Here is a 60,948-nt window from a genome sequence, read left to right on the forward strand (position 1 = left end):
TTTGTTATTCGGCTTCGCCGCGGTTGACAATGTTTTCTCGGAATACCAATCTGCTCTATCCCCCACTCAGCTATGTGTTGTTATAAATTGTTCAACATAGACTTTGAACACACTTTATATGACGTTCAGATAAATGTATCCAGTCTAGATTTTTTAGCTGTAATGATCAAGCTAACAATGTACTGAATAGAAATGCTGCGTGTGATTTTGAAGAACCGTCTTCGAGGGATTTTCACGTATGTATTAGATGTTGCAGAGATTGGAAATCGCCAACAGCTTTAGGACCTTGTAATTTATGCCAACAATAGTCCTGTTAGTACGAAAACTTGCGAAAATTGAGAAGAAATACGTAAAGCAAAAATAAAAACTCTAATTCTAAATTTTTATAGCAGCATTTGCACATGTATATAAACAGTATCAACTGAAATCGAAATAACTGTAATTCCGAAATTTTGCGCAATTTAAAATGAATTGATTGATGCAAGCAGAAATTTCTATATCTTCAGTATAATATATATATATACTTAGCTAATTATTTTATTTTTGAAGTGGCGGTAGAGCCGTAATTTTTAATCAGCGGATCTATATTTTTCCCTGCCGCTTTTTCATGCTGAAAGCTTGTAATTTACAATGGTTCATTCAATTCAAATTGACTAAAAAGCAACGTGTATTCATTTCTTTTAAATTTTCGTTCATTTTGAAAGACAGTTTTACTTCGGAGCTCCCGTTTGTTCATGCGGAAGGCCCCATCACCATTAGTCATTACGATTCTCGTTCAAGTTTATTGTCACTTTCTCTTGCTTACCCGTCTGAAGTAATTTCCGACATTATATTTTACAAAGGAGTAGGTTCGGGAAGGACCGATTTTGGCCTCAAATTTCAGGTTCATCTGACGAAAGATTTTGACCACTTTTTAAACACTTAAGTGTCTATTTTATTTGAATTAATTAGTTTATGTGAAAGATTTTAACAGATTTAGTCATCAAAAACGATCCGATTCAAGCTCAAATATGAAAAATCTACCTAATATGCCGAAAAATGTCACTTTTCAGATGGTTTTTGGTAAAAATTAAAGTGGCCGCATCCGTGTTCATCCTCAACCTTTATATATGTACGTATTATTATAAAATACAACTTACATTTCAATATTAAGGATGAACACGAATGCGGCCACTTTCGTTTTACACGAAAACCGTCTAAAATTTAACTAAAATGCTAGAATTATGAGGATTTCAGTAGTTTAGCACGACTTAATGGTGCTAGTACCGGATATTTGTGCATTGTATTGTCAAAAACAGCCCATATAATTTATGTAGCAGAAGCATTCTACTGTCCAATAAATAACTAAAGGTTTACATTTTAACCATTTTGTAAAACTGCTATATTTTGGGGCCAAAAAGGGGTCTTACTGAACCTACTCCTTTTATGTCACACAGAAAGCAATTAAACTCTTTTGCTTTTCAATATTTTTTTTACTATAAATTATTTGTTTTAAAATAGCACTAGTACTTTCATTTTCAAATTCTATTTATAGACCATATCGCGGACGTGAAAGAAAGCACTGTAAAGAAAGATTTATGTTTATATTTATATGAGAAAATGGTTATATAACAGTTGATCACAGTTATAACAGGAATATCAAATTAAAAAATATTAGTATTAACCTTTTTTTTTTGTGTCGAGGATTGAATACGTCCTAGCCGTTTTCACTCACGTTGACAGTTGTTTTGGGAAAATTTATTTCTTTGAATGCAAATGAATGAATGTAAGTCCGTGACAAAGTTTGCTATGGAATGTCAATAAATAAAATGACAATATATAGTGTAAGCTTCAATTTGTTATTGTGGGAGTTTACGTGTGTAATGCATGTACGTGTTTATGATATTCTTATCAATATATAGTCTACTACATTTCGTTTTCACGTTACATATCAACATTCCCGATTTTTTAAGTCTCTCTGATCTTTGCCGATTACCGGCGTATAGTAAGTTCATGTATGGACAGTTACCCCAAGGTATAAACAAAACAGTTCCGAGATCCATTCTATGTACTTTAAACAGTTTTGTAGAAACATAGTTTATATGCAAGCTTTAAGTTGGTCAGCTATTATTAGTAAAGGACAGTATAAACCCAACTCAGTCGCTCTTCGGCCATCACGACATGCCAAGTTTCTTTCATTTTCATAGGAGGAAAGCAATGTTTGAATGTTACAAGATATTTCATTTTACATTCTTTAATTTTAGCTATATTTTGATGAGATGCATTCAATACTCTTCCACCAAATTGACCATTATTCCGACGAAGCGGAATATATTCCGACATCTTGAAAATATTTTTTCTGGTGTACGGGAGATAACTCCCATAGCAACAAACCCCGATTTTCCCGTTTTCCGCTAGAGGCGGTCATTTACGTACCTCTCACCTTAACTAAAACAATGTGAATATGAGTTTTTAAAAGACACTTACTTTTGTCGATAACTTCAAAGACGGACAACTGATCGGCGAACGCAAAGTGATGACAAAAGCGCCACTGGCAAGTTAACTAAAACAATGTGAATATGAGTTTTTAAAAGACACTTACTTTTGTTTTATTTGTCCAAGCTTGAATCAACTTGATCTCTTCAATAAAATTGAGAAAGGAAATGCGGAATGTGTCAAAGCGACAACAACTCGACAATAGAGCAGACAACAGCCGAAGGCCACCAATGGGTCTTCAATGAAGCGAGAAACTCCCGCACCCGTAGGCGTCCTTCAGCTGGCTCCTTTAAAATATGTAAACTAGTACAGTGATAATGACAAAAACTGTAGACAACAGCAGCAGAATGAACCAGAACAACGATAAGGTCTTCTCCGTTCCATAAGAGTTTTGTGTTCATTACTATTCGTATCACTAAAGGTCTTGTTCTGCTGCAACATAATCTCCAGCAACAACTGGAATCATCTATATCAAATGTTATTAACGAACAGTTTAATCTCAACGCTAGAAAATATCGTTACAGGATATAAGCAAATAGGTGTTACAAAATCTGTCTATCGTTTTATGAAGCAAAATTTGACATTATTTGTTTGTGTATCACGTCTCATTTGGAGGACATCTTCAATGATTCTATGCAGGAAAGTTTCTGTAAATACTTGATTATCTATCTTTACCTTGTTCCTGTCTCAGCTTTGCCCTTCTGTCTCTCGATTTACTTTTAATAGCATTTCTATGTGTATTTTAAATGAGAATCGGAATTTTGAAAAGGGCTCTAAATAATGCAACGATTCGAGAATAACATGCATGTGAAAAGTATATACATCAACTATATATATTGCCGTCTGTATTTAAGCTCCATAAGGAGATAAGAGCCCCATGCATCTATCAAAAACTTCATCTGTCATCAATGCTTTTATGTTACCCTGCACCTTATATTTTATTCAACTTAAATCTAAAATATTATTTAAACATTGTGTTTACTTGTGTTCGTTGGTAGACAAATCATTTCAGATAAATCTTAATGGTTAAAATCTGAATAAATACACAACGTAAAGAAAACAAAGCAGTTTCTGAAATACTTTTATTATGATTTTAATGGGCATCTATACCTTTACATGTATCTCTTTTATACAAAGGAAATTTTCATTTCTTTTATATATTCATTAAAGTGATGACAAAAGCGCCACTGACAAGTTAACTAACACAATGTGTATATGAGATTCTAAAAGACACGTACTTCTGTTTTATTTCTCCAAGCTTAAATCCACTTGAACTCTTCAATGACAAAAGCTGTAGACAACAGCAGCAGAATGGACCAGAACAACGATAAGGTCTTTTGAGCTCCATAAGAGTTTTGTGTTCATTACTGTTTATTCGTATCACTTAAGGTCTTGTTCTGCTGCAACACAATCTCCAGCAACAACTCGAATCATCTATATTAAATGTTATAAATGAAATGTATATCTACAAACTTGAAAATATCATTACGGGATAAGTAAATTGGTGTCACAAAATCTGACCATTGTTTTATGAAGCAAACTTTGACATATTTATTTGTGTATCACGTCTCATTTGAAAGACTTCTTCAATGATTCTATTCAGGAATGTTTCTGTAAATACGTGTACCTTGTTACTGCCACATCTTTGCCCTTATGTTCTTTGTGAAAAATAAACAACATTCCACAAAACACAGCACATTGTCGATATGTTTTGTTTCAAGCACATTGTCAATATGTTTTGTTTCAAGCACATTGTCGATATATTTTGTGTCAAGTACGTTGTCGATAACTTCAAAGACGGACAACTGATAGGCGAACGCAAAGTGATGACAAAAGCGCTACTGGCAAGTTAACTAAAACAAAGTGAATACGAGTTTTTAAAAGACACTTACTTTTGTTTTATTTCTCCAAGCTTGAATCAACTTGATCTCTTCAATAAAATTGAGAAAGGAAATGCGGAATGTGTCAAAGCGACAACAACTCGACCATAGAGCAGACAACAGCCGAAGACCACAAATGGGTCTTCAATGTAGCGGGAAACTCCCGCACCCGTAGGCGTCCTTCAGCCGGCTCCTTAAAAAATATGTAAACTAGTACAGTGATAATGACAAAAACTGTAGATAACAGCAGCAGAATGAACCAGAACAACGATAAGGTCTTTTCCGTTCCATAAGAGTTTTGTGTTCATAACTGCTTATTCGTTTAGCTAAAGTTCTTGTTCTGCTGCAACATAATCTTCAGCAACAACTGGAATCATCTATATCAAATGGTATTAACGAACAGTTTAATCTCAACGCTAGAACATATCGTTACAGGATATAAGCAAATAGGTGTTACAAAATCTGTCTATCGTTTTATGAAGCAAACTTTGACATTATTTGTTTGGGTATCACGTCTCATTTTGTAGACATCTTCAATGATTCTATGCAGGAAAGTTATTTGTCTGTGCTCTTATAAGCGGGAGGTTTGCCAATCCATAAAACTAGATCCAAGCAATCTGTTTTCCTTAAAGTGTTCTGAACCAAGTCAGGAATATGGCAGCTATTATCAAATGTATCTATGTATTTGGCGATTGTTTTTGTAGCAGTTCAGTGTTTCTGTTGGTCCGTTGTAGTCCTCTTATACTTGACTAAATTTTACTTTGTGATCCGGATTCATTTCAGCGGTATACTACTATTGTCTTTATTTACTATGTTGTTTTCGATAAAGAAAAACAAATCATCAAATTATATTTACCGCTTTCTTCTACTGCGTCCATAATTTGCTGATTTTGCGAATCACAAATACTAAACTTGTACCCTGAGAAATAAAATTGAGTCTATTAAATATATGTACGTTTGTATTATTGGATCATTACATATTCATTTGACAAAGTTATGTCCCTTAATCAGCTGATACTGTGACCTTTATCATGGGTTGTCATTCACCCCTTAATTAATTGTTTTTATTAGATGTCTTTTTCTAGATATATAACTACATTTTTTTTTTTATTTTAACTAAAATTATTATCTGTTTTGGCATTTATTTTCTCTTTAAAGATGATATATTTAGTGAAATGTATAGTATCATATTATTGTGTATGACTGTTTAATTGTATTTCATTTAACAATGGGGTTCTTTCATTTGCTCAAATTAACTTTTATTCTAAATTTGATATTGGCATACATTGGGTTTAGGTTTCAGTGTCATTTTTAAAAATATTATTATGAAATACTGGGCAAATCATTGATTTGACGTAAATGAGTTTTTATTCAGATAAAAACACAAAAAATATTTTCAAAAGTACTTGTATAAGAATACTTTAAAATAATTAATCTTATATTATTCTATCAAGATGTTCCAACGGTGGTTATAATTTTACAAAAGAATATTGCATATGCTTTTAGCCAATAAGACGGTAAATAATTATAGAATATAGTAAAATGAAATAATAATCATAATTATTTATCTCCCCTGTCTTAATATATTATATTAGTAGCAGAACAAGTAATCCTCGATTTCTGTTAAAAAATTAATGATATATCAGTTCCATAAATAAAGCTCTCAAAGCAAATTTAATGAACCTACCTTTTACACCAAAGTTCATCAGATGCTGTTTAACAATAATTTCGTCTAAATTCTCAAGTTTTTTCATAGCTTCTTGAGTATCATCATGAGGTCTGATCTGTGCCATTATAGTATACAGCTAAATAATACAGTATAGCACTAGAGATCTTTTAAATGTAGTTCGTAATCCTAATTATTAACCCTCACCGAGGAGCCAGACTGTTTATGTTTTATTACCAAAGATACCTTCCCGGTGTTAATTGAGAACTCGTTGACAAGAAAAGTAGAGTGTGTCAAAAAAAATTAATTAATAACTAAGTACTGTTTGATAATTATATCATATTACTGATGAACATTTAAATTGTGTGTAAGATTTAATCTTTAATTTAAAACCTACATAATGCAAGTACGCATTGGTATACTTTTTCCTATTTGTGATTTTCATTTCGTATCAAAAGACAGCACTTGTACCTGTCGAATGATTTTTTCAAACGTTTTTGACACATTTTGAAATGATTTATTGGTATTGCACATTTAATTTATATTGTTGGACTCTTATTTTGCTTGGATGGTTTTTGAAACAAATGTTTATTTTGACGATTAGTTTCTGTAAAACTTGCACAGCTTTGAAAAAGTGGGACATATCAGAATTGAGAATAAATGTATTAAAAAAGATCTTATGGCTTTGTCGTAAACAAGTATATATGAATTTATCATAGCATAGGTCAAAATCCAGAACCTCAAATTTGCCTAAATTTCCAAGCCAAGGGTCATGAATCCTAAATCGGACGGCTTCGGTGCAAATTTTAAATTTAACAGATTATTAACAATCCAGCGCTCTTGAACCTGAAAATATCCTATGATTTTTTAATGAAGATACAAAAAATGATATTGCATTCAATACTAGTTACAGCCCGTAACAGAGAAGTGATCGAATTCGCGTTTCTTTACCGTCAGAATAAGTTACGTTATCGACAAACTTATTTCAGAAGTGACATAATTTAATTTTCTTCATCGACTAAATATTTCATGTCCGATGTGTAAGCTTTCATTGTTTAGGTCGAAGTTTTTTTCTTTATTTCGTCTATAATCTATACTTTCGTTTCCATGAAAAGGCAAACATAGCTTACGTTTACATACAAGAAGAACGAATTGCACTGTACATGCTGTAGTTTATACATTGTTTCTTTGAAAGTTGTTACTAGTATAAAGAATTATTTGCATCACTTTATCCAGGTTCATTTAATTTTAGAAATCACCGATTACTTATTATACACTGCTTGCACTGTGAATATTTATGGGATTCAACACTGTAATAGTTTGTCTTTCGTCTGATGCAGAATACCCATATCTTTTCTTTTTCATACCTATCAGTTTATTATGTCCTTGGGATTATGTCAATCATACATTGTTGCAATACCGACATATAAAAAAGAAGATGTGGTATTATTGCCAAGGAGACAACTATCCACAAAAAGACCCAAATGACACAAACATTAACAACTATAGGTAACCGTACGGTTATGCTTGTACTTGGTCACAGAAAAAACTGAAATAAATTTCTTTCAAATCGAAGCAAAAAATACAAATGTACCCTTTAACATTTGAAAATTGCTCTTTATCTTAAGTTATTGACGAATATTTGAAATTTAAACCTCTATAAGATGTGATGTACGGCATTTCATTTTATCATTGGTAATGATCCATATCTTACAGAGAAGAAATATTCATAATTCTCAGAAAGTTTTCGTAAATATTGTTAGATACCACTAATCGTTCCAACAATCAAGACAACATAGACAAACAGGGAAACAAATATGAAAATGAAAAGATATGAATTAAGTGTTAGCATGTTCAGAGAGACGGCACCCAATTTACTAAAAAATACTTGATGTTTTAAGGAACTGTAGAGAACTCCACAGGTTTTCAACAAGGGTAGAATTCAAAACCTTGAATATGAAAGCCTCGAAATCCATGATACTTTTTCTGTGCGGTAGTTATATCTACAAAATCCAATCATGTACACGACATATAATACATGTATATTCATACATGTATATTTATATATTGGAAATTTATTTTTGTTTCCAAGCAGAATTATAAGGTTATGTTTAAGTGCCTCCATTCACTATAAATTGTAAATTGTCTTCTTAAAAGACCAGCAAAAATAAATGGCACAAGTTCACGTAGTCATAAAAAAAGTCGTATAATTTACGTTATCGAACAAAAAATCAGAAATACGGAATATTATAAGTGAATGGTTAGGATATCCGTTTTCCCTACACGTTTTAAAGGTCAAAGAAAGATGTTTTCCCTGATACAAACGTTTTAAGAACTAGCTTTGTGTAACCTATAGACAAATTCGACTGTATATAAGGGAGTTAATATTCTTACTCTGATTTGGAACTATCTTATAGAATTTTTTTAGTAATTGAGAACCTATGTTGTTTATGGGTAATAGGTGAAATGTTGCATGATCCATCAAAATGACAGCAAGCGCAGTTTTGCAGACGATTTTTATCTGTACACTGCTAAAAACTGTCAGGTTCCTGGCCATGGTATATTTTGGAGAAATTATTTTTACTGATTTTTACTAAAAAAATGATCTCTGTGTGTGCCATTGCAAGAAATAGTTTTGCTAGTTATTTTGTCATATTAAAAAAAATTCTTAACAAAATTTTCCCGTTTAAACTGTACTAGAAAAAAGTTTGGCAATTGTGAAACGGACGAAGAAATATTCTAACAGAAGTACAAATACCAGTCCTCCCTTTTGTGTATACATATGAGAAAACATTTCAAAGTTATTGATTGAATTCAAATCCATCACACATAATAAAGGACTTCATTCCTATCAAAAACCTTTTTAATTGTTTACCAGTATATTTCTTTTAGTTTTGGGTAAAATTGTAAAGGAAATAATACATTTTTTTTTGTACTATCAAGACGTCTGTTTTTTCTGTTCTGACATTGAAGAAATGACTACTTTTCGCCCAATCGAAATGATGCATGGACATATTTTGTTTCATATTATTAGAATTATTTTCAATATTATCGGTATTAAACTTCATTATCGACATATGAAAGTTTGTCAGCATTGTCAATCTTTTTAACGTTAAAGTACCAATAGTTCGGTCACTACCCAATTTAAGTTTGTCGATAACGTAGCTAATTTTGACGGTAAAGAAACACCAATTCGATCACTTCTCTGTTACGGGCTGTAGGACTAAAAAGAGTTTTTCAGTAGATGCAAACATTCTTTCCGGAAGGGTCTTCATCCACCTAACCGTTGAATTTTTTTTTTGTCATTACCTATAGCATTATCATTTTGCCGGTTCGTTCAGTTTTTCATCAAACTTGCACATATTTCTTACTTTGCCTATTGTTTTACTTAAAAATGTATGTAGCGATACTTCTCTTAAAAGGATGTGTACGATATTTGCATTGCCCTGCAGATTTATTGCACATCTCTTAACGATATGTGAAGGTTCCGTTTATCCTCGAATCGTTTTTCTTAACCTTCTCTACGCAAGTACGTATTGGTATAATTTTTCTATTTTTGTTTTCCATTTTACGTCATAAGACAGCACGTGGACCTGTCGTATGATTATTTCAAACGTTTTTAACATATTTTGATATAATTTATTGGTAATCTACACGATAATTAATTTTGTGTCTTATTTTATTTGGATTTTTTTTGAGACAAAACTTGCTCAACTTTGAAAAAGAAAATATTTCTACCAAGAGAAATATGAGAATTTAGAAAACATGTATTAAAAAGATATACCAGTATGAAGTTATAACAAATGTCGAAATCTAGAACCTCAAAATTACCTCAATTTCATGGTCAAATGTTATGGATCCTAGATAAAAAGACCCAATGTCTATAATATATATTGTTTAAAAGTTATTCCACCAAACATCTTATTTTTTATATTTAAGGGGAGAAAACTCTTATAAAAATCACTAGAGCACTTATACCTAGAAAAGGTATTGGCGTTGTGGCATCTTGCAACATACAGTTATTTTTCCCAAAACTCTTTTACAGTTTCTAAGGAGTTGCGATAACAAGTTCAAAATTTAGAAATTGAGCTAAACATTTGACTTAAACAAATTTCCTGCTTATGATTTCCTTGCGTACAACATTTCAATCCTAGTAGCTATGATGCGTTTCTCTCCTTCCTGCTAATGAACCAATACATTCATATCAAAAGCGACTTACGGTTTAGGAGTTACACCATCGTACCACTTATGTCAAAAAGAGAAGTACATTTTAATACATGTAGCCAGACAGCTTCGGCACAAATATTGAATTTAACAAATTATATTGAGGAAGAATCGATAACTTCATCCCTTTCTAAAAAGAAGCGATAACAAACAAAAAACAGAATATGGGTGATAACTCCCATATGGAAAAGTGTTCAATTGAAAACGGTGATATCCAAAAGCGCAATAACTGTTCGATATCATATGCAAAGTATCATATTGAAATGCTGCTAAACAAAAGCGACATTTCAGAAACAAAACTGGTGGAAAAAAAATAATTGAGTGAACAAAATCAAAATGTCTTTCAATTGAACGGTGGGAATTAAACGCATCTGCGACAAGCGGGATTTGATATCAATGCCGCCACAGCGTTGACATGCTAGTGATCACTATAAACAAACTACATAGACCACTAGTCCACCATGGCCCTAAGTGTGATAAGTATGGTATCTCAAAGTCACATTATATTTTTTTCGACGTGTTAAAACCGTGCCATGGGATTTTCTCAGATTTATTCCTTGAACTTAAATAATTTTCACTCGTGTCATAATGCCTTGTACGAAAATCATTTTCACTCAAATGATGATTCCTAGAAGTACAATTATTTTCACTCAGGTTATGATTGGTTGGTGAAAGAAACAAACTACAGCTAGCATATGTTTGTCATTAAATATCACATAATCTTTGTTTCACATTAGAACTTTTGATTTTTAGAAAACAACATTTGTATGGGTATACTTACTCTGTAATATAAACATCTATGAAAATAAGTATAAGTAAAGAACAACTGGTGGGACAATGATCTGAAATGGGAGTCAAATTATTAACGATCAAGTTATCAATGCATTCTAAAATAAACAGTAAACTCCATTGCATAGCTAACAAAGCTGCAGCAATTTTATGTTACGCGTGTACATTTACCCATATGATCCCCTGTTGTCCTTCCGTTTATTGTTTTGCTCCCCGATAATTATATTAGTCAATCAATAAATGAAATGGAAATATTAAATGTTGGCTTTGATCGTTCCTGATATAGGTAAATCCTGAAAAGAGCGCATTACATTTATAGCATATCAAAAATTAAAAGGGGTATAATTGCCAATAGTGTTGTTTTCATTCAAAACTCTTTTTGGCCATATGAGAAACAATTCAATCTATTTCATTTGACTTTGGAAATTCTACTACGAAGTCAGAAATGGTGTTTGTAAAGGCATTGAAATCGTCTTGGATCACTATGTTACATGTATAGATGATATGTGTATACATCTTACACTTTAAAAAATTGAAATTTATGATGATTCATTAAATTTCTACTGACTTTGATGCCCAAAATTAACAGGTTTTATGCAATTCAAATACTATTTTTGTGCTATTTTGGCATTAAAGTTCATTGCATGATATTTGACAATTAGTTCGTCTAAATTGCAGGGTTTGTTGTACCTGTTTGGGTATCATCATGAGGGCTGATCTGTGATATTCTAAAAAAAATATGTAAATTTTTACCCCTACCGAAAATTTAAAAAAAAAAAATATTCATCTTTACCAAGGAAATATTCTGGTTTACAAATTTGTAACACAAAATTCTGATCTCGTAAATGATTATACTGTATCACATAACCGATCTTTGTGTGTATTTTAATTCAAAAACGTATCCATTCAATGCAAGTAAAACATAAGCGGAAGATATTCAAACTCATCATAAAAAAAAATGAACGAAAAACAAATATGTAACGCATAAACAAACAGCAACCACTGAATTACTGTACAGGCTCCTGACTTGGGACAGGCACATACATAAATAATGTGGCGGGGTTAAACATGTTAGCGGGATCTATGTTTGTGTTCGATCATACAGTATAATAAGTCGGTAGTTGCCCGCGAATGGATTTTTTTTTAATTCTTTGCGTCTTATTTGTTGATTGCAGTTGGTTTTTGTTTTGTGTCATGTGGAGATATGATGTGATTTTGTTTTTCTTTTGATGTGTTTGCATCTTAGATTGGGATTGCACCGAGTTATTTCATGATTTCTTTTGTGCTATATTTTCGATACATTTTTAGTCCATCTTATAGCATCTTACAATTGTCCGGCGACATAATGTGATACATTTTTTGTTCGCCAATATTATTCATACGATTTGAATTTACTATTTATATCTTTTTCTTTTCTTATTAGTTTACCTACAGTCGAAAATTTGCAAGACATTAAGAGTCTTTACTTATTTAACCGTTTTACATTGGACTAAATTTTATTATAGTTTATCACATAAAGACTCGATTGTATTATAGTACTTTACTTGAATAACCGTCCCACTGTTAGTTGTATGTCAGAAACAGATTCAAGAATATCAAAGTTCCCTTATATTAATTTTTACCGTATACGGTGGCTCACTCTTTTTTTCTCATACTTGCTCACTATTACAAGTCAAGTACCATAGTAGTACACCGGTACACCGGTGTCTTCATATTTCATGTGCTGCTGCGCACATGCGTATATATATTACTCGAGTGTGAAACATGCAGACAATACTCTACCAAAGCAAGCCAGAAAACAATCCATCAACAAGGAATTAAGACTGAGCTAAGGGGAGCTCGCTCCAGTCATGCTCCAGTGATTCCCTTTGTTCAATCAAACATATTTTTCCGACGAAAGCCCTCTCCCGTCTATATTCGTGAAAACGTTGTTCTTATACATACTTAATTCCATGTTATTGTCTCAAGTCTTCAGTCTCTGCACCGAACACTTACAATCAACCAAGTCGTTGCTAAGACTGTGCTTAAAAGAGCAGCGGCTTGGGTTAAAATTGTACTTACTAGACAGTCTTTGATAATCTGTTACAGTTTTGTACAAGAGTAATGTTTGGGATGCTTAAACCTTTAGCATATTTTGTAAGTTGAAAAATGAATATACTAAAGACTTTTTTTGGGTGTTAACATTTGCGGTTGACTGGCTGGTTGACATATTATGTTGAAAGTACAACCTGTTTTATTTTTAAAAAAAATATGATTCTAAAAGATAACGAAAATTAAGCATATGCTCTTTTAACTGTTCTTGAACAGGGCTCCAATTTAGAAAAAAAGAAAGAGATCAGATGATCAAGTTCTTTGAAGAAGGAGAAAGGGGAAACCAATAGCACTGCTATATCATCTTAGAAATTATATAAATTATTACCATTACAAGACTATGAAGGATGCATTCACGTCTCTTCTGTTATGGAGACGTTTGACAAATTCTGTATATAAAAAAAACAAGTTCCTTTTGTGACATAACTTTATTCATATAGATTATTTATCCAACATATCTTTATATATTGCTTTCTTTAGTTCAAATTGGAATCTCTGATAAGCATCTAGTACTTTAAAACCTCTCCTCTCTGTTCCATGCCTCTGGTCGACATGTGTACTTCAGAATAATTACTGACTGTCAAATGTATAGCAGAACGTACAGACGTTGGAAAGGACGCGTTTTCTGACTCGGAAAGGAAGGAAAAACGACGATTCTATCGGAAAGGAAGCGTTATGAATATACACCGTGAGTATGAGATATAAAATAAAAATGTTTAACTCAATCATAAATACATATATACTTGTAGCAATGAGATAGTGTTCCGTATCTTATCGATTTGATTTGCATAAACAAGGCATAATATAGTAATGAGACACCAAAACATCATAATAATCAAAGTGGAATCGACATTCCATGACAAACAAACAAACAAACAATGAAAACGACGAAAAGACACAAGAGATTCTACAAAACACAGTCTGCACCAAAGAGATTCTACAAAACACAGTCTGCACCAAAGAGATTCTACAAAACACAGTCTGCACCAAAGAGATTCTACAAAACACAGTCTGCACCAAAGAGATTCTACAAAACACAGTCTGCACCAAAGAGATTCTACAAAACACAGTGTGCACCAAAGAGATTCTACAAAACACAGTCTGCACCAAAGGGATTCTACAAAACACAGTGTGCACCAAAGAGATTCTACAAAACACAGTGTGCACCAAAGAGATTCTACAAAACACAGTCTGTACCAAAGAGATTTTACAAAACACAGTGTGCACCAAAGAGATTATACAAAACAGTCTGCACCAAAGAGATTCTACAAAACACAGTCTGCACCAAAGAGATTCTACAAAACACAGTATGCACCAAAGAGATTATACAAAATACAGTCTGCACCAAAGAGATTCTACAAAACACAGTCTGCACAAAAGAGATTCTACACAAAACAGTCTGCACCAAAGAGATTCTACAAAACACAGTCTGCACCAAAGAGATTCTACAAAAGACAGTCTGCACCAAAGAGATTCTACAAAACACAGTTTGCATCAACGATATTACAAAACACAGTCTGCACCAAGGAGATTCTACTTGCAGCATACCTTTTTCTCCCGAAAAAATAAGTTACATGTTAATAACCCGTCATGGTTTTATTTTTGTCTAGCTATTGTAATGTTGCAGTTTGCCTACTCATGGTTTTACTATTCGTTTAGCTATTGTAATACTAAATTTTTACCCGTCATGGTTTTACTTTTTGTCTAGCTATTGTAAAGTTGCATTTTACCCCGTCATGGTTTTACTTTTTTATCTAGCTATTGTAATGTTGCATTTCAACCCGTCAAGGTTTAACCTTTTTGTCTAGCTATTGTAATGTTTGCAATTTAACCCGTCATGGCTTTACTTTTTGTCTTGTGTTGCATGTTTCTAATATACATGTAATGTTTGCATTTTGACCAGTCATGGTTTTACTTCTTGTCTTGTGTTGCATGTTTCTTATTAAAGTGTTGATTGATGTGTGTTTTCAAAATGGCCCTGTCATATGCTCAAGGTCTGTCAAATTGGTCAAGGATGTCTGTAATGGCATAACAGCCTCTGATGCCATTATTACTGACCGAGGACAAATTATAGGGTTAATTTGAAAACACCAAAATCTTAAAATCTTTATTAACCAAACCGTCAACGTTTAACATTTAATCAAGCCAAATATTTGTTTGTGTATGGAGTGTAACAGGAGGGTCAGTTGGCTATGCGTCACTGTTCCCTCGTGTCGGTTAAACGTCAACAAAGGGTCGTTCCACTGTAACTGATCTCTGGCAAATGAGACCAAATGCTGATGTTCAGATACTTCATTAAATATTCCACATAAATTTACATGTGAACAATGAAACCAAAACATAAGTTTAGATAATTAAAGAATTTAGTGAATAAGTGTGGGGCTATTTTCTCTAAGTAAACTCACAGTCAACAGTGTGGAGCTAATACAGCTCCACTGGTCTCATTAAGACCCAGTACCTAATATTTCATCTAATAGTCTATACTTTTTACAAGTCAATTTAAGAAGGTATAATTCCTCCATGACAATGGCAAAATCTTTCAATTGGTATATTCACTAGCTTTCGCAGCGATATAGTTTATTTTGCATCATCTCATAATTATAGCAAAGGGAGATTATTTAATCTTCGTTACAGGAGAAATTGTATATATTTATACCAAATGCAACATTAAGATAATGTTTCAATCATAATGCATCAAATCTGTTAATAAACGTAAACATGTAAGCATTTTAACCCTTCATGGTTTTCTTTTTTGTAATAAAGTGAACTGGTATAATACCAATACGTATGAATGCATCTGATTTGATTTCACAGCAGTTTACAAACTGTAAAAACAGGAAATATCAACGGAAAGTTCAATTTAATATAATATTATATAATAAATATTATTACTATAAAATAAATAAATTATTAAACAAAAAAGAAAGTTTTTACATATCAAAATATTTGATTTGCTTGTCATATCTATAAATAGTTAAGACAAACGCCTGTTTGTATTTATAGAGAGAAAGAATAGTGTCTCATACATAACCTATAACCCTAGGCATTACAAATGACAGATTGTGGTGGTGGGAGGCAATCAATCACTCTTAAAAACTCAACCGAAAATGAAAACATTAAATTGTAGACTTATTTGTAAATAAAATTCGTATGCCTGTCTCTTTTTTACGATTTAATTTAGTTTAGACCTAGCGAAAAGTTAAACATTTTCGCTTACTCCAGATTTTTTATGCAAAGAGTTATTCCAGCTACATGTATTTGTAGTATAATAGTAGTTGTTTACATCTTTTTCATTGTTTTATATTTTGCTGATAGCTATATCATTGGCAATAATACCACATCTCTATTTTGGTAGTTGTTTCCTTTTTCCTCATACGGATTGTATGGTACGTTCTTGAAGCATAAGGACGAATAATAATTTTAAATGCAATCTTACTGGATAGAATCAGACATATTCTAGTAGTAGCCTTGATCCGTCAAATGATTGTCTTCAACATCTATATCAGGTAAAAAGTGTGGCAATATGATTACACAATTTTGGGAGTTTGGATGAGAGGTCCTTAATTTCTGTATTCTTTAAATGTTTGGCTCAATATTCTTTATCTTCAAAGTAATAGCTATTCTGTAATAACATATATGTATTCTGGACATTGTTCTATTCATTAATCAATATAATTATTTTTACCCAATTCTTTAAGTTTTGCCGTTATTCTTTATATCTAACCCCATTATTCTCTATTCTTTATTAATTTTTTGCCCATTATTCTTTTTTTGCCCATTATTCTCTATTCTGTAAACACCTTCCACATCCTTATTTATAATCGGATTGGATTTGTTGAGACTGATGGACATTATACGAATATGCATACATACTCACTTGAAATGTGCTAATTTTGAAGTAAGAAAAAAAGCGGCAAAAAAAACTTATCCATATACCCTACCGGGTATCATGTACAAATTATTCTGTTCTTAGTTCTTAGATGACAATCTAATGCATGTTATACTTTGCAGTAATACATCTTGTACGTTGATTGCCATTAACGTCCAGTAGGATATATCCCAAACATTCAAGAGAAGTGGGGACCATTAGATATTGATTTGATTCTGTGGCAAATATTACAGACGTCTTATAAATAATCTTCCGTATACTGCCTTCTTTAAAAATACTGTATGAATTATAAATACGAAGATGTGGTATAATTGCCAATGAGATAACCATTCACAAAGAAGTACACCACTAATTCATGGCCCCATTGCTTTCTCAGTCATTCCCAAATAATGGGTACAATTCTAATGTAGACACTGTTAAAAAATAAATTTCAGCTGAGCAGAGAGAGCGTGCTGTTTTCTTCTGTGTCTATAATCTAGTCTGTCACTTTTTAAAGTTTTACTTACACCATTTTAGTTGTTTTCAAGTTTTAGCATTTTTTGTAAGACAAGGTAAGTATGAACGTATCGGAGGTTAGTGTTGTATAAAGTCACCTTAAAAATTGCATTAGAGAAAAACACAAGATGTAAATCAAGGCCCATGTGAAGTGGGTTACATTTATCACCATAACAAAATGATTTATACGTATTATTCTGTAAATATTGAAAGCAAATACCAATTTTAAGGTGTGAATTAATATAGCGTTTAAAAAATATTCAAATTAGTAGTTTTCACAACTTATTTAGTGATGAATTTAAACTAATGAAATGTTATGTTGTATAGTATTCTAGTTTCATAATACAGCTTTCCAGGAAAAACCCTATTATATATGTTTTGAATCACTGGTATGTATTTTTTATGCTTGTAAATCCACACCCCATCTTTGTTACGGAGGTTAATATCAAACCAGTACCTAAATGCTGATACATAGTTGCACTCAACTCTTTAATGCTAGCATTTCTAAACAATTTATTGACATTACACACTAAAAAACTATCAAGTTATATGTTTCTTTTAGTCAAATGGACTTGTCGAAATCTCCAAACGATTCATGAACTTTTCACTCAGAAATATTTTTACCTAAACCGAATAATGTTAACCTTAATTTTATATTAAAAGTTACCAAAAATTAAAAAGTATTTACCATATTAGAAAAAAAATATAATTGTTCACTGCCCTTATATTATGCTCGACTATGAAGTTTTTGAGTCAATTAGTTTCATTTCGAAAATTTCTATCCTCCGTAACGACAATTAAAACCTCCATAACGGACAATTCCACTTCTTACCAACACCAAACATATAAATGAATGTAAATATTGGAATTAAATGACAAACAAGACAACAGAATTAAACATTTTTCTTAGTAAATCCTTAATGAAGAAGAGTAAAGTCCTGTTAGAGAAAAACACTTGTTTTTCCTTAAATTTCTATCCTCCGTAACGTAAATCAATGATGTCGTCTATGATTGACATCACCTTTTGATATTTATTAGTGATAATTGATTGACTGATTTGGTATCTATAACAATGTACAATAATTTCAATTGTAATGATCGTGTTAACATGCATGTTTGGATTTTTTTTATTTGCATAACCTCCGTTACATTGATGAGTCCTAAATAATCTTGAAAATGTTTGCTATACACAGCTGTTAAAGTTATGATTGTCGTCGTATTTACACAAGTTGTGTTGTAGACTATTTAATATCTAAGAAAATAGCTGATATAACGTTTATTAAACGTTATAATGTTGCTCACATAATAGGGAAAAAATAAGTTCACCTACCTCTCTCAAAGCAATAAAATTTTTCTCAATATCTGTATTTTGTTTGTCTGTTTCCTTTATAATAAATGCTGTCTGCTACAAAAATGACTTTTGGCAGTGTCAGCAACCGCTGATACTGATAAAAAAAAGTCTGACAACGTAACTGTAAATAACTGTGTCACGGAGGTTATTAAAACGGAGGTTAGTTTTATTTTCATTATACATGGAAATATGTAACAATATTGTTGAGTTCTTTTCTCAAAACCAAATATTGAGAAGCTTTATGGGTGCTTTCAATGAAATAATCATCATTTTCAGTTGTACTTGGTTAGTACGTTCCAAAATACGCGTTACGTAGGTTAGATTCTTATATGCGACAATCGAAAAAAAGAGAAAAAGAATATCTTTTTTTTTATTTTTCGTTTCATTGCAATAACAGTTAAAGGCAGGATTTTAAAATTTGATGTATCAACTTTGCTTAAAGTCAGTTTGGGCATGTTTTCCAATCATATAAATATGTTTTGACTGTACCTAAAGATACGTTACGGTAGGCTATACGTTTATCGGCGACATTGGTTAAAAGGGTAAATCAAAGTGTATATTATAACTTGATTCTAAAATATTTTTGTGGTTAAAAATCAATATAGTGTCAAATAAAAAGTGTAAATCTAATCATGATTCAGATGAAATTAAGTATTTTAATTCACACCGATATTTGGAGTTTTTCTTGGCGACATTCGGAATTCGTGTGATTTCCGTATTTTGAATAGCAAATCACACAAATATATTTACGATTAACATCACAAAAGAATATGATTTTATTTTAGTATACATATTAATCACTTAAAACACGGAAAAGATTATCTGTGACATATATTAAGCTTGCATTTTGTGGTTATTTGTCGGCGACACTGTAATTTTGTAATTGTACCCATTTTTTTGGGAATGACTGTTCTATGTTAAATTCCTCAATTTCAAGCACACACACAGCGCTTGCATTTTAAGTGCAAATAAAGTGACATTTATTGCATGTCAAAGCTACACTGACTTTATGAGGTATTGTACTAAAAAAATCAACATACATTGTATGGCATAAAAGAAAGAAATGGTTCCCGGAACTTTGGATTTACCAAAACAGGTACTTCAGATCTGACAAACAGGCAAAATGTACCCTATTTTTAAAATTTGGTGCAGTTTTTTAAATATCCATAATTATATGTCAAAAAGTGTTATACAATGACCACCAGTCAATCAGCTTTTATTTGATACCAAAAATACATAAATATTCTACATATTTAGAAAGGAACACTCATGCGTAGGAACTATTTTGTGTTAAATATTTACTACTTTCTAGTATGTGCTTTCTGGCTGGGCCCGAATCAGTGGTGTTACACCACAAGAGACCAAATGACAGAGAAATTTACAACTTTAGATCCTCGTCCGGCCTTCAACAACGAGCAAAGCCCACATTTGTATATTCTTTTCAAGTGACAAACTGAAGACGTTGTATTTAGTATAACATTTTAATTAATTACCTATGACTTGTGGTTTCAAATTGATACAATACCGGAAGTATTTGTTATCTTACAGTGTCTTAATTGTCAAGAGGTATTATTAGCTGTCGTTTAACTAATGGTAAACAAACAACTTATAAGTATTATGAGATCGAGGCTTACTGTAGTTTTAGTTTAAGCTATACACAATATTTTTAATTTGTGTTTATCGTAAAATCAATAAACAACAACACATAGTTTAGAGTATTAATCACTCAAAATAAAGTTTTGAACATATCTTAATAATTTGAATGAATTCATTCTATGGTGTGTTTCCATACTATTAAAGTTATGATAACAATAAGCACGTGTATGTGTATGCAGATTTATCAAATGTATGAAAAGGTTGACAACGGTATAGATAGAAAGGTGGAATCAACGTCTTTGGTAGTGTAACTTCTGCTCACTCAGAGGTTCCGTTTTGCTGTGCGAGATTAATAAAATCGCGGCCACGTCAGGTCGGATTCGGATCATCAAATCTCGTACATACTGTAGAGCGCGGCAATATGCAATAGTTTATATTTCATGACTCGATTTAAAACAAAGAAATTGATTTGTACTCTCAAAAGTAACCAATAATGTACAAATGTACGGGGATATAATCTGAGAGGGTCTCTGTAACTAAAAATTAACAAAAGTAACAAATAACGTATAGGGATTTAATCTAGCATGGTCTCTGTAACCAAAACTAATAAAAGTAACCAACAATGTAAATGGATTTAATCTAGCAGGGTCTCTGTAACCAAAAACACAAAAGTAACCAACAATGTATAGGGATATAATCTGGCATGGTCTCTGTAACGAAAACTAAAAAAGTAACAAATAACGTACACAGATATATTTAAACTGACAAAGTCCCTGTAAACAAAAACTCACAAAAGTCACCAACTATATAAACTGGCAGGAATCCTGTAAACAAAAACTCACAAAAGTAATCAACAATGTGTATATAATATATTTTTATTATGCTTCACGTTCAAATGCCATATTTTGATTGGCTAATACGAGGGTGTTAATTTACTCTATCACATGGCTGAGCGGTTGACAATTTTTTTGAATGTTTCCCTCTCGTCGAAACCAATCAGAAATCGATGATTTAAAAGACAATGAATTGAATGTGTACAAGTAATTAAATACAATGATTGAGTTCTAAGTTTTACGTCAGATTTTATTATTTGACTGTTAAAATGAAAAAAAAATAAAACATCTTGCTGAACCCTCTTGCTGCCAAAGGGACATTTATGGCTTCTACACATAAATCTTGTTGATTGTGTAGAACGTCAAAGGTCCATGGTAACGTCACAATACTGAGGGGCACTGATTTTTTTTTCTAATACCCGTAACGTTGTTATACATGTACGTGACGTCATAGAAAATACTTTTAAAATAAAACTTGTAAAAGACAATAATGTTAGGACATTCAGTATAATAAATTAAATAACACATAGCTGAGAGGTTGATAGAGCAGATTGGTACCCCTTGAAAAAGCATTGTCAACCTTGGCTTCGCCGCAGTTGACAATGTTTTCTCGGGGTAACAATCTGCTCTATCACCCTCTCACTTATGTGTTATTTATATATTAGTTTTCATTGGGCTGTGCAATACTTATTAACGCATGTTCTATCAACGTAGACCAACTTGCCTTGCATGCATAAGCGTCATTGGCCTTTAGTAATTTTAATTTAAAAAAGTGTTTATTGAAGATGAAACAGTGTCTGTAGATCATCAAAATGACTACGTACTTGATGATGAAAGAGGATAAAAGATGTATATGTATCTGACAAGAAGCTGGCCGGATATGAGGTCTTGATGGAGGATTGCTATTTTCCGTACTTGTCTCCATTTGTGATAATCCTAAGAGATGGCCTTATATTGACCTTAATATTTTCAAGTTTAAAACATGCAATTAGTCAGGCCTTGTATAGGTGACGAATTGTGATTTCTACTTGTATTTGAACTTATTAACCTAGATAAAAATTCTGCTGGGGATGATGATTATAAATTGGAAGAGGAGGGGGATTTTTATGTGCCAAGTTTACTCTATATCGACGATATACAAAAGAAGTAATTTAGACCACATCATTCTAAATAATGTATCGAATACAAAAACTTATTGGAAAATTATGAAAATGTTAATCAAATCTAACAATGGACCAAATAACATCCCCCCACTCCAAAATATTATAAATACCGAAAAAATAGACGAAATAGCATATAAAGATGAAGAAAAATGTGAGCTTTTGAACAAGTATTTTAATTTAATCTCCAAATTAAATGAAGAAAATATCAACTTACCACAATTGAAACTAAATCTAACAATAAAATTTGTGACATACATGTCACTATTCAAGAAATTATAGATATGATTAATATTCTTGATCCAAATAAAGCCTCGGGACCAGATGTGATTAGCCACAGGATGCTCAAGATCTGTCCAGATAAAGTTGCAATACCTCTTCAAATTATATTCAATAAGTCCCTTAGTCAATGTATATATCCAACCAGCTGGAAAATTGCAAATATAATAGCTATTTTCAAAAAGGGGGACTCTTCTTTGCCATCTAATTACAGACCAATATCTTTAATTAGCTGCGTGAGGAAAGTTATGGAACGAGTTGTGTTTAAACATGTATATAATCATCTATTTAATAACAAACTAATTTATAAATACCAATCAGGTTTTTTGCCTAAACATTCAACAGTGCATCAATTAATAGAAATCTATGATTTTATCTTAAATGCACTAGAAACAAAAGAAATTTGCTGTTTTGTTTTTTGTGATTTTTCGAAGGCCTTTGACAAAGTTTGGCATATTGGCTTACTACATAAAATAAAAGCATATGGCATTGAGGGAAATCTTTTAAATTGGTTCACTAGCTACCTATATCAAAGAAAACAAAAGGTTATCATTAATGAATCATCCTCTACTTTTTGCAATGTTTCAGCTGGTGTACCCCAAGGATCCGTTCTTGGTCCTTTATTGTTTATCATATATATTAACGATATTGCTGAACAGTTAACTTTTTATGCAGACTATTTGCAGATGACACTTCATTCAGTTACTCGGGTCATGACGAGGAACTTATACAGTCAGTTGTTAGTCGTGACCTGAGACAGCTGGATGAATGGTCAAGGAAGTGGCTTATGTCTTTCAATCCTGAAAAAAAACCCAGAAATTATGATGTTTTCAAATAATGAGATACAAAACCTTAATTTTACTATGAACAACAAAGAAATACCAATTGTGCGATCTCATAAGCATCTAGGGGTTACATTTAGAAGTGACGCAAAATGGAACAACCATGTTGAAAATATATTAAATAGTGTTAAAAAAACATCTGAATATACTGCGAAAACTCAAATATCAACTTAGTCGACAAAATTTGGAAAAATTATATCTAGTATTTATTAGACCAATTTTTGAATATGCAACTGAAGTATGGGACAATTGCGGAAAAGGTTATTCAATTAAACTAGAACAGCTACAACTTGAAGCTGCACGAATTGTAACAGGTTTGCCTGTTTACACACACTCTGAGACTGTCTTAAAAGAGGTTGGTTGGGAAACTTTAGAGGAACGAAGAAAAAGAAGAAAACTACAATTATTTTATAAAATTCAGAATAATAATGCCCCTGAATATTTATGTAACCTTGTGCCCCCTAAAATTCGAAGTACAACACAATATCCCTTGCGAAATGGACAAGATATCATTTTACCATTTTGCAGGCTGACTCTAACTTCCCAATTCTTTATCCCATCAACAATTAAACTTTGGAATAATTTGAACATATCAGTTCGAAATGTAGACTCGTTATCAAAATTCAAAGTAGAATTAAAAAACTACGACATTCGAAATGAGAATCAATCTAACTTAAAACATTATTTATATGGTCCAAGAAAATTGAACATAATATTAACCCAATTTAGATGTTCGGCATCGTTCTTGAATTGTGACTTGTTTAGAGCTAACATTATATCTGATCCAACATGTAAATGTGGTTTGGATATTGAGGACATGCACCATTTTTTCTTTGATTGTCCTTTCTATCTAAATGAAAGGGCTATTCTGTTTAATGGTCTCAGCTGGCTTCCCGAAGGCTGCGATTTGGACTTAACACTACTGGTTTTTGGAAGAGACACTCTTTCCTATGATCAAAATGTGCAAATTGTTAAACAAGTATTCAATTTTATAAAGAGATCAAAACGATTCCTCGTAGTATAGTATCAACATAGGTAAAACACACATCATCATCATTATCATCATCAACCTAATCTCTGTCGTTCTTTCCTCACTCCCTCTACTTTTTTCAGTATAGATAAGTTATATTTATGTTGTTTATATTATATGATGTATGCTCACGTTCAATTTGTATTGTTATATATATTGTATTGTGGAGAAGACTTTATAAGTATGTTTTACTTGTGTCTGATCCTTTTTCGCTTTGAGAAAATAAAATATGTTTAAACCCTAAGTAACAGTCAAAAGAAACGATATTCTTCGTCTAGAAGGTAATCATTGAATTTCAATAATGATTGACACATTGAAAAATGGGCTGTCGGAATAATGGCGTGTAACCTTGTAAACAGCTTAAACATTAGGGAGCTCTGATTTTCAATGTGTCAATCATTATTGAAATTCAATGATTACCTTCTAGACGAAGAATATCGTTTCTTTTGACTGTTACTTAGGGTTTAAACATATTTTATTTGCTCAAAGCGAAAAAGGATCAGACACAAGTAAAACAGGTTACACGCCATTATTCCGACAGCCCATTAGTCCGACAGCCCATTGGTCCGACAACCCATTAGTCCGACAACCCAACAGTCCGACAACCCATTGCTCCGACAGCCCAATACTCCGACAACCCATAAGTCCGACACTTATCAAATCAAGTATCAGGGTAAAATATGTTTTGTCTCTCTGTATTATTACGTTTATGTAATAGCATATTTTAAGAAATAACTCCGTTTATATTACATAAGACTACGGTAGTTCGAATACTTTCTATATATTCAATTCGAAATCTGTATAAAGAATAGAACAGTATATAGAATAGAACAGAAAAGAATATTTCATTTCCCAATTAACACAGTCTATAAAGAGCATACAAATCATAACCAACCAGTGATGGTGCGAGCTACTTGTGATACCCCCGCCCAAATATTTCGGTAAACAGGAAATTGTTGAGATGTGAATCCAAAAAAGCATCACACAGTATAACTGACTTATATAAATCTTGAAACCAAATTTCAGAAATCATTGTATTGTAGTTTCTGAGAAAAATGTGACGAAAATGTTCAACTTAGCTCTCATGTAAAAAGTGTTCAGTAAACAGAAAGTTGTTGAGTTAAGAATCTGAAAATGCATCACGCGATAAACCCGACTTCAATAAACCCTGACACCAAATTTCAGAAATCCTTGTAATGTTTTTTTCATGAAAAAGAAGCAACGAAAATATTCACGGGGCGGACGGACGAACTGACGGATGGACGGACGGTCAGACAGAGGTAACACAGTATACTCCCCACTTTTTCGAAGCGGCGGTATAATGATTGGGTTAACATTAAGACATTACAATACTAATTTATACTAGTTATATTTATTTCACCAAAAGCCTCAGTCACAATATGAGCCAAAACAAAATAGGAAAAAAAGAACTAACACATTGATATGAAACAACAGTCAGTATCAAGACCTGTACTACATAATTCAAATGAACTAATAATAAAATCATAATTTTTCCAATAAAAGTTAAGTTTTCTTGTGTTGACATCGAAGATTAATCATGTTTATCCAACTTTTTAAAGTTCTGGCAAGTGCTAGAAATATGCTGAAAGAGTTCCTCACTCAAATTATTATGAAGGGAGCATTCGATTGAAAAATGACGCTCATCCTCAACCTATCAGCTGTACAATACGATTTTTTTAGTATCTGGCATTTTCTATTCCTAATGTAATGGGTGAGCACCGATTCTTAATTAACATATGAACTACCTTTCTTAAAATCAATGATATCTAAATATTTTTCTCCTTGAAACATAATGAAAAATAAGTGTCAAGTATGCCACAAAACACATACTGTACTAAGTTTTTACAACTAGATAATTTGACAAAGACACAAGCGTGATTTTTTACTAGTTGTTATTGGCTTTTATATTGCACTCGTTCTATTTTTAAAAGCAGTCATTTTGAGTTGACTGTTTGTTTCTTTGTCATATATAGTTCCTGAATATCACTTTTCCTCATGAATATTTAAATAGAAGTTGCCGAAATGTTCATGTCCGTCATACTTGTTTTTCGTAATAAGTTTTGTTGTAAATCATAAGTCCTGCACCTCCCCCAACCATTTTAAAGGAGGGATATTTTCCCTAGATTTTGAAATAAGCTTGGGATATAAAATTGGTATCCCTACAAATATATTGAGTGTCATCTCTCAGACTATGTCTGATCTATCGTTTTTAGAAGTGACTTGTAGTTGTCTCAGTATTTCGTGGATTCACATTCCCGAACATGATACCGTATTCATAAAAACCACCAGGCGAACTAGAACATCACAGACTGACAGTTGACACACAAACGACGAAATGTAAACAAATAAATACCCAAACACGCAAAACGAAAGAGGGTTGAATGTAAGGACTAAGCAGTAGCAATTAGCATGTGTATCAACTCCAATATAATGAGACAACTATCCCGCATGGAAAGAATAATAGGAATCAAAACGGACAACCCCAAATATTGAAGAGAACAGAGTTGGTTTTTTTAAAGAAAAATTACCAATACACACAAGACAGATGCATTGTCGGAGTAATGGGCTGTCGGAGTAATGGGCTGTCGGAATAGTGGGCTGTCGGAGTATTGGGCTGTCGGAATAGCGGGCTGTCGGAGTAATGGGCTGTCGGAATAATAGGCTGTCGGAGTAATGGGCTGTCGGAATAATGGTTGTCAGACTAATGGGATGTCACCGTTTACAACATTATTTTTTGTTCGTTTTTATTTTTTTGTAACAAAATCGACAGTTAACAGAATTCGCAAAACAAAATCGATAGTTTACACAATTTACAAAACAAACTTTAAAAGTTTATAATTTTCATTATCCAATCTTTTTCATATTTTGTTATAGATACAGGTAAAGGTTAACTTACTAAAATTCATTTCCTTATATTAAAAGTATGAATCAAATTCTTTGAGAAACAGACATCATTCACTAAATATAACGCCCAGTTTTAATATTTTATCTTATTGTTTCCTTGTAAAATTAATTAAGTTATCAATCAAACTTTTGGTCCACAGACGACATATATACAACTGACCAAAAACATTGACATTTACACGGGGTTTTTCTTATTCATTTGAGAAAAAAGTCTCGTCTTGTGGTTATTAGATGGATTTCTGTTTGAACAATACAAATATATATGTCAACGAAGTGTCGATTTGATAAACCTTGTGTGTGTCTGAAGAAGGCGATCACAACAAAATATTTCAAATCCGAAATGGCAATCAAAAATTGTGTTCATACTTTTAATTGTGCAAGAATATTGATCAAATGGATAAAAAAAAACATGACTCCACAAACTGATTGGAAGCAGTTGCATGGACTAATTCATCATATTGGTTTTTTTTTAAAACTTATCGTACCTTATGACAGAGCACAAAATAATAAAATTAACAAAGTTAAACAAAGTAACTCAAGGTCACAACTTAGTGTTCTAACGTTCGCCTATGAGTCTAGTATGGAATTTGCGCTAATTCTGATATTATCGCTGATTATGAAATAATTTGCTTTTTTTGCACGTTTGTATTTTAATGGTTTGATGGCATATAATGATTAAACAACAATAAAGCAACAAATAGAGTAAAGACTGAACAGTATCATTGACGAACCTTCATCTGTACCGAAGTACCGACTAGTACCAATATAAATTATTTCTAAAATGTGTATATTATTGCTTGACCAATATAGGCGTACCATGCACAAAATAAATAAAGTATTCCTAAAATGTGTATATTATTGCTTGACCAATATAGGCGTACATGTACCATGCACAAAATAGATAAAATATTCCTAAAATGTGTATATCATTGCTTTACCAATATAGGCGTACCATGCATTAATAAATAAATATGTAAATATGTTGCTATCAAAAAGCAGTTAACGTGTATATATAGTGGCTATACATCGAAGGAACTTATTATGATTTATATAAATGTCATTTTCAAGTGTCACGTGACTTATGGAAAAGGCGTCATTTTCTCACAACGTAAATTTTATCAGCCTGAGTACAGACTGATACAGTTTTTCTTTGACTGTTTTTTTTTGTTGTTGATTTTTTTGGGGATTTATACAGTGTGCCTGCTTCTACTAGCTGATTTTCGGTTTTTATATTGAATTCAGATTTTGAGTTGTTTGTTATTATGTGAAATTGACATCTTTCCTGACATGCTTTCGGCAAATTGACAAATCAAGGTAAAGAAAAATGTAAGTAATATGTTATTTATATATTTTGTTTATATTAACCTGATATCAACATATTGTAAGTATGTTTACATTCACCTACCAATATTTAAGGTTATTCATTACGTTATATTCGGTTTTATAATGCATCATCATGGTATTAGATATTGTATTCTTTTTTAAACAGTCCGCATTAGAACTGAGGACAGAAATCTTATTATATTTATATGTGCATTGGTTTTCTGTTGAACAGTTTGCAACAAACGTTTATATGTGTACAATAATATGTTATTTCGAAACGGATTTTAATATTCATACAGAGGTGTAAATGCTTAATAGTAATACAATGCCTTTGGTGACAATTTTATGAATTAAAGCAGTATTATAGTACTATATATTAAGGGACGACATCAAAAGTTCAATGTAGGATAAACAAAACTTTAATTCATTTAGTTTTTCACTGACCCCTATCCCCTCTTAACTTAATTTGGGAAAAATTGATTGACCAATAAGGATAAATAAAAAATTCGATGTCAATTAAACAAAACTTGCAGCAATTTTGACCCCCCCCCCCCGCCCCCAAACTATTTGAATTAAGTTATTTTTTTTATCCTTCATAGATTTTTTATTGGTCAATAATTCAAATAAATCGTTATTTGTTTATAAAAATAAGAAGACCTGTGTTTGTAAAGTTTTTTTTTAATGATACTCACAATTTCCATCTTTACATTTATACAAGAACTAAATTAAATCTATAAATCAAAGTTAAGTTGACATTAGTTTCGGATGATGTCATTTTGTTTTGTTCTTCATTTATGAGAATTGCTGTCTGCATCTTTTTCTCCATGGGCATTGGCGCTAGAATTAAACATCTACCTTAAAGTTTAAAAGTAAAGTGCATGTACACTCCATGACTAATATGTTATTTTGAAACGGATTTTCTTATTGATATGTAGGTGTATATGCTTAATAGTAATAAAATGCCTTTGGTGACAATTTTTTTTATATCTCAAGTCAAATAACAAAATGCATCGAATACTAAAGAAAAAATTACGAAATGACAAAAACAAATATCACCCCACAAAATGTAACAGCCAAAAGAGGAATTGACTAATCAACACAAACATGACATAGTCCAGCAGAAACTTAATTTAGATCAGGAGTAATCTTAGGTTAGAGTGAGGGTTAGACACCAACAAGTAACCCAACCACTTTCTGTATGTACAAGTCCCAAGTCAGAAGCCAGTAATTCAGTACTAGTGGATGTCGTTTATTGCTGTAAATCATATTTGTTTTTTCGTTCATAGACATAAATCAGTCAATTAGTTAAGTTTCTTGTATGCATTGTTTGACATTTGTCATTTCGGGTCCTGTTATAGCTTAGTAAGCAGTATGTGGGTTATGCTTATTGTTGCAAGACGTAGGGTGACCTATGGTTGTTAACTTCTACGTCAGTTGGTCTCTGATGGAGAGTTTTCTCATTGGTAATTAAACCAAACCTCCTTATTTTGATATAAGTTCTGGAGTAGTTTGTTTTTATGTAAGTTTTGATTATTTTAATAAATTTTTACACAATATGCTTTCTTTTCCACCAGAAGAAGTTATCATTCCCAAAACACTTTTGGTTTTACATGTTTCTTAAAATTAAATTTTGATGGTTTTGCTAAACTTAAAACAAAACAAAACAAACCAAACTTTATTGCTATTTTTCCTTCCGGTGTATCTAATATCAAAATAACGTTTTTTACGACCTGTCATTTGCATAAAACGATCATTGTGTTCCGTTTGTTTCCTTCGTATATATGATAAGTTTCATACAGCGTCATACGTATATCTAGCGGTTTCCTGTCAAAGCTACACACTGATTCAGATTTTAATTGAAAACTTGCCAACAACATAACAAAGGCCAAGTTTATAATACATGTATACTTTTATTGTTGTCTATATATACAAAACATTATATATACCACAAAACTTCTAGCGGTTTATAACGAACACATATCAATCTGATAAAGTTTAAGATGCTCAGCAGTCAAAGTTAGCTATTATTGTACATGTGTTCAAAGATTTGTCTTTCCCTGTACAAAAAAAGATGCTGCTTTTCAATATGCATAGACATACATGTAAACCAAATTATTTCAGCGAACGATCTTTTTACGACTTTGGGCGCCAGGATTATTCTCTTGTATAATTATTAAACTTGTAGTATCTCTGATATATATCATCGGCGAAAATAACACGATATCGGCTAAAAGGGCTGCTCATGACAAAAATAGTCATCAAATAACAAAACATAAACCTAAAGACAGAGCAACACTAATCCTATCAAAACTTTCGTCTAGGGAAGGTAGCTCACATTTCTGGGTAGGCTGAGGCCCAATATAAACAAACCGTTTTCTCATCAACATTTATATTCTTTCTTTTTCAAATTCTAATCACAAAACAAAATCGGAACATAATATTGTAGAAAACTATACAAAGAACGGGTGCAGTCAGTTCGTAATTCTTAATTTTATTGTCATAAAAGGAAAATAATATAACTATGACAAATTTATACAGAAAATAAACAACAACAAAACATTAACTGATTTGAATGCATATATAAAGGGTTAATCTTCAAAATATAGATTGGACTTTTTATTTATTTATAAGGAAATTCTTTTTCAAATTGATTCACTACCTTCCCCCTTTTTTATCCGTTTTTTCAATTCCAAAGCGTCAGCACAAATCCCCTATCGGTCACCGCAACAGATATTACAGCCGAACTACGCATTACAATAAATCGATTAACAAGGTTAAAATTTCCTACAAAGTTAAAGTATATTTTAATCTTGAATTAATATATTCAAATTAACGCGCGCATAGTTTAACTTTATAAAATCTAAAATTGGAATATAGTACAAAGTTTAAAGAAGGGTGGATGTTTTTCGGAGATTACACTTCTACAGGAAATCTTACATTAATATATATCCTCCAACTTATATTAAGTATACTTAAGATGAATCTTCAGTGATAAAAGCAACTTCCGGTATAACCATGTACGCCATATACCCTTTAAAGTAGATATAGAGAAAATGTCAAAATTATATGAAGGACTGATTATTTTTAATTTGTCTTTTTTCGAAAAACTGCGCCGCGCTTTTGATGATAAGAACTTAGAAGATCTTTTTAAATCATCGTAAAGGAATTTCCTTATTTGTTTGAAAACTTTGCGATATGGACAGATTTGTGTCACTGAGTCTTTACCGGCATATCTTTGCAGTATTTATCAAGGAATAAAAACTAAATTATTTTTTTTTTAGAGAGAATTTCAATAGTATTAAACAGGTTGTACTGTAAATAACTGTAAATACTTCTGCATTGAATATTGTTTTAAAGGACAAGTTAAAAATTGTTGTTGGGTTACTTGTAATCATATATATTTAACCAATTACATCTGCTGTGTACTTATATGGTCTTTCGTCAGTTTTTGTATGTGATCATGGTATTACCGACCGTGCTTTAGCCTTATGTTTTTGTCATTGCAATCTTTGTATCCTCTCCTTCTGTTTAAGTCGACAAAAAATAGGTTTCGTAAATGCAATGATTTCTATACTCATATGGTAGGATATGTAGCTTCCACTAGAATGTCCCGACCTATGTTCAGAGGTTTTTGAAAAGCGATGACTAATATTTGCATATGGTATGAAGCTTCCACTAGAACGTCCCGGCCTATGTAAAGAGGTTTGGAAAAAGCAATGACTAATATTTTCATATGGTAGACTATATAGCTTCCACTAGAATGTACGGGCCTACCTTCAGAGGCTTGGAAAAAGCAATGTGTAATATTTTCATACAGTACACTATGTAGCTTAAAATAGAATGTCCCGACCTATGTTCAGAGGTTTGGAAAACGCAATGATTTATGTTTTATATGTTAGGGTATGTAGATTCCACTAAAACGTCCCGACCTATGTAGAGAGGTTTGCAAAAAGCAATGTCTAATGTTTTCATATGTTAGGGTATGTAGATTCCACTAAAATATCCCGGCCTATGTACAGAGGTTTGGAAAAAGCAATGACTAATATTTTTAATGGTAGACTTTATAGCTTTCTCTAGAATGTACGAGCCTATCTTCAGAGGTTTGGAAATAGCAATGTGTAATATTTTTATATAGTAGACTATGTAGCTTAAAATAGAATGTCCCAACCTATGTTCAGAAGTTTGGAAAAAGCAATGTCTTATGTTTTCATATGGTAGACTATGTAGCCTCCACAGGAATGTCCCGACCTATGTTCAGATGTTTTGGAAAAGCAATGTCTAATGTTTTTATATGGTAGACTATGAAGCTTCCACTGGAATGTCCCGACCTATGTTCAGATGTTTGGAAAAAGCAATGACTTATATTTTCATATGGTAGACTATATATAGCTTCCACTAGAATGTACGGGCCTACCTTCAGAGGCTTGGAAAAAGCAATGTGTAATATTTTCATATAGTACACTATGTAGCTTAAAATAGAATGTCCCGACCTATGTTCAGAGGTTTGGAAAACGCAATGATTTATGTTTCATATGTTAGGGTATGTAGATTCCACTAAAACGTCCCGACCTATGTACAGAGGTTTGCAAAAAGCAATGTCTAATGTTTTCATATGTTAGGGTATGTAGATTCCACTAAAATATCCCGGCCTATGTACAGAGGTTTGGAAAAAGCAATGACTAATATTTTTAATGGTAGACTTTATAGCTTTCTCTAGAATGTACGAGCCTATCTTCAGAGGTTTGGAAATAGCAATATGTAATATTTTTATATAGTAGACTATGTAGCTTAAAATAGAATGTCCCAACCTATGTTCAGAAGTTTGGAAAAAGCAATGTCTTATGTTTTCATATGGTAGACTATGTAGCCTCCACAGGAATGTCCCGACCTATGTTCAGATGTTTTGGAAAAGCAATGTCTAATGTTTTTATATGGTAGACTATGAAGCTTCCACTGGAATGTCCCGACCTATGTTCAGATGTTTGGAAAAAGCAATGACTTATATTTTCATATGGTAGACTATGAAGCTTCCGCTGGAATGTCCGGGCATTTGTTCAGAGGTTTTGAAAAAGCAATGTATAATGCTTTCATATAGTAGACTATGCAGCTTCCACTAGAATGTCCCAACCTATATATAAGATGTGGTATGATTCCCAATGAGACAACTCTCCACAAGAATGGTTCAGATGTTTGGAAAAAACAATGTCTTATGTTTTCATATGGTGGACTATGTAGCTTCCGCTGGAATGTCCCGACCTATGTTCAGAAGTTTGGAAAATGCAATGACTTATGTTTTCATATGATAGACTATCGGGGCCTTTAACAGCTGACTATGTGGTATGGGCTTTGCTCATTGTTGAAGGCCGTACGGTGACCTAGAGTAGTTAATTTATGTGTATTTGGTCTCTCGTGGAGAGTTGTGTCATTGGCAATCATATCACATCTTTTTTTATGTAGTATCCACTAGAATGTCCCGGCATTTGTTCATATGGTATGTAGCTGCCACTTAAATGTCATAGCCTATGTTCCACTGTCAATTTGTTTTTACCCTTTGCTATATTCATATTTCACAAGGCAAATTTTCATCCTCAACATTTAATTTTCCAGTCTGTTCAATTTTTACACACGTTGACGTTGACTGTTCAACTTTTTTGGTGTGTCTTAGAAACTTCTAAACTGATACCACACTTTAAAAATAATAATTAAATTAATAGATGTGCATTCAAAAAGAGATTGGTGAAATGATTATTTATTTAAATTACAAGCTGACATTTGTAATGCACCATTGCAACATGTTCTTTTTGAACAATGTTAATATAAGAGTGAGGCTTGTGGATGGTCTTCAATGTGTCTAACCCTTGACAATCATTGAATTGTGTACATGAATGCTAGCAGTCCCGTATCAAGCAGCCTTGTCTTATATTTTTTTAAGAACGGTATATATATGCGTTTACATAGGGAGATTTATCATGTTAGCAATTAAGATGGATAGCTAAAACTTGATTTGCACTCGGAAACCTTCTTCCGGAGTGACTTGTTTATGACAAATTCAAATATTTCTCCGTTTAATAGGTCTTTCCGGTAAAAGTAGTTATAAATTTATAATACAAAATTTGCGCATAATAATTTAATACTATTACGGTCAGCAACTTCAAAAACAGAATAAAGTATTTCTCATCATAAAAGGCTTCCATTATGTTTCGTTTAATAACTCATAACAACTGAAAACTGGTCTAGTTTATAAAAATAAATTCAGCTCTCATTAACAAAGTTTACATTTGTTGGGAAAAAAGTGTCTAATGAGTTTGAGGAACTAACATTTTGTTCTATTAGTTGATGACAAAGAGGTTAGAATTAAAGGTGAAATATTTTCTGACCCGTGCCAATGAAAATGATTAGAAAATTCCATTTCAAACGAAGGAACACTTTTAATCTGACATTTTGTCGGGTGTCCCAAATAATAGAGATATCTACTAGTACAGGCATTCGTAATAAAGTTTTATTAACAAAGACAAAAGCCAAAGAAAGAAAATAATGGGGGAAATTAGCATAAAAAAATCAGCAAAACATCGGTCTCTGTCCACGTTTCATGCGTCTCTTGTCATGTGTGTCTATCTGCTGTTTGTCATTTTCGAAGTTTTGACCATTTATGTTATCTTTTATTTGTTCTTCTGAAAATTCAGCTTACAATTTATTTTTAAATGCAAATATGGCGCCCAGTGTAGTCATCATTCTTAACCCCGCGTTAAGATTTACATTTATTCTCATTATGATAAGTGGCTATTCAAGTTGACATCTTGGACGTATGACATCCAGTCTCGTTTTACGATCATTAGGGTTGCAATAGAGGGGCATCCTTCATTTATCTTATAGATCGGAAATTACACACTACGTTGTTCTGGGGTACAACACGGGTTTGTTTTATGGAATTAGGTGTCCTCTTTGCGGTCCGCTTTTAAAAACAAATATGTCGAATTATCCAGAAATCATAGACATTGCTTTAGAATGAATATTATGAACACAAATCGTATTTAATAGCAGAATATACACACTATATATATTATGTCGGAAAATATAGAATGTATGTGTACGTTCAACGAAACAAAAGAAAGCGTCCAACGAGTCTCGCTTTTCTCTCTGAAAAACATAACTTAAACAAACAGGTATCCTTATACAATTTAGCTTTTAGATTACTTTACTAGTATATTTCTATAAATATGAAACTGATATAACTTTTTAAATTTTTTTAACTGGTATAACTCTTTAAATTATTAAACTGGTACAACCCTTAAAATTATTTTCTGGTACAGCTCTTCAAATCGTATGAACAACAAATATAACAGGAAGTACATGAGTATCTCTATGTAACTGTTGTGTCCGGTGGTTGTGCAATACCCATTCGACTAGCAGTATTATGTAAGATCTGTACAATTATATTTGAGGACATTTTAAGTTTAATAACGATAATTTGGTTGGTAGTTTCTGTGTCATTTGTTTTTTTTTGTGGAGAGTTGTCTTATTGGCAATCATACCACATCTTCTTTTTTATACATTAAATAACAAATTTAAAATCAGGAATTATTTGGGCATTCAAAAAAATAATAATTAAATGATGTTTCCCTGTGTCTGGCTTTAAACTTATTCTTAGACCGGAAACTTACCTTTTCTTCCTGTTTCTAAATTTGTTCAAATACGTGCATTATGCACTTTTAACGCATCAAATAGACTATAAGTTTGGCTAAATAACGCTTAGTAAGTAAAGAACGAATTTTAAATGAGACTAAAGTTCAATATATCATTCCTGTATGTCACATTACTTTCCAGGACTCACAACGAGTTTACTGCTATTTAATTTTAAAAGACAAAAGAGCTTACAGATACAGCATGTATCTAAGAATACTGTTTAAAGTTTATTCTTTAGATAAAGATAAGTGCGCCCGATTGTATTTTTCTACATCTAATTAAAGCTTCTGTTGTTATATATAATTGTATGAAGCCAACATATAATTTTTTGCTTGGTAATCTACATTGTGCCATTCTGTTGCATTGTATAAACGATCAAAAGTAAACATGCTTTTAAGCGGTGCAATTTAGGGTAAAATTTGCGCCAGTTTATGTTTTCTTCACACGAAAAAGTGACCGAGAACCAGATTGTCCTACCATAATGTCGATAAAAAGTCGAAAAATAATATACTGCGGAATTAAAAGTCAGTAATATGAAAATACTAGTAGTCTATCATACATGGTTAAGACTCTGTCTGGTACGATTTATAGCGATGTGATGTTCAGTTTGATCATAAACTGATATGTTTTGTATTGCACAAAAAGAATTGACTGATGGTCATATATGCAGTGCGTTCTCATACTGTTTAAACTTGAATTCGATCTTTGTCAATCACAACAGCTCTCTGTGTGCTACTAAAAGTTATCATAGATTGACCATTTTGAAAATATAAATGGCCGTTCATTGCATTAATAGTTAGATTGGTTTTAACACATTTTATTTTTTATTTCAGATTTCAATATGGCTATTACAAATCAAACCGACAATCAGACATGGACCCTAGAAGAACTTGAATACAAACAGTTTTTAAAAGAGGACATTTTAGTTGTCTCGTATCTCGTCTTACTATCAGTGGTTGGAACCATTGGAAATGGACACGCTCTTATTGTTTATTATTTTCGGTATAAAGTTTCAAATCACAGGACATTCGTCCTCTGGTTATCAGTTGTGGATTTACTCGCCTGCTGCCTCGGGATACCATTTGAAATTTTTGATCTCCGATATAGTTATACGTTTCAAGCAGTTGCGCCATGTAAAATATTCCGATTTTTAAATCATTTTGTAAGTATGGGATCTGGACTTTTGCTTGGAGTTATTGCTCTTGAGCGGCACCGTAAAGTTTGTACGCCATTCAAACAGCAAATGGACGAAAAGTGTGCAATGAAAGCCTGCGTAATAACAATAGTTGTTGCTTTGGTTTTGTCAGCGCCTAGTTTTGTGTTCTATGGACCAGCTGCTAAGAAAACCGGCTCAATACTTGTCGGTAGCGATTGTACAGTGCTTGCCACATTTAAGGGAAGTTCGTACTTTTGGGCATACAGTGGTCTCTTCTTGTTAATAAGTACCACCATTTTCATAATTTGTGTAATAGCTTATGTCCATGTTGGAAGAGTTATGTACAAGCAAATGGTGTTCAGAAAATCAGCTCAAATTTTTAAACAAAAACCATCAAACGGACTATCACGATCATCTAGTCATGAGAATGGAGCGTGTGTTAATGACGACGAATCGAGTGTGAACACGGATATGCGTGTCAAGATCTCTACAATAGACCGAAAAATTACAAAGCAAAACAACCAAAAACACAAAAAGTTTGTGTTAGATCGATCTAAACGTATAACGCTCATGTTTCTAGTTGCAACAGCAGTGTCTTATTTGGGTTATTTACCATATAATTTTATCATTTTGATAAAAGTACTAAATCCAAAGGCCTACAGAGCAATGGATCGTGTACTCGGACAATTTATGGGAGTATTACTACGTGGCTATTTCTTGAACAATGCATCAAATCCAGTTGTGTATTGCTTCCTTGACAATAGATTCAGAACGGAATGTAAGAAATTTTACTCGCGTTTAAGATTATACTTGTGTACAAGGAGGGAAAAAGAATTATCATTTTAGAATTCCTATTTTGTGCGTTGTATGCATTTTTAAATGACGGTTAAATGTCTCTTTACCAAAGACACACATAATGGCAGCAAATTCGATGGTCAAGTTTATCAGTTCATTACATGCAAACTGGCAAGACTGTTGTGTATGAACTAGGCTAGACAATTTCGATGTTGCAGAAGATATTTCACCGGAAGGACCGATGACAATCGAACACAATTCTTAATCCGTTTGAATATTCTTCGTGTATTCATGTAGGCCTGGAGATATTAAAGAAATAACAATATCCATTCATCACTATATTTCCAAGACACTGCCTTTATTCATTGTTACATAGAAATTTCTTTTTTAAATAGAAGCATTATATTTTTTTTTATTAAATACATTTATGCTATGAAAGCGTTTTTATTAAAAAAAAAATATTTTTTTTTATCTGTAATTTAATTCAGACTGTGATTGAATCATTTCGGGGCCTTTTATGGCTTACTATGCGATATGGGCTTTGCTCATTGTCGTTCGGTGACCTATAGTTGTTAATTTCTGTGTCATTTGGTCTCTTATGGAGATTTGTCTCATTGACAATCATGCCACATCTTTTTTTTTTATTTAACAGCATAAATGGCATGTTTAGGGTAAGATATATAAAGTTTGTTCTAGGTTAGGTGTCCGGTAAAGGGATTGTGTTAGGATAATGTATTGGTTTGGTTCAACTTTATGTTTAGGGTAATGCTCAATCCTAGTTGGGACCCCTAAAGGTAAAATCGAAGGCCCACACGGCAACATTTTATCCAAAACAGTTTCCATTCAAAGCAAGTATTCTTGCATTTGAATCCATCTGAATCAATAAAGTTCGAAAAACATGAAGGCCGAAAATATGATCTCCCGAAGCAGCTGAAAGCACCAATAAACCGCTCAAAAAAAGATAATGCAATCCCATTTTTCTTTTCAAGGATGAACAATTCACTGCTCTGGAATCTGTGTTCGGGTTTTTTGCACCTGATTCGTGTGCGAGGTCATGGATGCAACCATTGGCCGAGTTAAATACAAAAATAAATGATACATGTAATTTCTGCTTCCTCGCCATTACCCTGCATTTAGGATCAAGAGCTTTCACACTTAATTGTCCTCTTTATGTTTTTTTTTCGAGCGTCACTGATACGTCTTTTGTAGACGAGGCGCACATTTTAATCAAGGTAAGTATATCTATGAAGAATTTATTCGACATCTAAGTTATGGTATGGTCATCAGTTTAAACCCTTAATCCGGTGAAAGGAGCCATATTAAACGCGAGGTGTGAATGTTTCCGCTCTGTGTTGAAGGATTCACTATGAATTTGTGATGAAGAAAAGCAATACAGGCGCTGTTCCTTTGATTTTTGTGTTTTGCCGAACATGTTCTGTTATTTTACATAAATGGATACTCACATATCCTTTCTTTTCTAAAAGAGAACCCTATTTACAGTCTTCAAATATGAAAATGTGGCTGTGCACTGTGGCAAACCGCATAATATTCTGACTAATCGAGATGTGAATAAATTAAACAAACACTATGAAAGATATGTCAATAACGTATTATTTTCCATTGTCTTACTATTAAAGAACATATAATATAAAGATAAGACACAAGACAAACACCTGGTCTCCACATTCGATGGTGAACAACCTGCTTTTCGTGAATCACAACAAATTTCAAATATCGATCACTGGACCAACAAAATTTCATTAAATCAAAATATCTTCAAATATGCATAACAGTTAAAACAATATAATAACGATTTGGTAGATAGTACACCACAAGCACAGAAGAAATAATTACCAACAATACCGAATCAAAGAATAACCGCAGGATATAAAGGAGGCAACCATTTGATTTTCTAAGGAACCGGGAGATTTTGGAAATACGAATCCTGCTTGGATAGATTTGGAAATAAACTAGATACCATTGAGATGGGAGCCATCTTTGTGGGCCCCGCTGTCAATAACGTGGGGTAAATAAGTTGTATGGATAATCTGATATTATACAATTACAGTCTTTTGATGAGGTAAATGTGTAGTTTTGTTGACTTTTGAAAAACTGATATTCACTGAGGCCAACGGCCGAAGTGAATATCAGTTTTTCAAAAGTCAATTAAACCACATATTTACCGAAACAAAAGACAGTAATTGTTTTATTCCATATTCCGAGAGAAATGTATGTAATGGCAATTATTAACCAAAACCAATTGTACATCAATCGTTTTTTTACCAAAATAGTGCAGGTAAAAGCACGCGACGTTATGCGCGGTGAATATCCTTTTTCCGCAGGTGAATATGCTTATTTATTCAAAATCCCATTCATATAGAAAAACCTACTAAAGTTTTATTAATATGGAATAAGAAGCATTATTTGTCACACACACTCTGGTGTCATGTACAAACCGACAGACAGACGGTCAAGTATAAAGTATGAAATAATAACGGTTCTCGAGAGGTAGAGCGGACACAATTTGTTAAGAACAACGAACGGATGGACAGACCGACGGACTGACCTTTGACCTAGGATGCATACATTATGACACATTCTCTGGTGTTGGTTAATATATATGTTAAGTTGAAAATGTTTGTCAGGTATAAAGTATGAAATAATAACAGCTGTCATCTCAAAATATAGTGTGGATCAAATTTGGTAGCGATGGACAGACCAACAGACAGACAGACCTTTGACCTAGGAAGTTGCACATACATCATGACACACCCTCTGGTGTTGGTTAATAAACATGTTAAGTATTAAGTATAAAATCATAACGGTTATCTAGATATGGAGCGGACACGGTCTTCACCACAGGACACGGGGTTGTCAACTGAAACCAAAGTTTTTGACCTTGACCTTTGACCTAGGAAGTTGTACATACATCATGACACACCCTCTGGTGTTGGTTAAAATGGATGTCAAGTATAAATTTTGAAATCATAACGGTTCTCAAGATATAGAGCGGACACGATCTTCACCACAGGACACAGGGTTGTCAACTGAAACCAAAGTTTTTTTTACCTTGACCTTTGACCTAGGAAGTTGTACATACATCATGACACGCCCTCTGGTGGTGGTTAATAAACATGTAAAGTATTAAGTATGACATCATAATGGTTCTCTAGATATAGAGCGGACACAAAGTTAAAGTGTTACGGACGGACGGACGGACGGACAGACTGATCACTATAGGGCGACCCGCCTAAAGGCGGGGCCCTAATAATACTTCCTAAGACAGGATGAAAACTAACATTCTACCACGCAAACTGCAGGAAATAATTGTGTTCAAAATAAGAAGAAGAAGCCAACGTAGCTACAGGGGAGAGCGGTGGAAATACATGTTCCCAGTTTGATAAAATATAAAGTTTAAAACAAGTATTATCAATTAACATTTAATTAGTAGTTGTACACCTTTTTCTTATAATTTGAATAGTGATTTATTTTAACACCCTCCCATTTATATCCATCGTCTCTTTGTTTAAATAAAATAGTCATTGGAAATATGAAATTCAAAGCCCAGAAGTCCCCGAACACAGACCGGAAGTTTTGATTTACACTATTATTGCACTTAACCTTGACCTGTTTGGCGAATTCGAACATCGTTATTCCTTTGAACACTAGAACGGTCTGAGCAGTACAGTAGACTATACCGAGTAGTCCACAAATAAACTCAATGTATAAATGAACTATTAGCAAAACGATATGGAAATTTAGATCCTCCGATCCTAGAACCCAACGATATACTGTAATCGGCGGTAAATAATTCGTCCATGAATATGCTACTGGCCAATAAAAAGTTTCTAAATAAATCCATGTAAAGTGAAATGCGACTGCTCCTATAATTATTGAATAAAATGATAATACGTAGAAGTATCGTTGATTTCTAAATCCTATACAAGTTCCCACAAAATAGCAATGGTGGTCACGTTTCAGAATGCAAGTTCTACATATATTACAGTGATATGCCCGTGGAGGTATATGTATTTCACAATCCTTGCAGTAATTCCAGGAAATTCCACCATCATCGCGTGGATTGTTCATCATTTGTGGGTGACCATTTGAACGTGCTCCGTCTGCAAGAAATGACTCGAAATATTCTGGTGGATTATTCCATCTTTCTTTAGTTTCAATTGTCGGGTTGTCACGTGTCTTTGTTATATTCGTACTATAAAATATCGTACAAAAATAATTCATGAACCATTCGACACAGACAAAAACTGTAAAAACTTTTAACCAATATCGGGTCCATTCATCAAAATCATCAAAAAGTCTTGGGATGACAAAACACAAAAACACATAAAGCTGTGTAGTTGACTGGAATGCAAATGTGAGGCGAGCATATTGTTTTGCTGCGTTTGCAGATTGAATTGAGCGTTCTTGGTCGTTGTATCGATGTCGCCATTTTTCCATGAGCGTCATGTCGTTCCATGCTTTATCTGATTGTTCCTCGTGTTTGTCAATATTTATTCTTACTGTCGCCATTTGTCAAGGTCTGCAAAGGAAAATAACGATAAACATATTTAAAATTTGATCGTCAAGAATATTGAAGATTTAAGATTTTTAGCGACAATCGTCAATTGATTTTAATAGTGTATTCTAATGTTTTTCTCATTCTGATTAAAATCAGCTCCCACTTATCCACTTGCGTTTATTCGCAAGTGAAAAGTGGGGTCCGTGGACTGTTTTTTGCTGTTACACCAGCTTTCCTATAGGTTAGGGTGCGCGAACATGTTAAACTCCGCTGCATTGTTTGTAAGTAAGTCAAACTCCTATAATTCAGTGGTTGTCGTTAGTTGCTTTATATCAAATAATTTGGTTTTTTTTGTTTTTCTGCATCAATCAGAACGTTAGTTTTCGGGTTTGGATTGTTTTACATTTATCATATCGAAGACTTTATTGCTTGCTATTTAGTATGGATTTTGCTCATTAAAGGTCGTATGAGGACCCTTAGCTATAGCATTTACGTCATTCGTTCTCTGGTGGAAAATCTTGAATAAATAAGACTTCTCATTTTTGGAATTAAATATTGCCTTTTTTTCATATTTTTTAGGAATAAAAACAATGCAAAGACTGCTTACAAAACATTGCTGAAATCTAGTGTGGCAACAGCACGTTCGTCAGGGGCGGATGCAGGAATTTTCGAAAGGGGGGGTGCTAACCCAGGGCAAAAGGGGGGGTGCAGGGGGGTGCAAAACATATGTCCCGATACAAATGCATTGATCGGCAAAAATAAAGGGGGGTGCGCACCCCCGGAACCCCCCCCCCCCCCTGGATCCGCCACTGTTCGTCATTCACGTTTTGGTGGCAATATTTGAAATTGAAACGATTTTTAATTGGTTACAAATTAGACTAAGAGCTATAATTTTCTGATGTGTGTGGCTTAAAAGTTTGGTTGGCATGTTTTCTTTGTTGGTTTAAATGTTTGCTCAAGCGTTTTATCTATGATTGACATCTGCGATTAATTCAAATATGTATTGTCATATAAACTCTGAACAATAATAGATAGGCAGAGATTTGGCTTGAATACAGAATACTTAACATCAAAAGTATAATGTAAACAAGCTGAAGCCCGGATATATCCATGCTTTGATTGCAGATGTCAAACTTAATTACACAATTGTACAATGCTTGGCAAACACCAATGCAAACAAAGCAAGCAAGCTAACCAAACATTTAAACTACAAGCATTTGGAAAATAGCTCTAACACGATATTCATATTATAAAAAAACTGTAAAATACGAAGATAAGATGCTTGGATATACTTGGGAAATTTGTTTAAATTTTGGGATTTTTTTTTAATTGCTGCTTGTTGGAGTGTCACAATTTGCAGCACTACAAGAAGACAAAACCAGAATCCAAATTGTCCATATAGTGTATCGAAAAGGGGGGTGCATGGTTATCATAATGTGCCATTCTTTAACAACATAATTCACTTTAATTGCCATGTTTAAGATATCAACTTTGATGTATTTGGATACATTAGTGAAAATAACATAAGGTTTTATCAGAGTGAGGAGGAAACACATTAAATGCATATATAATCCTTGTATCTTAACTTTTTTACTCAACCAGTGTATCCTGTAAAAAGGGGGTTGGGGTCTGAGCATGGATGAATGGGAAGTAAAAATGCATTTGAATGGGGACATATAGTTGGTCTTTTAAAAATGACTCAGTGGATCCGCCCCCGACTTTACATAGATAGTAAATTACGATCGCCGGCTAAAAAATCGAAAAATAAGCCGAAAAAATATGTTAAATTATTATAACAGGAAACCAGGGATATAATATGTAAACAGTATAGTAGTCCCAGAAGGAACATAATAAAAGGGGATACGTGCTAATTTAAGATCATTTAAGCTTGTTTGAAAGACACCAAACGTGACTTGACATAGCCAGATCGGCTCGCTGGCAATTTAAAGGAAGCTATATCAGACTTTATGTATATATAAATAGTATATTGGATTTTAATATTGATCATTAAAAGTGTGTGTGTCCAGTGTCCTGAGGAGGTATAACAATAACAAGTTTAAGCTACTTTACGTTATAATACTTACATACAAATCAGTTCAAAATAAAGCTTTCTTTTGAAAAGTTCGAACATGACTCGTTAAAACATTTCAGTGATCAGTTCTATTTATATTTATATTCCTTCACTACCAGGTAAACAATGCATACCTGCCTGGACTAAATCAATATTATAAATTTATAATGTGATCCCGGAACATAAAATGTGTATATTAGTCCCTGAATGAACCTTACAAGACAACTTGTGTTTTTTTTTTAAATATTAGCCTCTGGATTAAAACAAAAGGGTTATGGTCATTAGTAGCTTATAAAGTTTTGTGATGGTTAAATTTTATGCCCATAAAAAGCCAAAGTCATCCACTTCTATTTAGAAGTAATACTGTATGAAATATAAATATATGCTACTTTGAATATATAAAAAAAGGAATAAACTTGCACAAATACATTTCACTTTTATCGATGTCAAATTATTCTATTCGCTAAATTGAGTAATCTTTCTCGTCGTAAAAGATAAATATTTATCGTGCGTTACATGTTTATTGAACTTTCATAAAGAAGTTATTAAAACGAACAAAGTTGTTGTAACATGTCACTTTTTCGTCAATCAATTCAATGCTATACATTTTTAAAATCAATTCTGAGTGAATAACCAAATATCTAAACTTTTCATGACCAGTCAAGCATACACAAAGTTTTTTTTAATTATTTGTAAGCTTATGTATTTGTCATAACAAGTTGGTCGTCAATAATTAAACAGAATCGAGTTATATCGGTCAATTAATTATGCCATTGTTGACCATTGGTCAATTACTTTGACAGGTAATATTTATTACCGGTGTAAAATCTGGTGCTATTTAATTTTAAATACGTTGATACATGCTACTAGTGAAAATTCCACAGGAAAATATAAATTTATGTATCTTTTGAATTGAAAGCACAAAAGTTATTCCACTCAAGGTAAGTTTGATCAATGTAAATTAATAGCACATAAAGTAGTTATACCACAAAATACACATTATACCCGAATTATCCGGCCGTGACAAGGGGTTATTAATCGACAATGTATCATTTGAATCCCCCTCGTGTTTCTGTACAATTGTAGGTAGATAGTCTTCTATATATGTGTCCCATTCCATTATTTTTTCACTGCAAGTTTACTATAATATTGCAAAACAAACCTATCGGGTACACTATCAGGTATCTGTGCAATATAAAAACAGCCGGATAGTGTACCTTTTGTTGCTAGGAACTGAGAGTGGTGGATATGATACCCTGCCACGTCCTTCGGTGTTTTGCTTGATATTTTTCTTTGTATCGAGCAGATGATAAAAAATATTATTTTTGTTGTTTAATACCACTGTCCCCGATTCGGGCGAGGGTCGGGCGATCTGTAACATGTTTAACCTCGCCATATTCTTTATGAACCTATCCCAAGTCAGGAGGCTGTTCAGTAGTTGTCATTGGTTCACGTCTGTCATATTCGTAAATTGTTTGTTGTAAATTAGGCCGTAACTTTCCTCTATTGAATTGTTTTATATGACGAGTTCTTTTATTTTCGACTATACGGTCAGTGGTGGTTCCAGGGGGTGGGTGGGAGATGCGCCCGTATGTTACGAACAAACACAATTTCTTTCATAATTTCATGATATCAATCCAGTTACCCACATCTAAAAACTCTCCAATAACAGTGACTTGTCGAAATCTCAGTTGACAAACCGTAATCACAAAAAGGAGGGGTGTCGAAGTGTTCTGGAAACTCTTGTACGGCTACCTCGTTTCTTAAGTACACACATCTATGTGTTAATCTTTTGTTCAAGCTGTCTTTTTATATGCAAAAGTTCCTCTTGGATACACCCACACGTTTCCCACATTTTGATAATCCAGGATCCGCCAATGCAACGATAACTCAGATATATTAACAATTCTGTCCTACTGATTTAGGTATAGAGGGTCTTCGGTCAGCATAGCCATTATTTATACTAACAATCTTAATTTGACGTTATTGTATGTATACTTATTATAAGTACAAGCTACCATGTTTTAGAGCATTTTGGAATAAACGTATGTTTCTCTATTAAACAATTTCTCAATAAACATTATTTGTATGCGCAAATATAGTAGTAATGTGCGCGATGGCAATACACCGACGATCTGGATCTATTCAAAAGTATCTGGATGTCGTTCGATCACCGTAAAACTGTTTTGTATACAGGAGTTGCTTGTCGATATAAAAAGGGTCATTTCAACCAGTTAAAGTTTGGCTCAATGCGTTCGAATTTTACACTATCTCATACGCGGAACGTTTAATGACCAAAGTAGTTATATATAATAGGAGACTAACAAAAAATAAGGCGATCAGACCAAGCTTACAACATTGTGACACTTGATTTATCAGACCTTTGTTTCTTTTTCTACAGATAACCTAAAATGGCAACGATTCGAGTAAATATCAACAAACAAGAAGAGGAACCAGAAAAATCATGGAAAGAAATGACACTTATGGAAAAGTTCCGGAAAAAATACAGCGACAGACGAGAAGTTGCCTTAAAAGATGCTGGAAGAATGGCAAGATACGCCTACATATCCATTGCATTCCAGACTTTGACACAACCGTATATGTTTCTGTGCTTTATTATTCCCAGACTTTTTGAAGAATACGATTCATGGACTCAGTACTGGTTAAAACTAATGTTTATGTTCCTGGTCGTGCAAACTTTAATGAACTATTTTTGTACGTTATTTTACTCTACAAATATTATAAAAACTCGTGACAACCCAACAGTGCAAATGAAAGAAAGATGGGAAAATCCCCCAGAATACTTTGAATCTTACAACGCAAACCAACCTCTAACGAACGGAAACGCCAAACATCTCATGAACTGTCCACAAGATGAGTCTGGGTTACCATGGAAATACTGTGACGAGTGTGATTTTTATATTCCGCCACGTGCTCACCATTGCTATGTTTGCAGAACGTGCATATTGAAACACGACCATCATTGTTACTTTGTAGGCACGTGTATCGGATTCAAAAACCAAAGATATTTTTTCGTTCTAAATTTATATGCTTCGCTTCTAGGATGTATTAGTTTTTATTCCACCATCAAATATTTACAATACTTTTACTGGCCGACTGCATACTCATGGACAAACTTTTTTCCACCACTCGCCATATTCCGGTGGTGTTATGGAGCAGAGGATTTGAACATCAACACCATTTTACTTTTATTGCAGTTATATAATGAAATTTTATACGGCGTATTCGGCATCATATATTTCACATCACAGTTGACATTAGTTATTAAGGGAGTTACAATGTTTGAATTTTCGAAAAGAGTAAGAGTAAAATGCAAAAACAGTATAAACCAGAACTTCCGGTCTGTATTTGGAGATTTCTGGGCGCTGAACTTTTTATTTCCGATGACAATTCTGTTCAAGCAAAGAGACGATGGGTTTAAATGGGAGGGTATTAAAGTCGATTACAACAGTAATTATGAACACAAATTGCCTAAATAAAATATAAAAGAATGGTTTTATAGTTTAATGAGTTGTATTTATGTGGGTCTTTAATTTAATTTTGATGTCGTTTTTGAGGAACGGACGTCGATCCGAGTCTAACATGCATATATATATAATAATAATTCTTGAAAAACAGACAAAAACCAATTTTGTTATGGCCAATACATTGACAAAACAAACATGATCAAACATAATGAAAGCTCGACAATATTATAAGAGATAAGATAAAGTTCTAATGACTCTTTAATAAAAGAAACCACTGCTTTTACATCATTTGGTGTTTATGGATTTAGTATAATCACGAGTTTATCAGTAAAATTAAGTGTATTAAAATTTACATATTTTTGTATGTAATATTTTAGAAAGATTTCTCTTTTATTTTTATCAATTTTACAGTTAAAGAAAAAATGGAATTCATCGTCTAAGTCTAAGATATTACATATTTTACATTTGCATTCATTTCGTGGTATTTTGGTATATCGTCCAGTTTATGATCGCTTATTCTAAATTTGGTTAACATTTTTCTTGTTTCTTTACTGGATGCGATAGGTAGTATTTCATTTGGTTATTTATATTAGATTTACGAAATTTATATAGACATAGTATATTATTTTCGTTTAAGCTATTTATTTTATCATTAATAAGAGTTTGATAATAGTTAATATAACCCTTTTTTTTAATTGGGGTTTTAACATTTTAGTCTGTTTTAAAGTTTTAGTTTCCTCAATAAGTTTGATGTCAATATTTATATCTTGTAACAAATTTACAAAAAAAAAAAAGTATAGCAAGAGTATACACAATAGAGAACATTTGCAGTATTTGAGTCTAAGATAATAACGATGCGAGTTATTTCCCTTCCTTATGTGTAGCACTGATTTCATGCAATAAAGAGCTTTCAATTTGGCGAGAATGTAAACTAGACCTTCCGGTTTGTATTTAGAAAGTTGTGGGCGATGAACTCCATTACTCTAAAATTTTGACGAATAGTAATAGTATGAAGTCAGAAGAAATATCAAATCGCTCAGTTTAACAATTTTACAACCTTTGGAAAAAAAACGCGTTTATATTATGAAATACATTCCATCTCAATACCAGACCATATAGAACTCCAGTATTGTGACATAAATTTTCTAAACGTTATAATATCTGCCATTAGTCTGTTTGGACAGTTTGATATAATGATTTTTATTATTTCTTCTGATCCTTGTTTTTGTATAACGAGGTAATACATTTTGTACATACATAAGCGATATAGAGACGTTGGTGTCAACGATTCTGCTTCCAAGATTTTTCTCACGTGTAGCAAGTGATCTCTCGTCAGTTTTAATGCAATAAGTCCTAGATTGTCATAAACACAAATTTGTGGCGTATACACCAGTAGGGAATGATATCCTATGAGGCAATGAACCGGTTCGTTGTTATCCAAGAAATAAAACAAAGCTAATTTCCCATTGACGTCCTTTAATGAGGCATCAGCTCCTTTTCTGAGAAGCATGGCAATTTTGTATCCGTTACCAATCTGTGCTGCAAACATCAGGGCAGTTTTACCACATGCATTTGTGTCGTCTGTTGATATTTCATCAGTAAAAGATTCAATAAATTTTTCAGATACCTGTTGATTCTGTACAAGACAATGAATAAGTCCGTTCTCAAATGTGTCTCTAGACTTTTTATTACATCCTAGGCTAATCAAATAGTCTGTCATGTTTTCTGGACCAAATGTTGCACCAAAGAGAAGCGGCGTCATTCCATATGTGTTGCGATATTCTATATCTGATCCTGCTTCTTTTAAAATTAAAAATGGTTCCTGCAAACCTTTCTGTGCACAAAAATGTAGAAGAGTGTTTCCAAAAATGTCTATTTCCTCACATGGATCTGCGCCATAACGAAGCAAAACATTGAGACATTTTTCTGAACAATCACGCAATGCTTTCATTGTATTTCTAAAATGGAGAGCAATGCCATCTTCTGCATTAATTTCGCCTGGATGTGTTCTAGGCCAATACTGTATACAAATGTTAATTGAAGTTCTTCCAAATTTGTCTCTGATATTGACGTCTGAGCCATATTTGCAGAACATTTCCACTAACTTTGCCCTCCTCAATAGGCAGGCCAGATGTAATGGAGACAACTGAAGAGTCCTTGATATATACTCTTCTGATTCATCTTCAAAGCTGGAACAATCTTTATGGAGGATATTCAAATCGAGTCGCTGGCTGTTTATTAGTTTGAGACATGATTTGGTATCGTTCTGTACAATAAAATCATGCAGTGTTCTCCACAGATTGTTGTGATCTGATGTCTGGTTTCCGTTCCTCTGGTATGGGTTATCTACGTTATGTGTTTTGGAATATACGCAGCCCATCTTCTCTGCTTAGTTAGTGATGGAAAACAACTCCGTAAACGTCATTGAATGTATACGTCACAGCTGGACATTTATATCAACAAAGAAGTATAACAAAGCGCAATATAAATTTTCAAGAAATAATTTATTTATTACATCGTAACGGTAGTAAAAATTTGAATCGCCCTGATATTTGGGCAAATCTTTATTTCAGGGGAAATTTAAAAGTCATCCTGACATGTCCGACATTGCTTAATATGACATTGCTTAATTATGACGATGATCTGTTTGGCTGTATATAATAAATTTATCTAGGAAGACGCAGCAACGCCCTTTCAGAATAAAGACTCATTCACAGTAATCATTCGAAAAATTACCGTTTGGAAACATTCGTTGTTGATTATTCTTGAAGACAAGACAACAATGGATCAAATAGATTGGGACAATAAACTTGTATCTCGAAAGAGAACATTTTCAAAAATTCTTTAACCATGCATTGTTAACGGGTCAGAAGCAACCTGTTGCGTTTCGTATTATTCGGATAAAGATTTCAAATAATCTATATTTAGATCGGAATCGATCGGCGGATAATTCGTGAAAAACTTTCCACTGGACACTCATTGACCAATCAATACATAATAATAATTCAAACATAAAGGCAATGTACCGCTGATTTAGACACGAACTTTTCATACCTTAACACATACCATTGGAAAATTGATTCGAAATTACAATAACTTTCATTTTCTTTTCGGAGAAAAAATATATGATGAACTGTAAATGCCGAGTTCTGTATATATAGATCCGGTAGACTTAGTTTCCTGTTTGTTTAATAATATTAAAGCATGATACACTGATCGATAATTTTAAGATGGCTTGAGAAAACAGCTACTTTGTGGTGCCTTTTTTAGAACACTAAATGCAAATGCAAATAATCCCGTCGTGTTTTCGTAATAACCATTTTACGATGAAGTTAACTATACTTTTGGGACAAATCACTTTAAAATTATAGAAAATTCTATCAACTCTTAACGAAAAAAATGGTCAATGGCCGTTAGATAAGTTTGATATAGCTTGACAAAAAACAAACATTTTACCATTTGCATTTATACACAAGATTTTCAAGATTTTATTCATAACCTCAGACACATACTTATGTACAAGAGGACAATATACACAAACATATTAAGATAATACATAGCGAGACAGGACAAACGAAACACAAATACATAGTATATTTTAAAAGACAATTGGTATAATTAGATTAAGTATTTTATGATTTTCTTCACGAAAATTGATAATTTCCTTTGAATTTGTACGTTACATATAGACAACAAGCCAGTGAATTTGTGCTTGCTTGGATTCATTACATAGTAATTTGGTATAAACTTTGATCTAAGAGCAGAAACATCAGCATTTTTACAGGTAAACAATATATGAAACTCATCCCCTATTCCCTCATTACATAATGTACATATTCTATTTTCCCTCGCGATCCCCGCCATCACAACGATCACTTAAAATATTAAAGACCTTAAACTTTTTTACATTTAATTCGATATCCCGTTTAATTATCTTATGCATGCATAAAAGTTTTGGAAGGTGTTTGGGAAAAATCTGGTAATGTATTGTCATGGTTGTATGATTGTTTTTGGATTTTTTTTTCGGCTTAAAAAAAAACACATTTTCTATCATATTTTAATTGATTATAAACAGTTAGTGTTCAAATTGGAGCTGCAATAAAAGTTATAAAATTTTAAATTATAAATTGAAAAAAAACATGCAAAAAAAATTATAGACTACATAGAGTAAATTAAGTCAGAAACCGTAATTAAAAGGGGATCTGAACCTTAATTTTATTACCACTGTTGTACTTTTCACTCAAAAACTAATTAGGTAATTATGTGTCAGTTTTTTCTATACAAGTTTTTATTTTTTTATTTCTTAAGATATTTAAGAAAATCAAGTAATCACATGTACCATGCAAGTATTTACCTGGTTGCTAAGAACAACAATCACAGGAATACCCGGGATCAATTGAATGTTTACAATCGGGTGGAATTCATTGGCCATGAAAAATTATTAACAACATCGATAAACGTGGAGAATAACTGTAGGTAAATATTTTGTTCTTTTTTACTATCAAACATAGGAATTGACGTGTATTATAGCCACATGTTAATATATCCAACACACAGTTAAATAATCGTTTGACACAAACAAATATGTTTCTCTCTGTAAGATAATCTTCACGTGTCCTCGAGTGTGTCTGGAAAGGGGGGGGGAGTATATATATACCGGTTAGAAAGACCGGTAGTATAGCTAATATATATATAAAAAGAGGCAACCTTTTTGACAATATCTTCATCAAAATCAAAGCTGATTACTCGATGTGTATACAAAAAAGCTATATACACATATACGGTGCTATTGTTCCGAATCATGACACTGTTTTGACTTGACTGCTACATGTATATATTCACCTTTTCGGAGCGTTGAACATTTATGAAAGATAACGTTTTTTATAGTTAACAATCTGCAGGAATTCCTGTATCCTCCTGCACCCTCTTCCTAAAAATCAATGATTGTCCGGCCAGGTCCTACTTTTTTGTATTGTTGTCAGCAACAAAAATCTATATACCGGCTTTTGAATGATCAATTACAAAATTTAATAAAAATTTGGCAGTTCACAATTTTTTAATCAAAATTCTAGCTGATGACTTTGGTAAGCGAAAAAATACTCTTTTATGCCCAAATTATTTATGAAAAATGAATAAAATCGTCCACGTCGCTGCTTAAGTTTATACATACAAAGCTTCTAGAACAGAGATCTCTCATCCCTAGTTAAATGGTCTTCAAATTAATTTAATTAAAATACAGATCCCTTTGCACTTACCAGAATCCATTCGATCTGTATTTCAATCAAATTGGTTCATAAATAAGAATGATGTATTAATTTACTCACTAAAACGACCGTTAATTAAGGTAACGTGTTCAAATTTGTTTACATTTAGCATTAACCGTAGATCAAATATTGTAAAGCTTGTTTAAAGTTCAAGATTTTTTTTCAATACATTCATGCAGACACTTGTACAAAGTGCAACGGTATAAAATAAAAATGTCGGGCAACACATAATTGAATATATCTTTAAAAGAGAGGCTAGTTTGTCAATTAGTTTAGAGTTTTGCCATTTGACAAAAGAACTTTCATTGTGGCATAGTTTGATTATTTCTGTGGTATTGCTTGTAAATATTTGTGTTTTAATCTGGTTGTTTTAATGGTACAATGTGGGGATTTTTACAAATTTAAAATCATTTGCAGTTCACAATTTGTAATTAAAAATTCTACCTCGATGACATTGGAAAGCGAAGTGATAGTTTTAAATCCCAATTCTTTTTGAAAAATGAATAAAATCGTCCACGTTACTGTTCAAAACGAAATTCTACAGATCACAAGTTTTCATACTATTATTGTATTTTAAAACTGTTTCATCACGGATATACGCAAAAGAGTTACCGAAAATGTAAACTTCTCAGTGCGAACGACAGTGTTAATTCCAATTAGGATGAAGGGGTAACGCTTCTCACTAGGAGTAAACCATTTTAACTAACGTTTTACAATCATAGATCAAGTACCAATACTTCGCAATACGACTTTTGGTAAAAAAAGAAAGATTAATTATATTCACTTATGTTAACTAGTATATATCATTTTATTTTCATATTAGATGTACAATTGTCCAAACTGTACAATAATATTCTTAAACGGTCTTTTTTAGATTAACATGGCGACCGTCAGAGTCAATATTCCACAACAACAGACTAAAGAAGAAGATAAATACACGTTTCAAACATTTAAAGAAGAAATTAAAAACAAATGGATACATAAACGTGAAGTAAAGCAAAGTGAACGAGATCTCGCTCAGTCATTTCCTAAGGTTCTCTTAGCTCTCCAATGTCCATCACAGCTTTATCTGTTTTTATTTTATATAATTCCACGGTTGTTTGAAGACTATACAGATGAAACACAAATATGTTTGCAACTTTTTGTATGTTTTTGTTGCGTGGAAGGGCTGCTGAACTATTTCTTATGTTTATTAACTGATTCGGATGTGAAACCACGACCTTCCTCTTCGAAAATAAAACCGTATGAGGACCCGCATGCACAGACTAATGGACATGTTTCGAATGGAGTCACTGTATCACGTGATGATGGAGAAATGCCATGGGGATTTTGTGACATATGCAACATGGACACACCTCCGCGAGCGCATCATTGTAAAATATGCAAAAAGTGTATTTTAAAACGAGACCACCATTGCTTTATGGTAGGAAATTGCATTGGATTCTACAATCAAAGATACTTTTTCGTTTTAGGATTTTACGCCATACTTTGTGGACTTGGGGCGTTTGCGTGTAATGCCTGGTATTTATATCTATTTTACTGGCCAACAGCATATTCATGGACTAGCTTATTTCCTCCGATCGCCTTCTACCGTTGGCTGTTCGGTTACGAAAATATAGAGGTTCATATACTTATTCTGATATTCCAAGCTTATCCTCAGCTGTTTTTCGGCGGTTTCGGTTGTATTGTGGTCAATTCTCAAACGTTGATGTGTTTTCTTGGGAAAACTGCACACGAACTAACTTCCCACATCCCAATCAAAAACAACAATTTCTTTTTCACAAATTTTGAAAGTGTATTTGGAAAACATTGGTTGTTGAATTTTATTTTTCCAATGACACAGTGTTTAAAACAACCGGGAGATGGCACTTATTGGGACGGCATAAAAATTGACCATGTTGCAAATTCGGACGATAAAAATAAAGTGGTGCTAAATATGTAAAATATTAAGTATATTTGTAAATTTTAAAATTTTGTAATTTATTTTTATATGTAAATCACCGTTTGTGCAATATTGAAATGCACCATTACTCAGATGTGTGCCATATTAATATAGATATTTTTTACATTAAAACTGGTTCGATTATTTTTAAGTATATATATAAAAGAGATGTTGAGTATACATCAACAAGACAGCCACTGGACCCAACAACACAAGATTAATTGTTAGTTGTTTAACATTCAGTTGCTAATATTTCCTACATGTTCAGGACGACACATGCTAACAACACAAGATTAAATGTTTGTTGTTTAACGTCCAGTTGCAAATATGCCAGAAAACACCCAATGACAACCCAAGATTAATTGCAAGTTGTTTAACGTCCAGTTGCAAATATTTCACACATATTCAGGACAATACAAGATTGTTTGTTTTTTTAACGTCCATTCGCAAATATTTCGTGCATGTTTAGGACAGCACTAACATCCAGTTGCTAATATTTCAATATTTAATACGACACAGGATTAATTGTTATTTGTTTATTGTCCAGTTGCAAATATTTCATGCATTCTCAGGACGACACCCACTAACAACACAAGATTAATTGTTAGTTTAACATCAATATGCAAATATTTCATCAAGTTGCATATATTTCATGCATGTTCTGGACGGCAAACACTAACAACTGAAGATTAATTGTTTGTTGTTTTATGTCCAGTTGCAAATATGTCATGCATGTTCAGGACGACACACACTAACACAATATTTTTTTTGTTAGTTGATTAACGTCAAATTGCAAATATTTGATACATGTTCAGGATGACGCACACTAACAACACACGATCCATTGTAAGTTGTTTATCGTACAGTTGCAAATATTTCATACATGTTCAGGACATGACACACTTACACCACGATCTTAAGTGTTTATTGTTTTTCGTCCAGTTGCAAATATTTTATACATGTTCAGGATGTGACACACACTTACAACACAAGATTAATTGCTAGTTGTTTAACGTCCAGTTTCAAATATTCCATACATATTCAGGACATGACACACTTACAACACGATATTAATTGTTTTTTATATTTCATACATGTTCAGACGACACACAATAATTAAATGTTCAGGATGACACACAATAACAACACAAGATTAATTGCTAAATGTTTAACGTCCAGTTGCAAATATTTCATACATATTCAGGACATGACAAACTTACAACATGATCTTAGTTGTTTTTTGTTCAGTTGCAAATATTTCATACATGTTCAGGACGACACACACACAATACTAATTGTTAGTTGTTATAGGTCCAGTTGCAAATATTTCATGCATATTCAAGACGACACACGATTAATTGTTAGTTTTTTAACGTCCAGTTGCAAATATTTTATGCATGTTCAGGACTACACACACTAACAACACAAGATTAATTGTTAGTTGTTTAACGTCAAATTGCAAATATTTCATACATGTTCAGGACGTGACACACAATAACAAAACAATATTAATTGTTTGTTGTTTTTTTATCTAGTTGCAAATATTTGATACATGTTCAGGACGACACACACTAACATCACACGATTAATTGTTAGTTGTTTAACGTCCAGTTGCAAATATTTTTTATACATATTCAGGACATGACACACTTACAACACGATCTTAATTGTTTTTTTTGTTTTTCGTCCAGTTGCAAATATTTCATACATGTTGAGGATGTGACACACACTTACAACACAAGATTAATTGTTAGTTGTTAAACGTCCAGTTGCAAATATTTCATACATGTTTAGGACGTGACACATACTGACAACACAATATCAATTGATTGTTTTTCTTCCAGTTGCAAATATTTCATTCATGTTCAGGACGACACACACTTACACACAAGATTAATTGTTAGTTGTAAAATGTCCAGTTGCAAATATTGTCATACATATTAAGGACGACACAAGATCGTTAGTTTTTTAACGTCCAGTTGCAAATATGTTATGCATGTCAAGGACGACACACACTAATAACACAAGATTAATTGTTAGTTGTTTAATGTTCAATTGCTAATATTTCTTACATACTAGGACGACACACACTTTAACTTAAGAATGGTTGGTTTAACATCCAGTTGCAAATATTTCATACATATTTAGGATGACATGAACTAACATCACAGGTTTAATTGTTATTTGTTTAATGTCCGGTTGCAAATATGTCATGCATTTTCAGGACGACACACACTATCAACGCAAGATTTTTTTTTATTTTAACGTCAAGATGCAAATAATTCATCAAGTTGCAAATATTTCATGCAGGTTCAAGACGACACACAATAACAAAACAAGATTGTTTGTTTTTTATGTCCAGTTGCAAATAGTTCATGCATGTTCATGACGACACGCAATCATTTGTTAGTTGTTTAACGTCCAGTTGCAAATATTTTATACATGTTATATCTTTATTCTTATAAAGCCAATGCATTACATCAGTACAGAGATAACAACAATAACTATTTACAATGTATACAAAACAAGTTCAGGACGTGACACACAATAAAAAATCAATTTTAATTGTTTGTTGTTTTATGGCCAGTTGCAAATATTTCTTAAGTGTTGAGGACGACACTACCCTGTGCAATGCCAAGGTACATGTATACATTATACTCATCTGCTATTTAAGCAGAACTAATAGAACATACATGTTTATATACTTTACTGCAGAAACGTTGTATATACATGTATAGTTAACAATGAGAAAATTAATCATCTCGTCAAGTCCCAATAAATACATCCAGCTTAATAGAGGCGGATTTAGGGAGGCCCTTTTGTATACTATTTAAGGAATCACTGAAGCATGACTGGAGCTGGCTACAACTTTTCTGTCAACGAGCCCCCTTATGAAAGTTTCTAGATCAGCAACTGGAGAATACTTTCAGCGCAGGCTACAAAGTACAGTTAAACTAATTGTTGGAGGCCATACGAATGCCTGCAATTGCTTACAACCATTTCATTTGAAATTTGGTGCATAATTTTACTATAAAACCGTTTAATTAAGAAAACTTATTTGATAAATTGTATTTAAGTGTGTTGTACTCAAAACACAAGACTAGCATAACAGTGTTATAGTAGTCTCAGTCAAAAATCATATTTCTGGACAAGGATTAAAATTGAAGACATCTTTTATCTATCAAAATAAGGTCAAGAGTTAGCATGTCAATAACTACTAGCAGTCCTTTTATTTATGCTGATCACTGTCATTTTGCTTAATTTTTTCTGTTATTTATTCTAACATCAGAATTTGTTTACCAGTTTTACTGTGTCCTCATAAGATAAATGTGCTTCGCCCAGGAAATGACAGCAGAGGTCCAACCGTGAAGGGCAAAAATGGACAGAATATTCAAGCGCGATACACTACAGGCCTGAATTTGGATTGTAATTAAATATTTGACACATAGATTTCTAAGTTATTCATTCCTTATTATTATTATGTATTTACATTGTATCATAGATTAAATTTATTCCTTCTTTGTATGTTCATTTGTGTTACGTCTATTGATTGAGTTAAGCCATTTTCTATGATGTGATGTTACACTACTGTGGATTCATTTATTTTCGTGGATTAAAGAAAACGTGCATGTTTGTGGATTTTTGAATTCGTGGTTTTGCCAAAGTATCCATACAGGCCTAAAAAAAATAGTAATTTGGTTAAACATTCAATTACGTGGTTTACCGTTACCCTTGAAAATTGGTATCTGATGAATATTAATGAATCCACAGTATTATTTCAGATAAGGATGCAGGTTTGGTACCATTAAAACCCTACTGCATTTGTTTGTACTGGCCCTAAGTCAGGAATCTGATGTTGAGTAGTTGTCGTTTGTTGGTGTGGTTCATAAGTGTTTATTTTTAGCTCACCTTGCCCAAAGGGCCAAGTGAGCTTTTCCCATCAATTTGCGTCCGGCATCCGTCGTCATTAACTTTTACAAAAATCTTCTCCTCTGAAACTACTGAGCCAAATTAAACCAAACTTGGCCACAATCATCATTGGGGTATCTAGTTTAAAAAATGTGTCCGGTGACCCGGCCAACCAACCAAGATGGCCGCCATGGCTAAAAATAGAACATAGGGGTAAAATGCAGTTTTTGGCTTATAACTCAAAAACCAAAGCATTTAGAGCAAATCTGACATTATAGATAGAGATAATTGTAAGCAGCAAGACTGTTTAGTAAAGTAAGATGTACAAACACATCACCATCACCAAAACACAATTTTGTCATGAATCCATCTGCTTCCTTTGTTTAATATTCACATACACCAAGGTGAGCGACACAGGCTCTTTAGAGCCTCTAGTTTTATATAGAATAGACTGTTGGTTTTCCCATTTGAATGGTTTTACACGAGTAATTTGTGGGGGCCTTTATAGTTTGATGTTTGGTGTGAGCCAAAGCCGTGTTGAAGGCCGTTCTATGACCTAAATTGGTTTATTTTCATGAATTGTCACTTGGATGAAAAGTTGTCTCATTGGCACTCATACCTTATCTTCTTATATCTTATTAAAGACCAGGTCCTCCACAGGGCGCAGCTTTAAACAACGGCAGGAGTCAAACCCTGAACAGTTGGGGCAAGTATGGACACAACATTCAAGCTCAATACAGCTCTGAATTTGGTTGCAATCAAATTTCTGACACAAAACAAATGTCAAGATCTTAGATCTATTGCGCAATATTGTGCAATTAAAGATTTCTTCTTTTAACATTTCAAAAATTTGGAATTTGAGAAACTTGAAAAAAAAATGAAAACTACCACCCCCCTTTTTTTTTGCAGACATTTTTATGCCCCACCTACGATAGTAGAGGGGCATTCTGTTTTCTGGTCTGTGCGTCCGTTCGTTCGTCTGTCTGTCTGTCCCGCTTCAGGTTAAAGTTTTTGGTCAAGGTAGTTTTTGATGAAGTTGAAGTCCAATCAACTTGAAACTTAGTACACATGTTCCTTATGATATGATCTTTCTAATTTTAAAGCCAAATTAAACTTTTGACCCCAATTTCATGGTCCACTGAACATAGAAAAGCACATTGCATGTTTCAGGTTAAAGTTTTTGGTCAAGGTAGTTTTTGATGAAGTTGGAAGTCCAATCAACTTGAAACTTAGTACACATGTTCCTTATGATATGATCTTTCTAATTTTAAAG

At 32.9% G+C, this 60,948-nt stretch overlaps 1 protein-coding gene and 4 long non-coding RNA genes across 6 annotated transcripts; 3 read left to right on the forward strand and 2 right to left on the reverse strand.

Moving 5' to 3' along the window:
* Positions 1 to 2,859: 2,859 nt before the first annotated feature.
* Positions 2,860 to 6,199, reverse strand: LOC143055451 (uncharacterized). Its single transcript, XR_012972036.1, has 3 exons — positions 6,043 to 6,199; positions 5,212 to 5,274; positions 2,860 to 2,941 (listed from the first exon to the last, which is right to left on the reverse strand). It is a non-coding gene; the product is annotated as an uncharacterized LOC143055451 (long non-coding RNA).
* On the reverse strand, positions 3,541 to 4,699 carry LOC143055452 (uncharacterized). The gene is made up of 2 exons (XR_012972037.1): positions 4,368 to 4,699; positions 3,541 to 3,909 (listed from the first exon to the last, which is right to left on the reverse strand). It is a non-coding gene; the product is annotated as an uncharacterized LOC143055452 (long non-coding RNA).
* A 22,405-nt stretch (positions 6,200 to 28,604) lies between the features above and the next one.
* On the forward strand, positions 28,605 to 38,945 carry LOC143054152 (cholecystokinin receptor-like). 2 transcript variants are annotated; one of them, XM_076227064.1, is made up of 2 exons: positions 28,605 to 28,839; positions 37,365 to 38,945. In XM_076227064.1, exon 2 carries the CDS (start codon positions 37,373 to 37,375, stop codon positions 38,531 to 38,533), a length of 1,161 nt encoding a protein of 386 aa, XP_076083179.1. In that variant the 5' UTR covers positions 28,605 to 28,839; positions 37,365 to 37,372; the 3' UTR covers positions 38,534 to 38,945. The 2 variants fall into 2 exon arrangements, with proteins under 2 accessions (XP_076083179.1, XP_076083178.1); XM_076227063.1 differs by having other exon boundaries at positions 28,609 to 28,851.
* A 6,936-nt stretch (positions 38,946 to 45,881) lies between these two features.
* On the forward strand, positions 45,882 to 48,127 carry LOC143054154 (uncharacterized). Its single transcript, XR_012971577.1, has 2 exons — positions 45,882 to 46,013; positions 47,474 to 48,127. It is a non-coding gene; the product is annotated as an uncharacterized LOC143054154 (long non-coding RNA).
* A 4,731-nt stretch (positions 48,128 to 52,858) lies between these two features.
* On the forward strand, positions 52,859 to 55,051 carry LOC143054145 (uncharacterized). The gene is made up of 2 exons (XR_012971574.1): positions 52,859 to 53,036; positions 54,699 to 55,051. It is a non-coding gene; the product is annotated as an uncharacterized LOC143054145 (long non-coding RNA).
* The last annotated feature ends 5,897 nt before the right edge of the window (positions 55,052 to 60,948 follow it).

This window comes from Mytilus galloprovincialis, chromosome 12, assembly GCF_965363235.1.
Source record: "Mytilus galloprovincialis chromosome 12, xbMytGall1.hap1.1, whole genome shotgun sequence".
In the NCBI taxonomy this organism is placed as follows: domain Eukaryota; kingdom Metazoa; phylum Mollusca; class Bivalvia; order Mytilida; family Mytilidae; genus Mytilus; species Mytilus galloprovincialis.

Bases quoted from the DNA above. Each gene is read 5' to 3' on its own strand.
- LOC143054152 (XM_076227064.1), top strand. From the start codon at position 37,373: ATGGCTATTACAAATCAAACCGACAATCAGACATGGACCCTAGAAGAA.